General features: G+C 43.1%; 1 protein-coding gene and 1 long non-coding RNA gene across 3 annotated transcripts; one reads left to right on the top strand and one right to left on the bottom strand.

Annotated features, from left to right (window-relative positions):
- Window positions 1–2,684: 2,684 nt before the first annotated feature.
- Window positions 2,685–7,559, bottom strand: LOC119300672 (diacylglycerol kinase 2-like). Of its 2 annotated transcripts, none has more exons than XM_037577576.1 (8): window positions 7,372–7,557; window positions 5,704–6,836; window positions 5,214–5,589; window positions 5,033–5,109; window positions 4,681–4,800; window positions 4,436–4,600; window positions 4,147–4,284; window positions 2,685–3,242 (listed from the first exon to the last, which is right to left on the bottom strand). In XM_037577576.1, exons 2-8 carry the CDS (start codon window positions 6,796–6,798, stop codon window positions 3,090–3,092), a joined length of 2,124 nt encoding a protein of 707 aa, XP_037433473.1. In that variant the 5' UTR covers window positions 6,799–6,836; window positions 7,372–7,557; the 3' UTR covers window positions 2,685–3,089. The 2 variants fall into 2 exon arrangements, with proteins under 2 accessions (XP_037433473.1, XP_037433474.1); XM_037577577.1 differs by lacking the exon at window positions 2,685–3,242 and adding an exon at window positions 3,508–4,004 and having other exon boundaries at window positions 7,372–7,559.
- Window positions 7,560–41,009: 33,450 nt separating this feature from the next.
- On the top strand, window positions 41,010–43,060 carry LOC119297126. The gene is made up of 4 exons (XR_005145538.1): window positions 41,010–41,163; window positions 41,316–41,765; window positions 41,884–42,121; window positions 42,221–43,060. It is a non-coding gene; the product is annotated as an uncharacterized LOC119297126 (long non-coding RNA).
- The last annotated feature ends 10,984 nt before the right edge of the window (window positions 43,061–54,044 follow it).

Below are 54,044 nucleotides of genomic sequence, written 5' to 3'. Positions count from 1 at the left end.
TATTCGCGAAAAAAATTCCAGCGAGGTTGCATTTATCTTCCGGGTACTTTTAGCCTCAATAGGGTTGACACAGGAGATATTGAAGTCGAAAAATATTGTGTAGTTTTCTGTTACAACGGTTGGTTGGTGTAGGATCGACTACTCAGGAACAAGGCATTCAATCAGATTTCCCTAGAAACCATCAAGATTTTTGCGTGCCCACCGACTAGAGAGGCGCACTTTAGGGCAGTGGGGGATCCTTAGTGCAAGCGAACTGCATCTGATTTTAGAACAGAATTCTGGAAGAGGGCCAAGGGTTTTTAGTGATGGCATAACCAATATCTCTCATGTATCTCTTGATCAGGTGCATGCATGAGTGGAAATTCTCGATACTTATGACTTATACAACAAGCTTGATCTGGTAAAAGGCATGTCAGGCAAGATTGGGAAGATGATACAGGTGGATATGAATCCTGGTAGCAAGTTTGTACGTGTCAGGTGATGCTTGATGTCACAAAAGAACTGGCTGATGTCACAAAAGAACTGGCTCGTTTTGTCGGGATACAACCAAAAGGGGAAGACCAATTGGTCTTTTGGGTTAAATATAAGGAAGTGTCGTGATGATGTGAGGTCTGTGGTTTTAAAGGCATTCCTACACATAACGTGAACACACGACGAGCATTTTCCATTTTGGAGATGGATGTTGGATGATACAACTTGAAACAGGTCGCAACCGTGGAAAGATGACAACCGCCAGGGTCCTAGGCATGGAGATTGACGAGGTGGGTGTGCCAATGCAAGTGGAAGAGGTAGAGGGATTGGTCATGGCCGCGACTACGTCCCTCACAAGCAGGGAAAAATGCAGCTCTGAAGAGAATCCGGTGACGCAACCCTGGATAATCCTAGCAAATATTTTGTGGAAGAAAAATACAAGATAAGTAGCCCATCTAAGTTGCTTTGAGTGAAAAAATGATGGGACTATGTGGAATTTGAATATGGTCAAGAGCTTGGACATGACGGGTGTTTTAGCGTCCAAGAGCTTGGACATGACGGGTGTTTTAGCGTCCAAGAGCTTGGACATGACGTGTGTTTTAGCGTCCAAGGAGACTCCTCCCCTGGCCCGCCGCTGCCACAACCCGCAAAGCGACTAGGACCCTGACCTTGGTGTCCCCCGTGTCTGTGTGGGGTGCCGACACTAGGAGCCCATCCTTGCCATAATCCATGGGACTTCCCACCCCTGGCAGCATCAGCACCTCCCGTGCAGAGAAATTTTTGATGCGCACTAGGAGGTCCTCCGCGTACACCGTTGGCACACTCCTAGCATCGTGATGTGTTGAGAAGTGAAGGGTACATTCTGTTTCTAAGTTGGTTGCGACATAGCAGGAGGAAGTGTGGGTTTGGTATAACAATAATGATGTGCCTACAGATGATTTGATACATGTACGTGGCGTGAAGTTGTGGCTCGGTGAAGGAATTTGAGGACCAATCGTTTCAATCTATACCGACCTCGTGGTGCCATGATGGCATCCGTAAGTGCAGTGCATAGAAACTATCCCTAATTGTATCATTATTGATGTTATAGCAAGAGGAAAAGAAAAAGGAAGAAGAGGTCAAGTTGTTCATGGGGAGACGACTGGCTGAGCCCGGGAGAAGCATTAGGGCCGTTCTGTCTGGGCCTTAGCTTTCAAGTTTTTGCTACACAAAGCGAGTCCCTCCACCTCAGCTTTTCATTTTTTTTGTGACACGAGGGGTGAGAAGGGTGAGCAAGACAGGTAGCTTCATTTCCTTCGCATGCTCTATTGGTTACACTACTATCGCGTGGAAGGATGTACAATTGACTTTTGTCTACTCATATTTGCTAGAAAAGCTATTCACATTTTTTATGTTTATTTGAATATTAGATATTGAGATCCTGAAAACAAACACACGGCACGCGCACACACAACTAGAACTTTAATATATATCTTGCATGACGGTAGTGTGTCAACGAGATGTGTTGGTTGTCCTAGTTAATTTATAATTCATCACATTGCTCTCGATTTTCATTCGTGCTTGGAGCTTTGGTCTGCAGCTACACAATATCAGAAAGCATGTCTTAGGCTAAAGATAAAGTTGAAACTTAGAGGTGATCAAATCACATGCTTTGGGTTGTAAGAGTGTAAACTTATTATTAGACTAGATTTTGCGTTTGTATTTGTAGCTTTCACGAGACGCAGCCTGAAGTTTAAATATTTTGCTATAAATATTTGTCTTCAGTAGAATATTTTTTTCCTTTGGCTTCGGGACCAGTGTATGAAGGTTGAGAGGGTTATTTCTCAGAAAAAATATAATTTTATTCTTCTGTTTCGCCATAGTTCATGTTTACTTAGTTTTGAGAGGCACTTAGCTTAAATTTCCTTTCAACCGACCGATCATCAATAAAGGAGATCAAAAGAATCATTTTACCAAGAGGGTGTCAAGAATGAAAATTAGGTGATGGCGTTTAAGGAGAAACAACGATTGCATGAGAATCAGTTTGTGGCTATATGAATGAAGACACAATGCCATAATGTTCGACACATAATTCTTAATTAGAACATTTTTTTGATCATCTTGTTTTATTTTCATTTCGTGGCACACAATTTTCCAATATTCACCACGGGCATCCATCAGTAGTTTTTAGTAAAAAGGCACACAAATTTCAGCACGGATACGGATTGCAGACATACATCAAGAACAGAATCAGCAGGATTATCACCATGAGTTTCTTCAACAGAACAACACAAAGTTTTAGACACTGGCCCCAAAGCTATGCCTACTGTAACACACACTCCAGTTACAAAAGCCCTACATGCAATTAGGGTGCTCTAAGGTCTCTACAAAATTCTCTTGGGATCTTTCTCACCTTGATAGCCACTTCAACTGGCACCCCAGCCAGCAAAGAAGCAACCAACCTATCTAAATCCGGAAAAGGTACAGCCAACCATAAGCGTGGGAAACCTTCCATTCCCTCGTTGTATACATCAACATCTACCACATGCCTTTTCAACTGTGCAAAAGGGACTTCTCAACACAAAAGGGTTTGGTATCAACAGTGTTAGGTTTCTGAGTGGAGAGGGTAGTATGGACTGTCAGGAGGATAAACGGAGTGCTATCTCGTGGAGGAGCAATCTCTTCTGAGCAGCGTCAATAACACCATTGCACTCAGCGTTCACGAGGACGTCACTCATGACTGCCGCAGCATGCCCAGTGAGCTCTTCAGATGGCCTCCTCAACATGAACATCTGTGCAGCAGCAAGGCAGCGTCAGAAACGATTTCACTATGTACTTGCACTTGTTATATAATAAACTTCTATCTGAATGCCAGATGAGTGTATTGAAATAGTTATTAAGTTTGTCAGTCAGCTGTGTGGACTGTGTTTTATTATTTGACTGATGAACATAAGATGACTTAATTTAAGATTCCACCACACAATTTTAGTTCAGAAACACACTAATTTAATTCACAACTCACAATTTCTACAAGTCTGTAGGGAAAGCTCACATTACTTCACAAACTACAGTTAGATTAAACTTCTGGCCTGTTCTGATCTCATCTAGCTTCTAACTCCACCAAATCTGCAGTACAAAATGCCCCGAACGGTTGGGCTCCGAGAAGCTGACTTCTCGGAGCTGAGCCAGAGCGTAGTGCAACAAACTGAAGCTCGGTCGGCCCAGCTCCACCAAAACCAAAATCTGGAGTTCGCTCAAATTACACCTGCAGTGCCACCGCCAAGTATAACGTTTCGTTCATGACCACCAAACATAACGATTCGCTCGTTCCCGACCACCAAACATAGCGATTCGCTCCCTGTTTCCACGAGCTGGTTCCAGCTGGCCCATTATGGTGCTAAGACAAGCCACCGAGGCTTTTTTTTTTGAAAAGGAGGTTAAACCCCTGGCCTCTGCATTAATCGATGCATGCAGCCATCTTTATTAATTCGAAGCTAGCGAAGCTGGAGAACGGAATCCCTTCCCTGCATGGAGTTCGAACCTGCCCTGAGAAGCTGAATTCGGGGAGTTTGGAGAGTTGGGAGGAGATCAGAACAGGCCCTTCATGTGGAAAAAAGTATATCTCAAAGCATACGTATGTGTGTGTGTGTGTGAATTCTATCATACATATCTAATGCACATGACGAAGTAAAGTACCTGTCCACGGTGAGATATCTCAAGGCACCCAGGTGGCTGAATCCATGGTTCACCATCAACCTGAACAGGGAATGAACTGTGCAGGTGAAATCTTATGACTCTTCCTTGGGCTAGTCGGTGTGCTCTCGATAGTCCTACCTATCAACCACAAGAAAACAATTATATATGAGTTAACGCTAACATTATTGTTGAAAGGCTGATAGCATTATATAGAAGCGATAACAAGAGATGTTCTGGAAAATGGAAATAGAGAATAAGTTAACATGTTCAATATACAGAGTATGTTTACCTGCAGTTTGCCTAGATGCCATGTCCCAGATATACAGACCACCTCCAGCATTTTGTCATGCATTGATTGTGAACTGAAATCATCATCATAATCATTGTCGTTTTGCCAAAGATCAACACCACCCATGTAGCTAGCGATATTCAGAATGATCACACCTTCTGCATCCTGATAAGCATAGCAGATAAGAAGATCCACCAAAGATAAATCAGAAAGTGAAGATACATGAAAGATATAGAGAAGGTTACCTCTGGAATTTCAATGTTCTTTCCATCAACTTCAAGGCTAACATGAAATGGTAAATCAGAACATGACCTATCCATCATATCCTTAGCGCCTTCTCTAGCATATATCAGCTTGTTCACAAACTGCACCATGGAAATAGTTCCATTAACACTTTTTCTGACATAAAGAATACTAGAACACATAGCATATCAAATGTTTAGCATTGTCTGAAATGGAGAAATTATTCAGGAATTTCACAAGAAACTGTTCTTGTGTGGGAATATGATAAATTCATGTGTCCCAAATGGGGGGATAAATTCTGCAGTAAGATAGATTTAAGCTGCGAAAGGAGGAAAAAAAAAGGAATATCCCTACCTGACTGCTAAATTTATCTGGCCTTTCCTCCCTAGTTGTGTGGAAATCATATGCAACCTTGGCATCACATCCAATACCTACAAGTCAATAGAAACTAAATCAATTCAGCAACATCTAGATGAGTGAGATATGCAATGCATCAAATGTTGACTAAGATGGTGGAAGTTGAAGGATAGTCTACCTAGATAATTAGTCATAAATTTCACTTGCTTGATGCATTGACCTTGTGGCCCATTCTTCTCTTTGATGGTTACATTCCAGCGATCAAGAACCATAACTGCTGCGTGATCAACGTCATTTAAAAGTGCACATATTCCCCCTTGTCCTTCAACAGAAGACAAACCTCCACCCCAGCGGGTAACACGCGATAGGTCATTTCCTGTTCCTAGTGGAAGAATGGCAACCGGGGGAGGGGATTCATAGTTCTGTTTCTCTATGGCATCAAGAACCCATGCCACAGTTCCATCCCCACCACAAACAAGAATTCTGAAGTGTTTTACGTTCTGGAATAGTTGCAATCCAACTTCAGGACCCTGAGAAGCGCTAAGCTCAAATATCTGAAATAAGAATTCAACTGTCAGATCAAGGTTAGAGCATCAAATCTGTTACTCCCTCCATTGCAAAATATAAGGTGTAGTCCATTTGGGACTGAAAGAACAAGGTCACATTACCTGTATGGGATTCAGCAGCATGTTCATTCTTCTTCTAAGAGAAGACCCGTTACGGCCACCACTCTTGCCGTTGATGAAAACAAGCAGCGGCCTCGAATCTTGTGGCAAATCTACAAGCTCATACTTCTTTTCCTCTCCATTAGTAATGTCAGATCCACATGTTTGCTTGAGAGTGTTTCCAGAGAACTTGGGGTTTGCCAGAGTATACTTTCCATTCAGGTTCTGCAGTCTAGCAAATCCTTCAAGAACGGAGTCGAGAATTGAACTGTCTGTGGAAATCGCAGTTGTCTTAATGCCAGACTGATTGTTCATGCGTTTCTTGCTGCGTGGCCTTCTAATCCGACCCCTAACTGAAGAAGTGACAAACCCTTCTTTGATTGAGTTGAACGCTCCACTGGTTGCCGGACCTTGGCCAACTTGTTTCACCGATAGAGGTGGAACAATAAGTCTACTGAGCAGGCCAAGATCACAAGTGTTCCCCGTCTCCTTCAACAGCTTTGCATGACAATCAACATGGATCTGCCTCTGGCACCACAGACAGCGCCATATAGGAGAGACGCCAAGGAATGGCACACCACAGGGCTCATCGCAGTAATAACAGAAGGTTGTTATCGCCGGGTTATCGTCCATCTCCACCCACCTCTCCGACCAGTGATGCAGCAAAGTGGAAGCACCAGCCTGCGTGACACACTTGCAGTCCTTGTCAGCGCCCTGCGAGCAGTACCAATGAGCCGCCACTCCGCACACAGAGCACCGGTAAACAACATCAGCGTCAAGGGCCCTCAAGCCTACACCCTGAGGCAAGGCCAGCGACGACAGGCACACACAGCACGTCGAAGGTTGGCCACCACGGAAGCAGTCCTCGGTCCAGGTATGGCTTGAGCAGGGGCACCGTAGCACCTTCGACGCTGCCTTCTTCTCCCTGGCGGCCGCCTTGAGCCAGTAGAGCGACGCCTCCCTCTGCAGCCTGAGGAGACCGTAGATGAGCGCCGCCAGGCCAAAGGAACCGGCAGTGATGAGCCACCCGAAGAATTCAACCCCAGAAGGGTCAACCCAGCGGGTCATGTTTATCAGCAGTGATCCCACCAGGTCCATGACAGTTGGCCAGGTTTGATGGCCTCAAAAGGCAGAACCTGCAGCAGAAAGAAGCGAATCACCAACAAAATCTGCTCCTAATGCAAGAATCTTGCTGGAATACACAAAAAGATAACCATCTTAAGGTTGAAAATTTGAAATGTGGCGCTACTGTATCTTACACAATAATTTTCGGATATCAGTATATGATTCTGATGGGGTTTTTTCGCTCCTGTTTTATACTAGTCCCTCCGTAAAAGTAATATATAAGGGGAGAAAAATCACAGCATATAGGAAAATTCTCGTTCGAATTGTGGTCTCCTCTCTGGCGCGCTCGCTAATTGATCACCTTGGATTCACCATTAATTTCCCAACGTGTTGGGCGGACGGCAAGGAACCAAATCGGGGCCAGAACGTAACCGGGTCAAACGAGACAAGGAAACCGGAGCACAGCACAAAGTGGATCGGAGCCGCCAGATCCCGCATTCGGCGTCCCGGAACTCCAAACCCGGCGAATCGTGCACTACAGCACAACAGTAACGCGGCCCTGGGAAGAACTCGGTAGGATCACGGGGCACCAGCAGGAGCACGCACCTGGTGGTGGGTGGGTGGAGATTGGATCGAGCAAACCCTAGCTCGCTCGCTTCGGACCACCTGGCTCGCGGCTCCCCTAGGTCTCGTCTCGTCTCGTCGTCGTGTGCTGGCTGGCCGAGGGGGAGGGGCAGCGGGAGGGGGTACGAGAGTCGAGAGACGAGGACGACTCGGCGTGGTCGCGGTGGCGTGCCGGCTCGTTTAAGGCCTAACTCCACGGCGCGACCTTAGTTCGTGCGCCTCCGTTTGAGTTAAAACGGACGAATAACACGTCCCAACCCGCGACCTCAAACAGATAAATGTCTAAATTTCGTCCGTTTTAAATCCATTCCCGGTCTAAATTTGCGCTTGGTTTTGGGTGAAAGGATGCGCCCGGACGGTCTCGACGCACGCCCTTGTCCTCCCGTGGCCTGTCTGTCGGGGATACTAGCAGTCCCTCCGTTCCCAACGCTTCCACTCTCTCTCCCGCCCCGCCCCGCCGTCGGCGCCGCCGCTATTCTTCGGCCGCCTCCTCACCGCGCAGCCCCCGGCCGTCCCTACCAAACCACGTCTCGACATGACCGCCACCACGCCCTCGCTTTCGCCGTAGTTTTGGTCGTCGATCGAAGAAGGTTTGGTCGTTGTCGTCTTTGCCGGTGGCAGAGGGGACACGACCGCCGGTGACGTACCACGGCGGTCTCGGCAGCTTCCGACGAGAGCTCCAGAGCAGCCAGTAGCCGGCTGACAACCACCCCTATTGCGTTGAGGTGATCATCGCGACCTCTTCGCCACCACGACCGCAAGGTGATGTGGCTATCAGTGACAGTAGTCACCATGGGAGAATGATGAACACATTTAAAGCGGTCAACAATGAGCAAATTATTTATTTTGGAAAATTTCCTGTTTAACTTGTTGCACCGGACGAAGTCAAGCCCATCTTCAGAATTCCTTGTGCTACACGATTATGGTAGGAACGGTACTTGTCAATTTGATCTGGGTCTGTAGCATGCAAAAGCACGTCCAAGTCTTTTGGTCTGGTTCCTAGTAGTTACATAGTCCTTTCTGAGTCCAAGTTAATTGGTAGATGATCAACATGGCCGCGTGATTAATTAGGTAGTTGCTTGTTTAGTTTGGATAGGAGAGTCCGTTTCAGATTTTTGCTGGGATTGAGTCGGTTGAGAACCGGTGCCTGCGTGCACCATATAAATAAAGGCTATGGCCGTGTAATAGGGCAGATTTTGTTTTTAGTCGTGAGTTGAATAAAGCTATAGAAAACGTCTCATGTCGGGGGACACCAAATATCTTCGTTGCTAATCCGTGGGGATTTTGTTGCTGTTGTGCATGGAGTCGAACTAATCTAGTCGACGCTAGTTTTTGATCTTACGGTCTTGCATCTTTGCTCGATCGGAATTTCTTGTGCTGCTGCCAGTATCGTGAAAGATCGGGCCGACGAACGACTCGCATCTAGTCGGGGCCTATCAAGTGGTATCAGAGCTAAGGTTGTTCACGGTACTGTGTTGATTGAGATGTCAACCTCGGTCAACAAGTGTGATGAGGTTGCTGCTGATTCTGAGGAAATAATACGTCCAGTGTATGCGGATAATATTCCGCAAAATATTCGGGATGATTTGACCACACATGCAACTACATCAAGCAATGTCATGATGCACTCGGCAAAAGGATAGATGTCCTGATCACTTGGTTCGATGGTTTGGCAGACATCATCAATATACCGACAACGAATTCTGCACCACCACAGACTGCTCCGGCTGCTCCACTGCGTTATGCACCACCGGCTTGCGACGGACATGCTGGCGTGCATGATCATCATTTGGGGTACGCTCCACGGCCACGACACTATGAGCCTCGTCCTGAAACTTCTGTTCATGGTGGAGTGCATGACCGAGTTGATCAAGCTGTGCGTGTGCCTTTGGATGATGGAGTTGGGTGCATAAAAATTTCTATTCCTTCATTCTCCGGCAAGTGCGAACCAGAAATTTATTTGGAGTGGGAGATGCGCGTTGATCAAATTTTTGATGCTCATCATTATAGCGAAGAGAAGAAAGTTCAACTTGCTGGAATTGAGTTCACCGGTTACGCGCTAATTTGGTGGAATCAAATTTGTCGTTCAAGACATCGCCCGACGCCTTGGCAAGGGATGAAAGAATTCATGAGGTGACATTTTGTTCCTGAGCACTATAAAAGAGATATGTACAACAACTTGCAGCGGCTCTCTCAAGGTAATATGAGGGTTGATGAATATTACAAGGAGATGGAATTGCTCATGATACGTACAGGGACAACGGAGGATCCAGAGGCGACCATGGCACGTTTCTTTAACGGGCTAAATATCGAGGTGCATGATCGTGTTGAGATGGTGGTCTACTACAACATACAAGATCTTGTGCACCAAGCCATGCGTGCGGAACAACAGATTAAGCGACGCCAAGTCAACACAGTTCCCAGTACCACTTTGAACACATGATGACGCTCGCAGCATCAGAGCGAGGATATCGGTCCTAGCTCCAGGACGGCAACATCAAATCGCCCTCATGGTTCCGTGCAAAAGAATGCTTCAAAATCAGGACCATTGAGAGTTGATTCTAGTGCACAGTCGACCAATCGTTCCAGTGACATAGAGTGTTTCAAGTGTGGAGGAAGGGGACATATGAAGCGTGAATGTCCTAATGAGAAGAGAGTATTGCTCACAAAAGATGGCTATGCATGCGCGAGTGATGAAGAGGCAGTTTCTAACACTTCTAGTGAAAAATTTGAAGATGCTGAGAAGGTGGTGACTGCTAGTTTTGAAGCGGCTGAATCATATCCGTCCTTAATGGTGCAGCGTGTGCAAGAGGATCGCATGGAGGATAAGGGGCAGCGTTGGAATATTTTTCAGACTCAGTGCAAGATCAACAACACCAATTGTAAGTTGACCATAGATGGAGGAAGCTACACCAATGCAGTCAGTAAGGGATTGGTGGAAGCTTTGGGGTTACCTGCATGGAAGCACCCTCAACCACACTGCGTCGAGTGGTTATATCAGTCGGGCAGACTAAAAATTACTCACAAGGTGCATCTTAATTTTTCGGTTGGTGACTATATCGACACTGTGATTTTGTGATGTTTTACCGATGGATGCATGTCACTTGTTGCTGGGGAGACCTTGGCAATATGATCATCACGCCACACATGATGGAAGGTCGAACACTTATTCTTTTCGGCATGCCAGAAGACGATGTGTGCAACAGCCCATGTTTGCTAGTGATATTAAGGAGGATACTATTCTGTCAGTAAAGAAGAATAAGGAGATCCCAAAGCCTACCACGAAACCGAGGACGGCTTCGTTTCAAGAGGGAGGGAATGATGTAGCTATCAGTGACGGTAGTCACCATGGGAGAATGATGAACACATTTAAAGCGGTCAACAATGAGAAGATTATTTATTTTGGAAAATTTCCTGTTCAACTGGTTGCACCGGACGAAGTCAAGCCCACCTTCAGAACTCCTTGTGCTACACGATTATGGTAGGAACAATACTTGTCAATTTGATCTGGGTCCGTAGCATGCAAAAGCACGTCCAAGTCTTTTGTTCTTGTTCCTAGTAGTTACGTAGTCCTTTCTGAGTCCAAGTTAATTGGTAGGTGATCAACGTGGACGCGTGATTAATTAGGTAGTTGCTTGTTTAGTTTGGATAGGAGAGTCCGTTTCAGATTTTGCTGGGATTGAGTCAGTTGAGAACCGGTGCCTGCGCGCACCATATAAATAAAGGCTATGGCCGTGTAATAGGGCAGATTTTGTTTTTAGTCATGAGTTGAATAAAGCTATAGAAAACGTCCCATGTCGGGGGACACCAAATATCTTCGTTGCTAATCCGTGGGGATTTTGTTGCTGCTGTGCGTGGAGTCGAACTAATCTACTCGACGCTAGTTTTTGATCTTACGGTCTTGCATCTTTGCTCGATCGGAATTTCTTGTGCTGCTGCCAGTATCTTGAAAGATCGGGCCGACGAACGACTCGCATCTAGTCAGGGCCTATCACAAAGTGTTCGACATTTTGCCCACAAAGGTATGGACAGTGGAGACGAGTTTTTTTCCATCACTTCCTTTGTTCATCGGACGATTCGTCGTCGGATGATGAAAATCTTGTGGTGGCTGCACTAGTCGTTCACGACCACATTCAACGGCAGCTTCCTCGGTACAGGGGGTCAGTCCCTGGCCGTTCTCCCAACCTGAACCGCAACAGGGAGAGAGGCCATGCCCTACTCTATGCCGATTATTTTGCGAACACTCCGCTTTTCAAGACGGATAAATTTCGTCGCCGTTTTCGTATGGCAAGGCATGTGTTCAATCGTATCTGAGAGGGTGTGGTTGCTCATGACCCATACTTCGAGTGCAAGACGGATGCCCTTGGCAAGCTTGGATTCTCCTCTTACCAGAAATGCACCGCGGCCATCCGCATGCTTGCATATGGTATTCCAGACGATCTGGTGGATGAGTATGTGCGTATGAGTGAGACAACATGTATAATGTCAATGTACAAGTTTTGCCAGGCTGTGATCGAGGTGTTTGGCCCAGAGTACTTGAGGCAGCCAACTGCTGCTGATACTGAGAGATTATTGGCGACCAATGCAGCTAGAGGCTTTCCATGCATGCTTGGCAGCATAGATTATATGCACTAGGAGTGGAAGAACTGTCCATTTGCTTGGTAGGGCCAGTACAAGGGGCATGTCAACGGGTGCACTGTCATATTAGAAGCGGTGGCATCGCAGGATCTTTGGATATGGCATTCTTTCTTTGGCATGGCAGGTTCTCACAATGATATCAACGTGCTGCAGCGTTCTCCAGTCTTCGCGAGGCTTGCAGAAGGCCACTTCCCACCTGTCAACTTTGAGATCAACGGCCACCAGTACAACAAGGGATACTATCTAGCTGATGGTATATATCCTCAGTGGTCAACTTTTGTGAAGACAATCTCGAAACCCCAAGGTGAGAAGAGAAAGAGATTTGCCCAAATGCAAGAGAGTGTTAGAAAGGATGTGGAACATGCTTTTGGTGTGCTTCAATCCGGTGGGGTATCGTTCGAAACCCTGCACTGTCATGGGATGAAAGGAAGCTTTGGGAGGTGATGACTGCTTGTGTGATCATGCACAACATGATCGTCGAGGACGAGCGTGATGAGAGTATCTTCGACCAAGGATTTGATTATCAAGGTGAAAATATTGAGCCCCTGCACCAAGACCCGACCACATTTGAATAGTTTGTCCAATTCCACCGTGAGATGCATGATTGGCACACTCATTTGAATCTTCAAAATTACTTGGTTGAGCACGTGTGGGATCACATTGGCAACCAATAGATGTATTGGTTCATTTTATGTTCAGTCAAGACAATTTCGATTTGGTTGTAAAAATATTTTATTAAAGACAATTTCAATTGGGTTGTAAAACTATTTTAATTTTCAAACAAATATTTGAACGTGCAAACTAGTTTTGATGAAAATATGAGCATTTTTGGCCCTGACGGACAGGATGGGGCAAACGGATGCGGCCGCGCGCTGGGCGCACGGCCACCGCATCCCCGAACACGACCCCATTGCCATATCCAAACGGACAGAATCCGAACAAAACGGACGTCCGTTTGGGGTCACGCGGTGAAGTTGGCCTAAAAAGGAGCAGAGGCAGGGGTCGAGGGAATCGGCGGAACCCTGCGAATGTGATGATCGGTCGATGGGGTGCCCCCTGTCCTGGGGAACTGGAGCTCATGCCGTACGCTACCTTTTATTACTACTCATAAATTCGTTTTTGTTTTTCTCTCACCCAAAATACCATGAAAGTCATACCTTTGGTGAAACTTTTTATGCCAGTACAACATAAGGTCAAGTTTGTTTCCAAAACAAATTCAAACTTTTTTCTTTTTTCTTTTCCACAGTTACTTAATTATTTGGTCATATCAGGTATATATATATATTACTAAAGAGGTCATTGATTCTTATATAGATCGTGATTGATTAAGATAATACATAGTCTCATCTCGCTCTCTCACAACAAATCTACTCAATTTATATACAATTTTGTGTTTCTTGAGTGTCAGGAAGGCATCTAGGAGATCATGTAGCGACCCGATCGCAATGGATCGAAGTCTCCGTGCTTAAGTGTCATCCTTGGATCGGTATGCTGACACACATAGTACTCGAGGAATTATAACAGAGTTCAATCACACACTTATGACATCGAGGTCCTCATAAAGAGTGATTATTACAATAATATGGCTGAAGGCCATCTAATAAAATAACTGCAGAAGCTTCGAAGGTAAATGAGTCCATCCAACTTTACGGCAAAACTGAGTGCAAGACAACGACCTATCGCACCTTAATCCTCGTCTGAAAATTCTACAACATGAGACGTTGGAGCTGTGTAGGTCAACACATGGAATATGCTGGCAATATCACACTATAGAGCAATGATGAATAATAGCTATCACAACATACAAATTTGGCTGGTGGAGGCTCTAAGTTTAACATTTGCATAAAACAAATTTTTCCCTACAACAAAGGAATATAGTTTATTTACTACCAAGTTTATGCCATTATTGAGAAGGTATCCCCAACTCAATCCCAAAATTTACCAAGTAACAATAATAAAAATAACCCAACAAATTCATTAAATAAACTGATGAGATCAACCAATAACTCAAATACCAGATACTCAAAATTGTCCATAACCGGGGACACGACTAATCATGATTAGTTTGTACACTCTACAGAGGTTTGCGCACTTTTCTCCACAAGACTCGACCGCATCCATGATCGGAAGATTGAGACATAGCCTTCCTGAAGAGGTCCCTACAGTTCCCCTACATCTGCTAGTCCATCATGAAAACGTTTCCCACAACTTACTTAACTATGGCCCTGTTTGGATACTCTAACTCCGTTAGAGGTTGGAGTTAGATTCTAACCCTGAACTAACCCTGAACTAACTCTAGCCAAAGAGGTGTTTGGATGGCAAGGTTAGATAGAGCGCAGATACGGCGAGGCGTCTTCACGGGCGGTGCAAGAAGGAGGGTGGGAGAGGACGAGAAGCTTCGAGGGAGTGAGGAGGGATCTGCCGCGGGGAGAGCGAGAGAAAAAGATGTTTTTTAGTGGTCCAAAAAAAACTAACCCAAATAAGCACCTCTTGGGTGGGTTAGATTTTTTGGATGGGTTAGATGCATCTAACCCAAACTAACCCTCTTGTTTGGATATTTTTGGGTTAGTTGAGTCCAAACTAACCCAGACTAACTCTAACCCATAGAACCAAACATGGCCTATGCCAGAGCCCATAATGGCTTGTGGTTGCACACGGAAATTTCTGAGCATGAATAATCTTATGATCCCTTTGAGCCTGGGTGGCATTCCATAGGATGATCACACGGGTACCCCGGGATCTCCTAGGACAACACTGGATTCCCAAGGTGCTCACAACCAATCCACCCACATGTGTATTAAAGTAGCCACCTTAAGTTTTCCTTAGTTATTATCTCTCACAACTTGCATGATTCTCACATACCAATCCCCGTCTACGAGCATGGCTAAGCAATATGAGCATAACGTATATTCCCGGGGTGATAAAAGGTATTAGGTTCCTACCTCATCAACTACATAGCAATAACCACATGTTCCCAATCCTACTCATGCAATGTTTGAGGGTGTAACTAATGCATAAAAACTGGGTAATAAAGGATATGATCAAAGGGTAACTTGCCTTGATGACGACCGGTAAACCCTAGAGATTCATAGTAGCAAGCTTTGCACTCCGGAAAATCTATCGTAGACAAACAATAGCATACATAAGCACTCAAGCATTCAATATGAAAATAAAACCGAAGAAAAAGATCTTTAATAGAAAGTTTAGGTCAAGAACTTCGATTTGCAAAAAGAATCAACCAAATCAGAGTTACGAAACTCAAATTATGACCAAAAGAAGTTCAAATTCAAATCTGTTTGAAACCAAATTTTAAACTTTCAAAAACATGTTTAAGTTGGTTATATGGATAGAGGGGATCATAACGAAGAATTTGGCTTTGGTTTCATTGGATTTGGATAAACGAGCAAAAAATTGTGATCGTTTGAAGAACAGGGACTAATTTGTGAAGAAAATAATTACAGATGGGTCCCTGGCCAAAAGTAAACAGAAGAAGAAAAATCTAACAGACGGACGTCCGCTACAGAACCTAATCTAACGAATTTGTTCGCTATAGATTCTAAATGAACGAGATAAATAAAACAGACCGGGTTTTTTTTTAAGAAAAACCAAAGAAAAACAAAACAACCGGGACGGCTTCACGGTTTTACCGGCGGTTCTCGACGGTTTTTCATCGAAGGCGGCGAACTCCGGCGACGGCGGCTTCGAGCGGCAGCTGCGGTGGTGGCGGGGCAGTGGCGGGGCAGTGGCGGCTAGCGGTGTTGGGGCTTTGGGAGGCGGCGGGGCGGCTGACGAGGGGAGGAGGGGTCGGGGTCCCGCCTTATAAAGGCCAGGGGGCGCATGAAGTAAATATGCCCTAGAGGCAATAATAAAGTTTTTATTTATATTTCCTTATATCATGATAAATATTTATTATTCATGCTAGAATTGTATTAACCGAAAACTTAGTACATGTGTGAATACATAGACAAACAGAGTGTCACTAGTTTGCCTCGACATGACTAGCTTGTTGAGTCAATGATGGTTATGTTTCCTAACCATAGACATGAGTTGTCATTTGATTAACGGGATCACATCATTAGAGAATGATGTGATTGACTTGACCCATCTGTTAGCTTGGCACGATGATCGTTTAGTTTGTTGCTATTGCTTTCTCCATAACTTATACATGTTCCTATGACTATGAGATCATGCAACTCCCGAATACCGGAGGAACACTTTGTGTGCTACCAAACGTCACAACGTAACTGGGTGATTATAAAGGTGTTCTACAGGTGTCTCCGATGGTGTTTGTTGAGTTGGCATAGATCGAGATTAGGATTTGTCACTCCGATTGTCGGAGAGGTATCTTTGGGCCCTCTCGGCAATGTACATCACTATAAGCCTTGCAAGCAATGTAGCTAATAAGTTAGTTACGGGATGTAGCATTATGGAATGAGTAAATAGACTTGCCAGTAACGAGATTGAACTAGGTATTGAGATACCGGCAATCGAATCTTGGGCAAGTAACATACCGATGACAAAGGAACAACATATATCATTATGCGGTTTGACCGATAAAGATCTTCGTAGAATATGTAGGAACCAATATGAGCATCCAGGTTCCGCTATTGGTTATTGACCGGAGACATGTCTCGGTCATGTCTACATAGTTCTCGAACCCGTAGGGTCCGCACGCTTAACGTTCGGTGATGATCGGTATTATGAGTTTATGTGTTTTGATGAACCGAAGGTTGTTCGGAGTCCTGGATGTGATCACGGGCATGACGAGGAGTCTTGAAATGGTTGATACATAAAGATCGATATATTGGATGACTATATTCGGACGTCGGAATGGTTCCGGGTGAGTTCGGGCATATACCGGAGCACCGGGAGGTAACCGGAACCCCCCGGGAGGTATATGGGCCTTATTGGGCCATAGTGGGAGAGAAGAGAGGGAGGCCTAGGAGGGGGCGCCCCCCCAAGCCCATTCCGAATTGGGTGGGGGGTCGGCCCCCCTTTCCTTTTCCCTCTCCCCCCTTCCTTCCATTCCTAGTCCAACTAGGGAAGGGGGGGATCCTACTCCCGGTGGGAGTAGGACTCCCCATAGGAGGGCCGGCCCTCCCCCTCCTCCACTCCTTTATATACGGGGGAGGGGGCCACCCCATAGACACACAAGTTGATCATTGATCTCTTAGCCGTGTGCGGTGCCCCCCTCCACCATAATCCACCTCGGTCATATTGTAGCGGTGCTTAGGCGAAGCCCTGTTCCGGTAGCATCATCATCACCGTCATCACGCTGTCGTTCTGACGAAAATCTCCCTCGACACTCTGCTGGATCATGAGTTTGTGGGACGTCACTGAGTCGAACATGTGCAGATCACGGAGGTGCCGTACTTTCGGTACTAGGATCAGTCGATCGTGAAGGCGTACGACTACATCAACTGCGTTGTCATAACGCTTCCGCTTATGGTCTACGAGGGTACGTAGACAACACTCTCCCCTCTCGTTGCTATGCATCACCATGATCTTGCATGTGCGTAGGAATTTTTTTGAAATTACTGCGTTCCCCAACAGTGGCATCAAAGCTAGGTTTATGCATAGATGTTATATGCACGAGTAGAACACAAAGGAGTTGTGGGTGTGGGTATATACATATTGCTTGCCATCACTAGTTGATTCTTGATTCAGCGGCATTGTTGGATGAAGCGGCCCACACCGACATTATGCGTACGCTTACGCAAGACTGGTTCTACTGACGTGCTTCGCACACGTGTGGCTAGTGGATGTCTGTTTCTCCAGCTTTAGTTGAATCAGATTCAATGAACAGGGTTCTTTCTGAAGATCAAAAAGCAATCACTATACCGCGTTGTGGTTTTTGATGCGTAGGTAAGAACAGTTCTTGCTCAGCCCGTAGCAACCACGTAAAACTTGCAACAACAAAGTAGAGGACGTCTAACTTGTTTTTGCAGGGCATGTTGTGATGTAATATGGTCAAGACATGATGCTAAATTGTATTGTATGAGATGATCATGTTTTGTAACACAGTTATCGACAACTGGCAGGAGCCATATGGTTGTCGCTTTATTGTATGAAATTCAATCACCATGTAATTGCTTTACTTTATCACTAAGCGGTAGCGATAGTCGTAGAAGCAATAGTTGGCGAGACGACAACGATGCTTCGATGGAGATCAAGGTGTCAAGCCGGTGACAATGGTGATCATGATGGTGCTTTGGAGATGGAGATCGAAGGCACAAGATGATGATGGCCATATCATATCACTTATATTGATTGCATGTGATGTTTATCCTTTATGCATCTTATTTTGCTTAGTTCGATGGTAGCATTATAAGATGATCTCTCACTAAATTTCAAGGTATAAGTGTTCTCCCTGAGTATGCACTGTTGCTACAGTACGTCGTGCCGAGACACCACGTGATGATCGTGTGTGATAAGCTCTACATTTGCATACAATAGGTGCAAGCCAGTTTTGCACACCCATAATACTCGGGTTAAACTTGACAAGCCTAGCATATGCAGATATGGCCTCGGAACACTGAGACCGAAAGGTCGAGCGTGAATCACATAGTAGATATGATCAACATAGTGATGTTCACCATTGAAAACTACTCCATCTCACGTAATGATCGGACATGGTTTAGTTTATATGGATCACGTGATCACTTAGATGATTAGAGAGATGTCTATCTAAGTGGGAGTTCTTAAGTAATTTGATTAATTGAACTTTAATTTATCATGAACTTAGTACCTGCTAGTATTTTGCATGTCTATGTTGTTGTAGATAGATGGCCTGTGCTGTTGTTCCGTTGAATTTTAATGCGTTCCTAGAGAAAGCTAAGTTGAAAGATGATGGTAGCAACTACACGGACTGGGTCCGTAACTTGAGGATTATCCTCATTGCTGCACAGAAGAATTACGTCCTGGAAGCACCGCTAGGTGACAAACCCGCTGCAGGAGCAACGCCAGATGTTGTGAACACCTGGCAGAGCAAAGCTGATGACTACTCGATAGTTCAGCGTGCCATGCTTTATGGCTTAGAACCGGGACTTCAACGATGTTTTGAACGTCATGGAGCATATCAGATGTTCCAGGAGTTGAAGTTAATATTTTAAGCAAATGCCCGGATTGAGAGATATGAAGTCTCCAATAAGTTCTACAGCTGCAAGATGGAGGATAATAGTTCTATCAGTGAACTTATACTCGGAATGTCTGGGTACCACAACCACTTGACTCAACTGGGAGTTAATCTTCCTGATGATAGTGTCATTAACAGAGTTCTTCAATCACTGCCACCAAGCTACAAGATCTTCATGATAAACTATAATATGCAAGGGATGGATAAGACGATTCCTGAGCTCTTCGCAATGCTAAAGGCTGCAGAGGTAGAAATCAAGAAGGAGCATCAAGTGTTGATGGTCAACAAGACCACCAGTTTCAAGAAAAAGGGTAAAGGGAAGAAGGGGATCTTCAAGAAGAACAACAAGCCAGTTGCTGCTGAAGTGAAGAAACCCAAGTCTGGACCTAAGCCTGAGACTGAGTGCTTCTACTGCAAAGGAACTGGTCAATAGAAGCGGAACTGCCCCAAGTATTTGGTGGAGAATAAGGATGGCAAAGTGAAAGGTATATTTGATATACATGTTATTAATGTGTACCTTACTAATGCTCACAGTAGTGCCTGGGTATTTGATACTGGTTCAGTTGCTAAAATTTGCAACTCGAAACAGGGGCTAGGAATTAAGTGAAGATTGGCTAAGGATGAGGTGACAATGCACGTGGGAAATGGTTCCAAAGTCGATGTGATCGCCGTTGACACACTGCCTCTACATCTACCTTTGGGATTAGTTTTAGACCTAAATAATTGTTATTTGGTGCCAGCGTTGAGCATGAACATTATATCTGGATCTTGTTTGATGCGAGATGGTTATTCATTTAAATCAGAGAATAATGGTTGTTCTATTTATATGACAAATATCTTTTAGGGTCATGCACCCTTGATGAGTGGTCTATTTTTACTAAATCTTGATAGTACTGATACACATGTTCATAGTATTGAAGCCAAAAGATGCAGAGTTGATAATGATAGTGCAACTTATTTCTGGCACTTCTGTTTAGGTCATATTGGTGTAAAGCGCATGAAGAAACTCCATTCTGATGGACTTCTGGAATCACTTGATTATGAATCACTTGGTACTTGCGAACCATGCCTCATGGGCAAGATGACTAAAACTCTGTTCTCCGGAACAATGGAGCGAGCAATAGAGTTATTGGAAATCATACATACTGATGTATGTGGTCCAATGAACATTGAAGCTCGTGGCGGATATCGTTATTTTCTCACCTTCACAGATGATTTGAGCAGATATGGGTATATCTACTTAATGAAACATAAGTATGAAACATATGAAAAGTTCAAAGAATTTCAGAGTGAAGTGGAAAATCATCGTAACAAGAAAATCAAATTTATGCAATCTGATCGTGGAGGTGAATATTTGAGTTATGAGTTTGGACTTCATTTGAAACAATGCGGAATAGTTTCGCAACTCACGCCACCCGGAACACCACAACGTAATGGTGTGGCTGAACATCGTAACCGCACTTTATTAGATATGGTGCGATCTATGATGTCTCTCACTGATTTACCGCTATTGTTTTGGGCTTATGCTTTAGAGACGGCTACATTCACATTAAATAGGGCACCATCTAAATCTGTTGAGATGACACCTTATGAACTATGGTTTGGCAAGAAACCCAAGTTGTCGTTTCTTAAAGTTTGGGGTTGTGATGCTTATGTGAAAAAGCTTCAACCTGATAAGCTCGAACCCAAATCGAAGAAATGTGACTTCATAGGATACCCAAAGGAGACTGTTGGGTACACCTTCTATCACAGATCCGAAGGCAAGATATTCGTTGCGAAGAATGGATCCTTTCTAGAGAAGGAGTTTCTCTCGAAAGAAGTGAGTGAGAGGAAAGTAGAACTTGACGAGGTAATTGTACCTTCTCCCTTATTGGAAAGTAGTTCATCACTGAAATCAGTTCCAGTGATTCCTACATGAGTAAGTGAGGAAGCTAATGATGATGATCATGAAACTTCTGATCAAGTTACTACCGAACCTCGTAGGTCAACCAGAGTAAGATCCGCACTAGAGTGGTACGGTAATTCTGTTCTGGAAGTCATGTTACTTGACCATGACGAACCTACGAACTATGAGGAAGCGATGATGAGCACAGATTCCACAAAATGGCTTGAGGCCATGTAATCTGAGATGGGATCCATGTATGAGAACAAAGTATGGACTTTGGTTGACTTACCCGATGATCGGGAGGCCATAGAGAATAAATGGATCTTCAAGAAGAAGACTGACGCTGACGGTAATATTACTGTCTACAAAGCTCGACTTGTTGCAAAAGGTTTTCGACAAGTTCAAGGAGTTGACTACAATGAGACCTTCTCACCCATAGCGATGCTTGTGTCCGTCCAAATCATGTTAGCAATTACCGCATTTTATGATTATGAAATTTGGCAAATGGATGTCAAAACTGCATTCCTTAATGGATATCTTAAAGAAGAGTTGTATATGATGCAACCAGAAGGTTTTGTCGATCCAAAAGGTGCTAACAAAGTGTGCAAGCTCCAGTGATCAATTTATGGACTGGTGCAAGCCTCTCGGAGTTGGAATATACGATTTGATAGTGTGATCAAAGCATATGGTTTTATACAGATTTTTGGAGAAGCCTGTATTTACAAGAAAGTGAGTGGGAGCTCCATAGCATTTTTGATATTATATGTAGATGACATATTGTTAATCGGAAATGATACTGAATTCCTGAATAGCATAAAAGGATACTTGAATAAGAATTTTTCAATGAAAGACCTCGGTGAAGCTGCTTATATATTGGGCATGAAGATCTATAGAGATAGATCAAGATGCTTAATTGGACTTTCACAAAGCACATACATTGATAAAGTTTTGAAGAAGTTCAAAATGGATCAGGCAAAGAAAGGGTTCTTGCCTGTATTACAAGGTGTGAAGTTGAGTCAGACTCAATGTCCGACCACTGCAGAATATAGAGAGAAAATGAAAGGTGTTGCCTATGCTTCAGCCATAGGCTCGATCATGTATGCAATACTGTGTACCAGACCTGATGTGTGCCTTGCTATTAGTTTAGCAGGGAGGTACCAAAGTAATCCAAGAGTGGATCACTGGACAACGGTCAAGAATATCCTGAAATACCTGAAAAGGGACTAAGGATATGTTTCTCATATATGGAGGTGACAAAGAGCTTGTCATAAATGGTTACGTCGATGCAAGCTTTGACACTGATCCGGATGACTCTAAGTCACACACCGGATACGTGTTTTTATTAAATGGTGGAGCTGTCAGTTGGTGCAGTTCCATGCAGAGCGTTGTGGCGGGATCTACGTGTGAAGCGGAATACATAGCTGCTTCGGAAGCAGCAAATGAAGGAGTCTGGATGAAGGAGTTCATATCCGATCTAGGTGTCATACCTAGTGCATCGGGTCCAATGAAAATCTTTTGTGACAATACTGGTGCAATTGCCTTGGCAAAGGAATCCAAATTTCACAAGAGAACCAAGCACATCAAGAGACACTTCAATTCCATCCGCGATCAAGTCAAGGAGGGAGACATAAAGATTTGCAAGATACATACGGATCTGAATGTTGCAGACCCGTTGACTAAGCTTCTCTCACGAGCAAAACATGATCAGCACCAAGACTCCATGGGTGTTAGAATCATTACAATGTAATCTAGATTATTGACTCTAGTGCAAGTGGGAGACTCAAGGAAATATGCCCTAGAGGCAATAATAAAGTTGTTATTTATATTTCCTTATATCATGATAAATGTTTATTATTCATACTAGAATTGTATTAATCAAGAACTTGGTACATGTGTGAATACATAGACAAACAGAGTGTCACTAGTTTGCCTCTACTTGACTAGCTCGTTGAATCAATGATGGTTATGTTTCCTAACCATAGACATGAGTTGTCATTTGATTAACGGGATCACATCATTAGAGAATGATGTGATTGACTTGACCCATCCATTAGCTTAGCACGATGATCGTTTAGTTTGTTGCTTGTAGCGACCAGACCTTAAACAGTCTGATCTCTGTGCTCCGGTGTCATCCCTGGATCAGTAATGATGACACCACACAGTACTCGGAGGATTTATAGCAGAGTAGAAATCACACACTTATTACATCAAGTGTCTCAGAAGAGAACTTATTACAATAAATATGGCTTAAGGCCATCTAATAACGATAACAGCGGAAGGCTTGGAAGATAAGTGAGTCCATCAACTCCAACGGCATCACTGAGTATAGAACGACGACCTAAAAACTCCTTAATCGTCGTCTAAAAAGTCTGCAACACTAACGTTGCAGCCCGAAAACGGGTCAGCACATGGAATATGCTGGCAAGGTAACACATAGAGAATAATGGAATGAAACAGCTATACTATATGCATATTTGGCTGGTGGAAAGCTCTATGGTTACAGTTTTGTGTAAAGCCAATTTTTCCCTACTTCAAAGGAATAAATTTAATTACTATCATGGTGGTTGTTAAACATTGAGAATGGTTGACAGCATTCTCAATCCCAATTAAGCATCATCATTAAACATAACCCAACCGAATTTATTTAGAGTAACATGTTGAGATTCACATGATAATCCAGGTACTAGATACTCAAGATGTCCATAACCGGGGACACGGCTAATCATGATTAGTTTATTACACTCTGCAGAGGTTTGTGCACTTTTCCCCACAAGACTCGATCGCCTCCGTTTGGTTTCTCGCACTACATGGTGTTTGAGAAGACGGATGACTGAGACATAGTCTTTCAGAAGCGCTAGCACCTTACGATCGGGTATACCGTACCACCTACATCCCCTACATCCGCTAGTCTACCACTGTAAGAGTTCGCACAACTTAGTTAACTATGCTAGAGCCCATAATAGCTTGTGGTTGCACACGGAAGTTTCTAGTATGAACAGTCTCATGATCCCTTTGAGCCTGGGTGGCGGTCCAAAAGAAAACAGGCAAGTCCTGGAATACCCAGGTGCCTCAATCCACCCAGATGTGTGTTTAAGTTGCCACCTTAGATAAACCGTTAATTAACAATCTCACATCTGTCATGGATATCACTCACCCAATCCACGTCTACTAGCATAGGATGGCATAATAAGCAAACATAGAAGTAACTCCCAAAGGTTTGATAATAACAGGTAATAGGTGCTACCTCATCTACTTCCCATCCCACAATTTAATTAGATCCTAATCATGCAATGTGTGAGGATTGATCTAATGCAATAAAACTGGGTAGTAGAAAAGGTATGATCAAAGTGTTACTTGCCTTGCTGATGATCCGCGAAACCTAACGATTCGAAGTAACAGGCGGCGCACTCCGGGTACTCTATCGCAAACAAACAAACAAGCATACAGTAAGTACTCATCTAATGCACAGGTAAAACTCAAATAAGAGATCTAACCAGAAGGTTCAACTTCAGAACTCCGGTTTGCAAAACGAATCAAATTGAACGAAGCAACAAAAGTCAAACGACGAAAGAAAACAACTTTGTTCTAGTAATCTGGATCTAGGTCAAATTTTACAGTAGCAAAATCTTGTTTAAGTTGGTTAAACGGATAGAGGGTTTCGAGACGAAACTCTAGGCGCTTGAATCGCCTGATTCCGATAAACGAGCGAGAAGTTATACTAAAATGAAAATCGGATCAGGAATCGCGATCAGAAAATCACGGATTTAATCCGAGAAAAAGAAAAATGACGAACGCTGATTTTTTCTCTCTCTTTTTTTTCGGCACAGAAAACGAGGCGCGACGAACCTCGGCGGCGGGATCCGGCGGCGGCGGCGGCGGACGTCGGCGGCGGCGGCTAGGGCGGGGCGCGGGGCTAGGGTTTGGGGGCGCGGGTTGCTGGGCTCGGCTAGCTCCCTCCCGGCTTATAAAGGCCTCCCGGGTCGGTGTCCAGGTCGGACACGGCCCGTTAAGTCGGTTCGCAATTTTTTTTTTAATTTATTCCGCTCGGAAGAAAAATAAAAAGAAATACTAAACGGATTCCAAAAATTCCGAAATAAAATTTCATGGGCTTCTAAAATCAAGCCGCACAAGGTGAACATTTATTTGGGACCTAAATGCAATTTTGAAAAACGCACTTTTTTCCTAAATTCAAATAAAACACCGAAAAACTCCGAAATAAAATCTTATTTGATTTTATTATTAAATCCTCAATATTTATTTATTTTGGGAAAATCATTTTATTCCCTCTCATATTTTTGTAATAGAAATAATTGATGATAAAATAAATAAAATCAAATGATCCTATTCTCAAAATTTGAGAGAACTCAAATATGAAAATAACGAAATCCCCAACTCTCTCCGTGGGTCATTGAGTTGCGCAGAATTTCTAGGATCAACCAAAATGCAAAATAAAATATGATATGCATGATGATCTAATGTATAACATTCCAAATTGGAAATTTGGGATGTTACAAACCTACCCCCCTTAAGATGAATCTCGCCCTCGAGATTCGGGTTGGCTAGAAAATAGGTGAGGGTGGTCCTTGAGCAAATCTTCCTCTCGTTCCCAGGTGGCTTCATCCTATGTGTGGTGGCTCCACTGAACTTTGCAAAACTTGATAACCTTGTTGCGAGTAACTCGGTTGGCAAACTCGAGAATCTTGACTGGTTTCTCCTCGTAGGTCAAATCGTTATCCAACTGAATAGTTTCCAAAGGCACTGTATCTCTCAACGGTATGTCAGCCATCTCCGCGTGACACTTCTTCAACTGGGAAACATGGAACACATCATGAACTCCTGATAATCCTTCAGGCAATTCCAACTTGTAGGCCACTTCTCCCATACGCTCCAAAACTCGATAGGGTCCTACAATCTTGGTGCTAACTTCCCTTTTACTCCAAAACGCTTTGTTCCTCGAAGTAGAGATACTCGAAGATAAGCTCTATCCCCAACTTCGTAAACTGTCTCCTTGCGTTTAGAATCCACATAACTCTTCTGTCTGGACTGGGCTACCTTGAGCCTATCGCGAATCAACTTCGCCTCCTGTTCAGACTCTTTAATCAAGTCAGGTCCAAACAACTGGCGGTCTCCAACTTCGTCCCACGACAACGGTGTCCTGCACCTCCTTCCATACAAAGCTTCGAAAGGGGCCATCTTTAAACTGGTTTGATAACTGTTGTTGTAAGAGAACTCTGCATATGGCAAATTATCGTCCCAACTAGATCCGTAATCTAGCGCACAAGCTCTCAGCATATCCTCCAAAATCTGATTGACTCTCTCGGTCTGTCCATCTGTCTGTGGATGAAAAGCTGTACTGAATTCTAGCCAGGTACCCAAAGTTTCGTGCAACTGCTTCCAGAACTTTGAGGTAATCTGGGTTCCTCTATCTGATACGATACTCATCGGAACTCCATGCAAACATACGATCCTGGTCATGTATATCTTTACCAACTTAGCACTAGTGTAAGTGGTCTTTACTGGGATGAAATGAGCTACCTTCGTCAATCGATCAACTACAACCCAAATTGAATCATAGCCTGAATGAGTCCTGGGTAATCCTGTGATAAAATCCATGCCTAGCTTATCCCACTTCCATTCAGGTATCGGCAATGGTTGTAACAGTCCTGCTGGCTTCTGATGCTCTGCCTTTACTCTCTGACATACATCACAAACTGCTACATACTCCGCAATATCCTTCTTCATTCCGGTCCACCAGAAAATATCCTTCAAATCCAAATACATCTTGGTATTTCCTGGGTGAATTGAATACGGTGAGTCGTGTGCCTCTTGCAGTATCAACTTCCTGATCTCTAGGTCATTGGGCACATAAACGCGGTCTTCAAACCATAGGGTGTCGTGCTCATCCTCACGAAATCCTTTAGCTTTTCCTTTGCTCAGTTTCTCTTTTATAGCGGCAATCTCTTTGTCAGTCTTCTGAGCTTCCCTGATTCTATCCATCAAAGTTGACTGAATCTCCAATGCTGCTACATAGCCTCTCGGAACTATTTCCAAACATAGTTCACGAAGATTTTCTACTAACTCCTTGGGTATTTCTCCCGTCATTAATGTATTGACATGACTCTTATGGCTTAATGCATCTGCTACTACATTAGCCTTTCCAGGATGATAATGCAATTTCATATCATAATCCTTGATAAGCTCCAACCATCTCCTTTGTCTGAGATTTAACTCCTTCTGTGTGAAAATGTACTTCAAACTCTTATGATCCGTGTACACCTCACAATGATTTCCAATGAGGAAATGTCTCCATGTTTTCAAAGCATGCACTACGGCTGCTAATTCTAAATCATGCGTAGCATAACTCAACTCATGAGGCTTCAGTTGTCTTGAGGCATATGAAACAACTCTCCCTTCCTGCATAAGCACTGCTCCAAGTCCTCGACGTGAAGCGTCGCAATACACCTCATAATCCTTGGTCTGGTCTGGCAAAATCAACACTGGTGAAGTAACCAAACGTTTCTTCAACTCCTGGAAACTAGCCTCACACTCCTCTGTCCATATGAACTTGGTATCCTTCTTCAACAACTCAGTCATAGGCTTCACAATCTTTGAGAAATTCTCAATAAATCTCCGGTAGTATCCTGCGAGTCCAAGAAAACTCCGAATCTCTCCAACTGTTGTTGGGGCTTCCCACTTGGTCATGGTTTCAACTTTAGCGGGATCTACTGCTATACATTCTCCAGATATAACGTGTCCGAGGAATCCTACTTCCTTCAACCAAAACTCACATTTGCTGAACTTGGCATATAATTGATGTTCTCTGAGCTTTCCAAGTACCAAACACAAATGTTCCTTATGCTCCTCCTCATTCTTCGAATAAACCAGGATATCATCAATGAACACTACGATGAACTTATCCAAAAACTCTATAAACACTTTGTTCATCATGTTCATAAAATAGGCAGGTGCGTAGTCAGACCAAATGACATAACAGTATACTCATACAGCCCATACCTGGTAGTAAAAGCTGTCTTCGGAATATCCTGTTCTCGAATCTTCAACTGGTGGTATCTTGACCGCAGGTCGATCTTGGAAAATACCTTAGCTCCTTGCAATCGATCAAACAGATCATTGATCATTGGTAGTGGGTACTTGTTCTTGATCGTTACTTCATTCAATCCTCAATAATCAACAACCATCCTTAACGATCCATCTTTCTTCTCCACCAGAAGTATTGGCGATCCCCAAGGCGAAGAACTTGGGCGAATATATCCTTTATCCAGTAACTCCTTAATCTGCTTCTTAATTTCCACCAAATCCTTTGCTGGCATCCTATATGGTCTCTTTGATATTGGCCCTGTGCCTGGCAATAGCTCAATCAAAAACTCAATATCTCTATCCGGTGGAACGCCTGGCAACTCCTCTGGAAATACATCAGGAAAATCCCTTACCATTGATACTTCCTCCTGCACAACTCCTGTTAGGCAATTTACTTGAGTCCTCTTTGGCACATGCCGGGATACATACTTGATCCTTCTCCCTTCTGGTGTGGTAAGAAAAATTGACTTGCTAGCACACTCAATATTCCCTTCATACTTTGATAACCAATCCATGCCTAATATCACATCCAATCCTTGAGATTCCAATACTATTAGGTCTGAGGGAAAAACATAGTTACCAATCCTTAATGGTAACCGATCACACCATAGACTAGCCACATACTCTGCTCCGGGCGAGGTTACTAACATGGGTGACCTAAGGGCTTGGGTTGGTAGGTTATACTTATCCACAAATCCCCTTGAGATGTATGAATGCGATGCGCCAGTATCAAAAAGAACGAGTGTAGTAAATGACTTAACCAAAAACTTACCTATTACTGCATCGGGCTGAGCTTCAACCTCCTCCACGCTAACCTGGTTCACTTGTCCCCTGTTAAAAGGGTTCGGCTTCTTCCCAGAACTTCCATTGCTATTTCCATTTTGTAATTCAGGACATTCATTGGCATAATGTCCGGTCTTCAAACAATTAAAGCAAGTGACTTGGCTTAAGTCCTTCTTGGCTGGGGTTGACGGGTTGGTGCGGTTCTGGCCGTTGCTTCCTCCATTGCCATTACCATTCTTGGTGCCATTGTGATTGTGCGAGCTACCTCCTCCATGGGTATGCTGAAAATGTCCTCCCGGTCTAGGGGTAAAACGTGGCTTCTGCTGAGCTCCTGAATTGTACTTTCCTTGTCCATACTTCTTCTTGCGATTCTCAATTTGCTGTTGCTTCCCTTCAATCATAAGAGCACGATCTACCAACTCCTGGTAGTTGTTGAAAGTTGCTACCATCAACTGCATGCTCAGCTCATCATTCAGTCCTTCCAGAAACTTCTCCTGCTTAGCTGCATCCGTAGCAACGTCATCTGGGGCATAACATGCTAGCTTACTAAATTCCTCCACATACTGGCCAACTGTCCATCCTCCTTGGCGCAAGTTGCGAAACTCACGCTTCTTCATGGCCATAGCTCCTGCTGAAACATGGGCAGTACGAAAAGCCTGCTGAAACTGGTCCCATGTGACAGTGTCGACAGGGAAAGTGGCTGTGAAATTCTCCCACCATGATGCTGCGGGTCCTTCTAACTGATGTGCGGCAAACTTCACCTTCTCCGCATCTGTGCATCCTGATGTGGTCAACTCCCTAGCTGTCTTGCGGAGCCAATCATCTGCTACTATTGGCTCAGTGCTACTGGAAAACACCGGCGGATTCAGCCTAAGAAAACGGGCTAAGTGGTCAACAGGTGGTGGTGGTGGTGGGTTGTTGTTGTTCCCCTGATTCTGATTCTGGACTAGCAACTGCATCAACGTGTTCTGCTGCTGCATCAACTGGGTGAGCTCTGGTGGGAAGGCAAACCCGGGGTCACATCTCGGAGATATCTGAGGGTTTAGAAAAGATGAGATGTAAGAATAGAGGGGGTCTAAAGAAAAAACACTACCCATATGCACATGAGGCAAAACAAACAATTCACTTCAATCAATCAAACAAGGGCATACAATCGATCTATCTATCACAAAAGTGCTCGGACTATTATATTTACATGGTGGACTACTACTACTAATAAGGTGGTCTACTAGAAATATTCTTCGGTTGCAGACTCCATGATATCTGCTCCAGCTTCATCAACATAGTCATCATCGCTACTATCTGGTTCCGAGTCGGTGCCGTCGATGATGATGTAGTCTTCCGAGCTAAGCTCCGTGGGTTCTTCGTCTTCATCTACTGGTGTAGGGCCTCCCATAAATATTCCAATCATCTTGATTAGGTCATCATTCTTCTTCACCAATACTTCAATTTCCTCTTCATAATCTTCACGTGTAGCCTTGAGTTCTTCCTCCAGTTCCTTGATTCTAGTCTTAGCCTTCTTCAGATCTATCATGTCGGCGCACATCTGGTTCTCCTGTCGTCGAATGTACTGGTTTAACTCCTGGATAAAAGCTGCGATTGACCTATCCTTCCTGGTGCTGATCATCTCCCAGTGCTCATCTTGGCGCCCACAAATCTAGTAGATAGTATCCTTGAGATCCTTGCGGTAGACTTCTCCAATGCGTCCCATGGCGATGTGAGCTGCCATGCTCTTTCCTAGACTCCAAGTTGGTGCATCAAAAGAAAACTCTATGGGCTCAGTGACTGGCATGAACGTCCTTCCTGGAACTTGAACTTGAATCATACAGCGCTCTTCTTCAGGTAAAGTGGCGTTGTAGGTTCCCGTGAAGCTTGGTACTCCTATGTTCAGATATCTAGTGACTTCCTTCAAGTGTCGTCCAAAGGGTGTATCTTCATCCGGTTGTGTGAACTTGTTCCTTGCATCCGCCATCCTAAAGAGTAGAAAAGATGAGAGGTCAGAAGAGAAGAGAGTGAATAGTAATCTAGGTCTTGTGCTTAGCGGTCGTGTCCTACAGTCAGCGTGTGCTCTGATACCATCTCTATAGCGACCAGACCTCAAACAGTCTGATCTCTGTGCTCCGGTGTCATCCCTGGATCAGTAATGCTGACACCACACAGTACTCGAAGGATTTATAGCAGAGTAGCAATCACACACTTATTACATCGAGTGTCTCAGAAGAGAACTTATTACAATAAATATGGCTTAAGGCCATCTAATAACGATAACAGCGGAAGGCTTGGAAGATAAGTGAGTCCATCAACTCCAACGGCATCACTGAGTATAGAATCACGACCTAAAAACTCCTTAATCATCGTCTGAAAAGTCTGCAACATTAACGTTGCAGCCCGAAAACGGGTCAGCACATGGAATATGCTGGCAAGGTAACACATAGAGAATAATGGAATGAAACAACTATACTATATGCATATTTGGCTGGTGGAAAGCTCTATGGTTACAGTTTTGCGTAAAGCCAATTTTCCCTACTTCAAAGGAATAAATTTAATTACTATCATGGTGGTTGTTAAACATTGAGAATGGTTGACAGCATTCTCAATCCCAATTAAGCAACATCATTAAACATAACCCAACCAAATTTTTTTAGAGTAACATGTTGAGATTCACATGATAATCCAGGTACTAGATACTCAAGATGTCCATAACCGGGGACACGACTAATCATGATTAGTTTATTACACTGCAGAGGTTTGCGCACTTTTCCCCACAAGACTCGGTCGCCTCCGTTTGGTTTCTCACACTACATGGTGTTTGAGAAGACAGATGACTGAGACATAGTCTTTCAGATGCGCTAGCACCTTACGATAGGGTAGACCGTACCACCTACATCCCCTACATCTGCTAGTCTACCACTTTAAAGTTTGCACAACTTAGTCAACTATGCTAGAGCCCATAATAGCTTGTGGCTGCACACGGAAGTTTCTAGTATGAATAGTCTCATGACCCCTTTGAGCCTAGGTGGCGGTCCAAAAGAAAACAGGCAAGTCCTGGAATATCCAGGTGCCTCAATCCACCCAGATGTGTGTTTAAGTTGCCACCTTAGATAAACCATTAACTAACAATCTCACATCTGTCATGGATATCACTCACCCAATCCACGTCTACTAGCATAGCATGGCATAATAAGCAAACGTAGAAGTAACTCCCAAAGGTTTGATAATAACAGGTAATAGGTGCTACCTCATCTACTTCCCATCCCACAATTTAATTGGATCCTAATCATGCAATGTGTGAGGATTGATCTAATGCAATAAAACTGGGTAGTAGAAAACATATGATCAAAGTGTTACTTGCCTTGCTGATGATCCGCGAAACCTAACAATTCGAAGTAACAGGCGGCGCACTCCGGATACTCTATCACAAAGAAACAAACAAGCATACAATAGTTACTCATCTAATGCACAGGTAAAACTCAAATAAGAGATCTAACCAGAAGGTTCAACTTAAGAACTCCAGTTTGCAGAAGAATCAAATCGAACGAAGCAACGAAAGTCAAACGACGAAAGAAAACAACTTCGTTCTAGTAATCTGGATCTAGGGCAAATTTTACAGTAGCAAAATCTTGTTTAAGTTGGTTAAACGGATAGAGGGTTTCGAGACGAAACTCTAGGCGCTTGAATCGCCTGATTCTGATAAACGAGCGAAAAGTTATACTAAAACGAAAATCGGATCAGGAAGCACGATCAGAAAATCGCGGATTTAATCCAAGAAAAAGAAAAACGACGAACGCCGATTTTCTCTCTCTTTTTTTTCGGCACGGAAAACGAGGCGTGACGAACCTCGGCGGCGGGATACGGCGGTGGCGGCGGCGGACGTCGGTGGCGGCACGGCGGCGGCGGCTAGGGCGGGGCGCGCGGGCTAGGGTTTGGGGGCACGGGTTGCTGGGCTCGGCTGGCTCCCCCCGGCTTATAAAGGCCTCCCGGGTCGGTGTCCAGGTCGGACACGGCCCGTTAAGTCGGTTCGCAATTTTTTTAATTTATTCCGCTCGGAAGAAAAATAAAAAGAAATACTAAATGGACTCCAAAAATTCTGAAATAAATTTTCACGGGCTTCTAAAATCAAGCCGCATAAGGTGAACATTTATTTTGGACCTAAATGCAATTTTGAAAAACACACTCCTAAATTCAAATAAAACACCGAAAAACTCCAAAATAAAATCTTATTTGATTTTATTATTAAATCCTCAATATTTCTTTATTTTGGGAAAGTCATTTTATTCCCTCTCTCATATTTTTGTAATAGAAATAATTGATGATAAAATAAATAAAATCAAATGATCCTATTCTCAAAATTTGAGAGAACTCAAATATGAAAATAACGAAATCCCAACTCTCTCCGTGGGTCATTGAGTTGCGTAGAATTTCTAGGATCAACCAAAATGCAAAAAAAAAATATGATATGCATGATGATCTAATGTATAACATTCCAAATTGGAAATTTGGGATGTTACATTGCTATTGCTTTCTCCATAACTTATACATGTTCCTATGACTATGAGAACATGCAACTCCCGAATACCGGAGGAACACTTTGTGTGCTACCAAACGTCACAACGTAACTGAGTGATTATAAAGGTGCTCTACAGGTGTCTCCGATGGTGTTTGTTGAGTTGGCATAGATCGAGATTAGGATTTGTCACTCCGATTGTCGGAGAGGTATCTTTGGGCCCTCTCGGTAATGTACATCACTATAAGCCTTGCAAGCAATGTAGCTAATAAGTTAGTTATGGGATGTAGCATTACGGAACGAGTAAAGAGACTTGCCGGTAACGATATTGAACTAGGTATTGAGATACCGACGATCAAATCTCGGGCAAGTAACATACCGGTGACAAAGGGAACAACGTATATCGTTATGCGGTCTGACCGATAAAGATCTTCGTAGAATATGTAGGAACCAATATGAGCATCCAGGTTCCGCTATTGGTTATTGACCGGAGACGGACTAGCATGAAAATTTTTCTGGACCTAAATGCCTAAAAATAAAATAATCTTTTAACACTAATAAAATAATTAAACACGCAAATAAAATCAAATAAAATATATATTTATTCAAAAATAAAGTTCTAGCATTTCTTTACTGTTTTTGAAGAAGTCATATTATCTTCTCTCATTATTTTATTTATTTGAAATTAGTGGAAAAAATATTTTGAATAAATAATTTTGATCCAATATTCCCAAATTTTGAAAATTCAAAAATGGATTTTTGGAAAAACCTCCAACTCTCTCAATTTGTCCTTGAGTTGCTTAAGGCTTCTAGGATAAAAAATTCAAATAAAACAAATTCCAAAAATGCTCAAATGATGAATGCGTACGAATGTTTTAAATAACATCCAAATTGAAAATTGGGATGTTACAGATCATTACAGAAAACAAAGGAGAAAAAGGAGGCTAATTAACTGGAAAAGCGAGGCAATTAATCTTCTATATCTCTACTCCTAGTGAAGCAGTTAGTAGCCTGGTACTTCAATTTTATTTTGGTACTCTGGTCTTATTTTCGTCCCACCCCCCATCACCCCCTCCCAATGGTTTATTTTTGCCTCACTTCTCACACAACGAAAAAAAATCTAAACAGATCAGAACTTTCCATGTGGGTGCAAATCTCTACTCCTAATGGAGCAGTTGGTAGCCTGGTACTTCGGTTTTATTTTGGTACTCTGGTTTTATTTTCATCCCACCTCCCATCACCCCCTCCCACTAGTTTATTTTTGCCTCACTTCTCACACAACGAAAAAAAATCTAAACAGATCAGAACTTTTCATGTGGGTGCAAATTATTTAGTAATGTCTTTCTGTGAAAGAATCAATCACGATCAATAATTAATTAATTTTACCATAAGTCTATCAATCACATTAATTAATATTTCCATACATCATAAAAATTACATTAATCGAAATATCATATGTTGTGCAATCACTGCAGTCGTTTCGTTCTTCTCATTTGCTCCCTGTTTTAGCACGAGCACCGAGCTGGTAGGTGGACCACATGCCAATAGCGCGCCGTTCTCTTTGGCTGGCTTTCTTTACCCAACTCCACATCTTGATCTTCCTCCCATCCCCAACATTCACGCCTCCTCCTCCCTGAAGCAATCCCACGCCGCCATGGCCTCGAGCACACCCCTTCACATCGTCTCCACAGCCTCCTTCCAGCTCGTACTACTCCAGTTTTCCCTGCCAACCTTGCTCCCCGACAACGCCTCTCCTACCCTTCCACCCTTGCTAGGTCTCTTGTGATGATTTTGCGTCCAACCTCGCCACCATTACCGATCCCTTCGCGCGCTTCATCGACATCTACCTCCATGCTAGCGTCGAATTCGCCACCTTCGATGATGGCACATAGTTGTTGTCTTCTAGTCTTCTCGCTTGCCTCCGGGAGGTCCCGTGCTCTTCTTCAAGGAGGACTTTGCATTCAAGGAAGGGGCCATCTTCAAAGCTGCCTGCCTGATCAATGATGACACACTGTTGGAACAACTTGGCTATCTCCTGGATGTAGTTGAAGTGTACTTCAAGCTATCGGATGAGGTCTGCATGTTATGTTTGTGCTCAAAATTTTGATGATTCTGTTGTCGGAAGCAGCCACAAAACTGTGCGTCAAATTATGCCAACAATTTATGCACATAATTGATAGATTAATCTTAAGAATTAATTATTGCTCAAAATAAAAGTCGAATCTTGATTCAGATATTCATTTGCTTTCAACACTAGCAGAAATACTATGATACTTGAGTACATGTGATGTTTTGACTTTTGGGGCAACACGACATAAGGACGCGGCTCCGCTGATGTGCCCTTATGTTGGGAGCCGGATCCTTTGACGTACTACACCGTGGGTGTTGGGGCCACTAACATGTGGACCCTGTAGGATCGAAAGTATGTCTAGAGGGGGATGATTAGACTACTTGACCAAATAAAAATCTAGCCTTTTCCCAATTTTAAGTCTTGACAGATTTTAGCAACTTAGCACAAACAAGTAATCAACCTACACATGCAATTTTAAGAGTATAGTAGCGGAATGTAAAACAATTTCATATGAAGGTAAAGGGAGGAGTTTGGAGGGAGCAAACGCAATGTAGACATGGAAATTTTTGGCGTGGTTCCGATAGGTGGTGCTATCATACATCCACGTTGATGGAGACTTCAACCCACGAAGGGTAACGGTTGTGCGAGTCCACGGAGGGCTCCACCCACGAAGGGTCCACGAAGAAGTAACCTTGTCTATCCCACCATGGCCATCGCCCACGAAGGACTTGCCTCACTAGGGTAGATATTCACAAAGTAGGCGATCTCCTTGCCCATACAAACTCCTTGGTTCAACTCCACAATCTTGACGGAGGCTCCCAAGTGACACCTAGCCAATCTAGGAGACACCACTCTCCAAAAGGTAATAGATGGTGTGTTGTTGATGAACTCCTTGCTCTTGTGCTTCAAATGATAGTCTCCTCAACACTCAACTCTCTCTCATAGGATTTGATTTGGTAGAAAGATGATTTGAGTGTAAAGCAACTTGAGGAAGGCTAGAGATCAAGATTTATGTGGTTGGATTGGAATATCTTGACCTCAACACAAGTGTAGGTGGTTCTCTCTCAGAAAATGTATGTTGGAAGTGTAGGCATATTCTGATGGCTCTCTCCACGAATGAAGAGTGGGTGGAGGGGTATATATAGCCTCCACACAAAATCTAACCGTTACACACAAATCACCAAACTCGGTGGGACCAAATCATATAGCTCGGTCAGACCGATTTAGTTCAAAATGTGAAAGTTAGGATTTTTGGTCGGACCGATATGTCAACTCGGTGGGACTGATTCCTTTAGGGTTAGGTCATAACGTAATCTCGGTGAGACCGATTACACAAACTCGGTGGGACCGATTTTGGTAATAGGCAAACAGAGAGTTGGTCAGACAAACTAGGTGGGACCGATTCGCTCATCTCGGTTAGACCGAAACGTTACAAAGGGGAAACAAAGAGTTTGCATTGCAATCTTGGTGGTACCGATCGCTCATCTCGGTTGGATCAAAATGTTATGAAGGGAAACAGAGAGTTTGCAATCCCATCTCAGTGAGACCGAGATCCCTATTGGTGAGATCAAAGTGACTAGGGTTTCTGGCAGTAGCTATGTCATGTGAACTCGGTGGCGCCGGATAGAAGATTTCGGTGGGGCCGAGTTTGACTTTTGGTTTGGGACATATGTGGATATGGGAAAGTAGTTGAGGGTTTTTGGAGCATATCACTAAGCATTTTGAGCAAGCAACTCATTAAGCAACACCTCACCCTTTTTAATAGTATTAGCTTTTCCTATGGACTCAATGTGATCTTGGATCACTAAAAGTACAATGTAGAGTCTTGTGCTTTGAGCTTGAGCCAATCTTTTGTCCTTAGCATTTTGAGGGGTCCACTTTCTAATCCATGCCATGCCAATCATTGAGCTTTTCCCAAAATATTTATCTTCAAGTAGCATTAGCTCAATGAGCTATATGTTGTTAGGAATTACCAAAACCACCCAAGGATAGTTGCACTTTCAATCTCCCCCTTTTTGGTAATTGATGGCAACATATAGATCAAAGCTTCGACAAATGATTATAAGATTGAAAAACATCGTCACTTTGAGAAGTATGTGATAAGCAAGAGCTCCCCCTAAATTTGTGCATTATTTAAAATTTGCTTTTGAATGCAAATGCACAATCGATTAGGATCATGGGTTACTCTTCCATGTCACATACATCTTGATGGAGCGCTCAAAATGATAGAAATTAAAAGCATGCACTCATCACCAAGCAAGTGAGTGATCATATATGGAATATAAAGGATAGCATCATTCAACCAAATGTTAATGTAGCATATGATCAACCACATGATCACATAAGTATCTCACAAGGACACAAAAAGTTCAACCAAAAGCAAGAGAGATAAAAAGCAAGACACTCTCTCTCGAAGCCTATGATCTATACATATTTCTCCCCCTTTGGCAACAAGTTGCCAAAAAATTTGAAAATGCATAGTGATATACGTCTCTCAGGCTTGGTCTTTGGGAGGTGGTGTAGATAGAACTCCAAGGACGAAGGCTTCCGACAATGTAGTTGGAGCTGATGGAGTGGGTGCTGGAGGTGGCACTGGAGCTGTAGCTGTTAGTGCTGACACTGAAGCTCTGGCATCTGAGACTGGCACTGCAGCAGACCTTGGACCTCGTGGCACACGCTTAAAAGCATCAGTGGTTGCTTTTCCTCTCCTCTCCTCTGCTTCCTCCTGAAGCTGCTCAACTGTAGTCTGAATCTCAGTCACCTTCAGATCAAGATCTTAGAATTTTGTCTCCACAATCCTCTCCAGGCTCTCCTGATTCCGAGTCAGGGTGACCAAGCCCTTCTCAATCCTTAGTGTAGCTTGAATCAGATAGCCTAACTGATCTTGCTTGCTCTTCAGGAAGACTCGAGATGCCTCTTCAACACTTGCATCTGGTCTTTCTTTTTCTTGGCATACACATCCAAGTCATCTTCATGTTCCTTTGGGGCATTGATTAGCTTGGCCCATTCATCAACTATGGACTGGTACCTGGTACCCTCAGACATCCAAACTATCCTTCCATCTGGATAGAACTGCATGATCAACTCATCATTCCATTTGGTGAGCTTTTGTCCAACGAATTCATCTACTCCACAAGCCTTAAAGCTGTCATACACTCCTGGGAAGTGATCTTCATTTTCCTGGATGAATTCCCAATCAATCCATTTCATGTCACACACTATGGGCTTCTTGTCTAAGCAGAATGGTTTTATAGAAATCTTATTGTTCCTTTGTATGGAACTTATAGTCAACTGCAGTCCTCCTCCTAACAGCATAGGGATCAGATTGTCTCCATAACCTCAATCCTGCATCTTTCCTAATGTGCATGTCCTCAGCGTCTGGATGAGCATCATTGTGGTCAGGAATTTTGGGCTTCAACTTCCTCAAAACATGAGAATCATCATCTTGTTCTTCAGCTTCAGGCACTGGGGCCTTGTTCTTCTCCTAAGCAGGTACACTCCTGGTGTTTCTCTTGGGTTTTGGGGGTTTCTGAGCAGCAGCCTTGGGAGCAGATTTGAGCTTAGATGGAGCAGCCCCTGACTTGATTGCATCTCTCATAAGTTTCTAAGCCTTAGGAGCTGGAGCAGCATCCTCTTCCTCTTCCTCTTCTTCTGGATCTCTCATAATGGAGGATCTACCAAGCACTCTGGCAGTGGTCTTCTTGACCCTTTCCTTCATTTTCTTTTCTTCTCCAACCGCCTCTTTAGTTGGCTTGGAGGTTTTAGCAGTTGAGGCTCTGGCCTTAGACATGTGAATCCTCTTTGCTGGAGCCTTCTTGTGCATCCCTAGCTTTTTGTAGCAGCTGAGCCATATTCTTTCTTCAGCACCTTCTTCTTGGAGCTGACTTCCTCCTCAACAGCCACATAATCCTCATCTTCAGAATCTGAGGTCTTCTTCTTCCTTGTTCTGGTGGCTGCCTTGGGCAAGTTGCCTGGTGTGCTCCTGCTGCCATCATCAGAAGTGCTGGAGGGACTAGTGCCCTCACTCAACTGCACCTGTTCCTCTGACTTGTTCTGGCTATCGCTCTGGTCAGACATACCTGCAAACTTACTGACAGCAGACCCTGTGAATAGATTTAGATGAGGTAGAGTGGATGAGCATCACAAAGTGCAGAGTTTTTACAAAAGAATGACTTAAAAACTTAGTTTTTGTTCTTCACAGAAAGCATTTTGGAGCTAACGATTTGTAAACTCGGTGATACCGAAGCAGCTTTTGGAACCTAAACTAGTGAACTTGGTCAGATCGAGTCACAGTTCGGTGGCACCGAGACTGCTAGGGTTTCACAAAGAATCGAACTCGATCACACCAATTTGCAGTTTTCGGTCAGACCAAAAGTGCAACTGTAACGGCCTAAGCCAAATCGGTGAGACCGATTTCTACAATTCGGTCGGTCCGAGATGAGTCCGGCGGAGACCTAACCCTAAATTTTCAAATCAAACCTAACCTAAGGGATGTTTTCAGTGGATAGATTGATTGCATACGTGGTCATGATCATGGAAAAGTAATGTGCCACGAATCGGAGTTAAAGGAATAGCACAAAAGATCGAACTCATACCCTAATTCGACGGAGTTCGCTATGGCGGCAACGGAGGGGCAGAAATCCGTTGACGGCAACGGAAACCAGCGGCGGGAGGTCGCTGGCGGCGAGAGGACGATCCGGAGACCCGAGGCGGCAGAGCAGGACACATGCGGGCTGAGAGGTTTTGAAGGAATTTCCAAAATCTCACCCGTGGGTATATATATCCCAACCCTGTCAGTGTGACCGAGTGGAACAACTCGGTGGCACCGAGATGCAGATCGCAAGCGGTTGTTGCAACTCGGTGTGACCGAAAAGTTCTAATCAGTTGCACCAAGATTGAAAACCTAGATCAACTTAGTGATCTTGGTGTGACCGAAATGGATGACTCGGTCATACCGAAATGGACAAAGAGGTTTTGGAAGTTTAAGTCTATGACGAATCGGGGACTCCAAGTGCTCCTCACACAGAGTGGTTCGAATCTGACTTGATCAAACTTTGTGATGTAGCATGAATAGAGTTTGAGACGAGAAAATCATAGATAGCTAGAGAGAGTTCTTAGGCATTCTTGTCCATCCATTTGGCAAAAGAGAAAAAGCCAAACAATCAAAGCAACAAATGGATGTCCTCGAATGAGTAAAATATGCAACCAACATGCTCATACAATAAGATGGTAAATTAAGGACAGTATAACCGAGACTAAAGCGAGCCTTCTCAGCGATTTACATTTTTGGCCGTCCGTTTCCATGATCTGAATATTTCTGTCCGTCAGATCGACTTCTAATCGTGAACTGGGCCAGCTGTCGCTATTCTGGAAGCCGAAACCGTGGTATGTGGTTATATGGGCCCTCTACCTCCCAAAGCCCATTCTCTCAGCCTCGCTCAGCCCCCTCCTTGTTAGTTTTCCAGCCCATTCTCACCCTCTCCCATTCCCTCATCCCCTCGTCCAATCCAATCGACCTGGGCGAACAGCCCTACCGATAGGCGACAGCGCCGCCGCCGGCGAATCCCTTCATCCTTTGCCTCGATCGCTACCTTTATCCTCTGCCTCGATCGCTCCCTCCCATGTTGCCTCCTTGTCCCGCTGTTCTATGCCAGCCGACGGTGAGTCCTCAGGCTATCACGGGAATACCAATATGAAAGTTATATCACGCAGGGTTGTGATCTAAAAACAAGTCAAGGCCAACCCTTTAATCATTCTTCTTTTGTTTCAAGAGTAAGCTGGTGGGATTATAAACTCTGGTGATTCTGTGCAGAATTCCTCCAGCGCATGCACACGGGAAAGAGATCACTTGGAGTAGAACTACCCACATATAAGAATTGGCAGGAAAGGGGATGGTCACATGAAGTTTGTTGTCATGTTGAACTGCGAGTTGTGTAATCAGAAAGTGCTTCTGCCACTATTGGCTATATAATTTCGTTTTGCTCCCAGAAAAAAATTGTTGGAATAATAAACATTTCTTGTTCAACTAGGCCACGGTTCACTCAGTCGCAGATGATGGCGAGGCGACAAAGACGTACAGTGTGCCCAGCTCATCCCGTGTTCGATTGGGCTGGGGCGCTCATGGCGGCGCTGAAAGGAATCTCCTAGCCAAATTTTAGCATGGAGGCGCCTTCCAGAGCACCTTGCCGCTGATAGTGATGTCCGGCGGCGCGAGGACATGGTGAGGCTTCAATGAATCATCCATGGATCCGACGATTTCAAGGTTCGGTCTCCCCTTTATCCCCCCTGCTATTCCTATAAAACAATTCCACAGAGTTAAGACGTTAGGTACCACAGATCTTCCATTGATCAGGGTGAATTGTTGATTATGCTTATTATAGGCTTCGAAGGATTAAATATGAGAACATAATTCTCGAAACGGAGGAGGTTCAATTGGTGTTCCTGGAGATGACAAGAAGGATCATTCAAGGGAAGAGGATTCGTTGCAAGAGAGTCGAATGCCGGCACGGGCGGTCCTCTCAAAGGGCTCATTACAGCATCACAAAGACACGGGCAACGGTGCTACTGCTGATGGTAGAGAGAAGATCAACGGCAAGGGAGGCAAGGGAAAAACTGAGGGTGCGAAACAGAGTTTATTCTAGATGTCTTTTTTTTGCTGATCAACTCCATCTCAATCCCCATCCATCTTCCTCTAATTTTTCTTTTGTTTCTGTACAGGTCAAGTCAAAGAGGGTTTACAACTAGGTATAAAGCTTCACGAGGACTCACCTTCTTGGGATGGAAGATGATCAGTTACTGATAAGTTATAAAATTTCAATATTTTGGTGATGGTACCGACTGGGTGTTCTTCCAGATTTACTTCTATCATGTGTATTAAAACACGTTCAGCTTATGTAGATGATGCACAAATACTGCAGTAAAAGTAAATACATTACCTGTAAATTGAACTGTTGATTTAGTAATTCTACTTATGGTCCAGCGATCGATCAATTGTTGAGGCTACACTGAACCAAAAATTGCTTACTGGGGCAGTACTATAGTCTCTTGATTATGCTCTCAAGTAAATATCATGTCTTCCTCTAATTAGAAATTTAGAAAACAATAGGTTAATCAGAAGCTTTCTTACAAAAAGAGTGCTCTTCAGAAGCTACTACATGTATACGCGAACATCACATGCATGTTTTCTTAATTTTCAGGTGCTTGTGAATATGTGCGGAAGTACAGTAGCCTGTAGCTTTGTAGGCGTTGAACTAAATACCAATCCAAGTAGGAGTGAAAGGAAGATAATATAGGTTTTGATCCGCCAAAAGGTCTATTTATTCTCATTTCAGTTAAAATTTACCTCTAAAACATTGCATGAAATCCTGCGCATATTGGATACTTTATTTATGCACCTTCTTGCATTTTAATTCCATGTAAGTTGTGTACTCTATTTAATAAGTTATTTGTATTTTGGCTACAAATGATTTTATTGGATATACTGTAGACATTTTCCGCAGTGACTGTTGCAGCTTGCTAGACATAGGAAAAGATGGGAGTCAATCCAAGATGACATCAGCAACCAAAGGTGAACATTTATATAAACATTTTGGTTTTCTGATACAAGAATAATCATGTGTTTTTTTCTTTGAAGGTATGTGATTTTCTTGCAGTGTGGAAATTATTATTATGATAATTCATCAGAGATGGGTACTTACGTTATTTTCTTCTTACAAAGAAATTCAAGTTTGAATCTTAGATTTGACAATTATTTTACATGTCATGAAGTGTGTACTGCATCGCTCAGAAAAATCATAGCTTCCATCCAGCGGCTTTGGCCGAGTTAATCTGTGCATTGATGTTTCACCATTTCCTGAAGTTATATAACTATTGTGGTTTCCTTCAGGTTAATGCCATTACTCAATTAAGTGAAGGTTAATCGTTGCTCCTTGATCAAGGCTATTAATTTATAGATGGGTCTTCGAGTATACTCATAGTAGTCCAGTGACGAATATAAGTTGAAGCAAGAGTCTCTAACATAAAAAACATTTTCATTTGAAAGTAGCAATAAGATAGAAATGGCTATACATATATTATATACATGGAACTAAGCTGTATATAGCATACCCAGCTTCGAGAGACTATTATCCTCTTTTTGGTTATGTGACAAAGCATGCACAATCACTCTAGCATCTATCAAGCAATTTGGCGCTGACTAGGTCATCTATATATGAGTATATTGACTTAGGAGTCAAATGAGAACATTTGATCGTAGGTCATACTCATCGTTTAAGCACAAGTGGGGTTGCCACTTTTACATAAAGCATTGTTGTGTTCACACCATTTGAGTTGCTTTAGCCCAATTGATTAGAGTAAAGCTCCCCCTAGATGTGATATCCCCCCTAAGAGGGATGAACTAACCTTGGTTTTTGTCGATGACGACTTCACGTAGGTGTTAAAAATGTAGATGCTCAATGTTGATGTAGATCTTTTGGAGCAATCCTTTGGAGTGAGTTGCACTTTCAATACCTACACGGGTTAGTCCCACAAGGAACAAACAAGGATATCCATAGACATAGAGTGATGTTCACATAGGATGATGTCCATGAAAGCATTATGTTACCTTGTCCCTTGTCTTACCAACAAGAGGGTTTGTGACTCCTTGAACTAGTGCAAGATATGGAAGTTTTTTGCACTTGTCCTCGCAAAAATGATATGAGTGAAGTATGTTGGCGGAGTCACCCTCAAGAACTCTCTAGTTCTTCTTCTTCGGAATCCACACCATGTTGATGGGAATCCTTGGAGTTGTAGTCGTACTTGATGAAGTAGAACTTGATGTAGTCTTGGGAACCCACTTGACCAAGGGTTTGGGAGCTTCCTCAAATGCATCAATCTCCTCTTGAAGCTTGTCCTTGCCTTTTTGCTTGTGGTCTTGTGGTGGAAGATCATCTGGAGCTTGTGTTCCTTGGAAAGAAGTAGGATCATACTTCTCTTGTTGAGGAACAAACTTCGTCTTGGGGTATTGATCTTCTTCCTATTCAACTCCATTGGCATTGAACTTTCATTCTAAACCGACACCTTGATTCTTCCGGTGTCTTCCTTGCTCGCGTACAATTTCCTCAAATTGCTTACTTCCGGCAAGGCTCTTGTAAACAACTTTCTCTATAGTTCCCTTCAATAAGCTATTTTCTTGCTCAAGTGTAACTTGGCTAGGAGAATCATTAGTGGAATCAATAGAACTACAAGAAGCAACATCATAGGGTTTAGCATGATTATTGTTACTACTAGAAGAATAATCTTTCTTACTCTTGTTGCTAGATTTAACTTGTGGCATGTAAGTAGACAAGAGTAAACGCTTGGCAATGTAAGAAGAACTTTTCTTATGAAGATCATCATTGATCGCTTTTAAGAATCCATGCTCTTGCTCAAGGTTGAGCTTTTCGAAGCGTAACTTCTCACGAGTCTTTAAAAGTTCTCGATGATTTTCCAAGGTAGTTTCATGAGCTAACTTAAGAGTGTTTAGCTCTTTAGTTAGACGCTTAATCTCCTTCTTATCATCGTCATTCGTTTTGTCTTGACTAGCATGATTAATAGCAAGTTCATCATAGTTTTCATCACTAGAATTGTCAACAAGTAAATCATCATCACCTAGAAAGTCATCTTCATCACTATTGAACTCAACATACTCGGGGTGTGATACCCCTGGGCCTTTAGCCATGAAGCATCTTCCAATTCCTTCATTTGGTGACTCAAATATGTCGTAGGAGTTGGTTGACACAAGTGCTAGATCGGCAACACCTTCATCTTGAGTATATTCGGAGTCGGAGTGATAACTTCTATCAGAGTGATCGTCGGAGTCGGAGTCGGATACCCATTCACCAACGTGAGCTTGATGTCTTCGTTTTGTGTAGCTCCTTGATGATTTGTCCTTCCTTTCCGAATCCTTGCTTCTCCATGATGTTATTCGTTCATAACGGTCATCTCTACTCCTTCTCTCTCTTGGTGGTGATTCTTCACTCCTACTCCTTATTTTGGGAGAATCTTTTCTTCTTTTGTAGGGAGCCGTATACTCATTGGAGTAGTGTCCGGGTCTTCCACAATTATAGCAATTGCATTCACGACCTGAAGATATTTTGTCATTGTAGGACCTTGACTTGGAACTTCTTTCCTTGCTTCTATTCTTGTAAAACTTGTTGAAATTCTTCACCATTAGGCTCAATTCTTCATTGAAGTTTTGTTTCTCACTTGATGATGTGGGAGCATCACATGAGGCTTTGTAAGCACCACTTGACTTGTTGTGAAACTCTTCCTTATCCTTGAGTGACATCTCATGAGCAACAATCCTTCCAATGACTTCCGTTGGCTTGAGATCTTTGTAATTGGGCATCATTTGGATCAATGTGCACACGATATCATATTTTCCATCCAAGACTCTTCGGATCTTCTTGATGATGAATCTATCGGTCATCTCTTCACTTCCTAAGCCGGCAATCTCATTTGTGATGAGAGCAAGCCTAGAGTACATTTCAGCGACACCTTCACTATCCTTCATTTTGAACTTGTCAAGTTGACTTTGAAGCACATCCAATTTGGATTCCTTGACGGAATCGGTACCTTCATGCATATCAATCAAAGTATCCCAAATTTCCTTTGCATTCTCAAGACGGCTGATTTTGTTGAATTCTTCGGGGCACAATCCGTTGAAGAGAATATCACAAGCTTGAGCATTGTATTGTAGCATCTTCAACTCTTCCGCGCTAGCATCACGGTTCGGTTCTCTCCCATCAAAGAATTCACCTTGCAAGCCAATACACACAATAGCCCGAACAGCGGGGTTATGTCCAAGAATATGCATTTTCATCTTATGCTTCCAACTAACAAAATTAGTACCATCAAAGTAAGGACCTCTACGGTGTTAATTTCCCTCACTAGACGCCATACTCTTCTAGGTTGTGAAATCAAGGCTATGATCACCAAAGCTATGGAAATCAAGGGAAATGGAGACCAAGGCTCTGATACCACTTGTAGGATCGAAAGTATGTCTATAGGGGGGCGATTAGACTACTTGACCAAATAAAAATCTAGCCTTTTCCCAATTTTAAGTCTTGACAGATTTTAGCAACTTAGCACAAACAAGTAATCAACCTACACATGCAACTTTAAGAGTATAGTAGCGGAATGTAAAACAATTTCATATGAAGGTAAAGGGAGGAGTTTGGAGGGAGCAAATGCAATGTAGACACGGAGATTTTTGGCGTGGTTCCGATAAGTGGTGCTATCGTACATCCACGTTGATGGAGACTTCAACCCACGAAGGGTAACGGTTGCGCGAGTCCACGGAGGGCTCCACCCACGAAGGGTCCACGAAGAAGCAACCTTGTCTATCCCACCATGGCCATCGCCCACGAAGGACTTGCCTCACTAGGGTAGATATTCACGAAGTAGGCGATCTCCTTGCCCATACAAACTCCTTGGTTCAACTCCACAATCTTGACGGAGGCTCCCAAGTGACACCTAGACAATCTAGGAGACACCACTCTCCAAAAGGTAATAGATGATGTGTTGTTGATGAACTCCTTGCTCTTGTGCTTCAAATGATAGTCTCCTCAACACTCAACTCTCTCTCATAGGATTTGATTTGGTAGAAAGATGATTTGAGTGGAAAGCAACTTGAGGAAGGCTAGAGATCAAGATTTATGTGGTTGGATTGGAATATCTTGACCTCAACACAAGTGTAGGTGGTTCTCTCTCAGAAAATGTATGTTGGAAGTGTAGGCATATTCTGATGGCTCTCTCCACGAATGAAGATTGGGTGGAGGGGTATATATAGCCTCCACACAAAATCTAACCGTTACACACAAATCACCAAACTCGGTGGGACCGAATCATATATCTCGGTCAGACCGATTTAGTTCAAAATGTGAAAGTTAGGATTTTCGGTGGGACCGATATGTCAACTCGGTGGGACCGATTCCATTAGGGTTAGGGCATAAGGTAATCTCGGTGAGACCGATTACACAAACTCGGCGGGACCGATTTTGGTAATAGGAAAACAGAGAGTTGGCCAGGCAAACTCGGTGGGACCGATTATCTCATCTCGGTTAGACCAAAACGTTACAAAGGGGAAACAGAGAGTTTGCATTGCAATCTCGGTGAGACCAATCGCTCATCTCGGTTGGACCGAAATGTTATGAAGGGAAACAGAGAGTTTGCAATCCCATCTCAGTGAGACCGAGATCCCTATCGGTGAGACCGAAGTGACTAGGGTTTCTGGCAGTAGCTATGTCAAGTGAACTCAGTGGCGCCGGATAGAAGATTTCGGTGCGGCCGAGTTTGACTTTTGGTTTGGGACATATGTGGATATGGGAAAGTAGTTGAGGGTTTTTGGAGCATATCACTAAGCATTTTGAGCAAGCAACTCATTAAGCAACACCTCACCCCCTTTTAACAGTATTGGCTTTTCCTATGGATTCAATGTGATCTTGGATCACTAAAAGTAAAATGTAGAGTCTTGTGCTTATAGCTTGAGCCAATCTTTTGTCCTTAGCATTTTGAGGGGTCCACTTTCTAATCCATGCCATACCAATCATTGAGCTTTTCCTGAAATATTTATCTTCAAGTAGCATTAGCTCAATGAGCTATATGTTGTTAGGAATTACCAAAACCACCCAGGGATAGTTGCACTTTCAGATCGAGGCCCACTTGTCATAGGCCCAACATCCGTGTGCATTAGGTCACATGATACAACTCCCGACATAAGTGCACCAACATTCGGAGATCACCACCTTGCAGGATCAGTATGCTAGAATGCCCTAGTATATATTGGTGTTGTTCACTTGTCTAATGATGATATATTTTGACATCTTATTATGCATTACGCTGTGGTAAACTCTTTTGACATGACCATGAAATCAGAAGTTTGCACAAATCAGTTGCTGATGGAATTGATGCAAGAGATGGTTTTCCACAACATCTCGCTCCTGTTTTCCCTGCCAACCATGTTGTCATGTTATTCAGGTTGGACTTAAATAGCTCGACCTGTCTACCTGTTAGCACATCTCTCAAAAGTTTGCACAACTCAGTTGTTGTTGGAATCGAAGCAAGAAATGGTTTTCCACATCATCTCAATTTAAGCATCATTTAAATGTTAGTTATTTTTTTCTTTCTTGTCATCTTCAGTTCACCTCTGACATTGATATGCATTCAAACTCCAATTAGATGTTAATGCACAATTATTCCTTTTCTAATAAACTTTTTTCATTGTCCATGAAACTTGAGAAAATCACTCGCAAGTTTTTGAGGGAACTCTGGTATTGACAAGAAATATAGAACTGTGCAATTCACAAGTGAGGTAGCATCGATTTCTCCCTGAAAAACTTGTGCTCACGAATAGCAATAAATATGCCCTTTTGCACTTCTCATAAATCAGTTTTAATGGATATTTGCCTGTTTAATCAACTAGGATGGAGTGGTCTTTGTGCTAATGCTTATCTGTTATGAAGAAAATTGTTCAGATTTTTTTTGCATCTTTGAGGTTCTAAAAACTGCAGTATCACTTGATATACTTGGGTGCATATTTTATTTTTTTGGGAAACCTGAGGAACACCTGGACATTTCCCGCAAGTCTTAGTTCGGTTCAAATATGGAGAAGATTCCAGCCTAGCTAGATTTTGGTATTGTTATGTTAATCTCGTACATGAACTTCTATCAATTTCAGTGTAAAGACATACCCTTCAGAAATTATTCAGACTGCCATATCTACAGTTGATGTCATGAATTCCATAGCTCATGGTCAGAAGATCGATCCATCTGTGCTCTGTTGCAGGTCTTCAACACATTGGAATAGCTTGCTCAGATTTGCCATCATGCTGGCCTGATAGACGTAAAGAGAAGACTGATAATATCTTGAAAACAGTCTGTCATACATTCATTTTCTAATTACAGGTTATGCACCCAAATGCTCAAAAAGAGATGATGTACTAATATGTGGCACTTCTGGGCAAAAGTTTATTCAGTACGTGAGCCAAATATTAGGTACCATGCCCTGGTAAGGTATATATTTTTTAATACAATTAACTCGTATTGGAAGATGGAATGAGAAGATTAATTCTTTGAATATGTGATTGCAATAGAATGCAGCCAAGTCACATGCACACAGACTTGGTTAGTTTGGCCTCTTTACATATGTCACTATTCACAATCTCTTTCACAGCCAGGTCTGCGTTGACCTATGTCTCTTTGCTACGCTTATGGCTCTCCAAAAAATTATCATCATTACACTAGTCACACAACGAGGTACAAAATGACGTCTGCCACATCACTACCCCATGGCTCTCTGGAAATCATCTCTGCGTCATTTCCTTTCTCCAAGCGTCCAGGTAAGTCGACCAATTCCATATGTTGTTTTTCATTGCCGAAATCTAACAAACCTTGAATTTCACCCGCCGTTCATTTAATAGAACATACTGCTTTGCCCGCAAGAAACATGAATCTGTTTGCCTCACTAAATTGGTTAGCTCTCTATTCGGTTTGAGTATGGATCAGTGGTTCAGAACAATATAAGGGAGCTGAAGAAAAAAATTGCATGGAGTAATTTTTGTGAACAATAATAAAACATAACATAATCTCCTAGAAATGAATCAATCTAGGAAAGCACAATAAAGCCCTCGGAAGATGTTTTAACTACACTCAAACTGAATATGTAGCCTTTGCATGCACAATATGAGTGAACTATGTAGTGCTAACAAGAGAGGTTAATTTTTATTTTCTGTTTATATGCGAACTATGTATGGGTTTCTGCAGTTTTCATTACAAAAATCCTTTCGACAGCACATGTCAAAGCATCTTATGGAAGGACATTAGTGGTTAAAGCACATCCAAGCTGTTAAACTATCTATCAGAAGTGAGCATTCAGATGTTCAATTGATACTCATACATGGAGGGATAGAAGTGGCTAAAGCGCAGAAATGTTAGATCTAATGGAGAGCGGCGTTTTGGTGCCTCCTTTTGTTCGTAATATATATTTCAATATTGCACATTTGACAAAGAAGATATATAAGTAAGTACTGATCATTCATTGGTTTCCAATTAAAACAATTAACTGATTTAGTGAGTAGCAAAATTGTATTAGGAAAGAACTACACAAATGAATCCCAAGCACTCCCCTAATAAATATCATAAGGTCTGTTGAGAGCTTAATTTGTAACCATGTAATATTTAACAATTTTGGTTTGGGAGCTTAATTTGTAACATGTAATATGTACTCCCTTTGTAAAGAAATATAAGAGCCTTTAGATCGCTATATGTTCTAAAAGGTCTTATATTTGTTTACATAGGGAGTAACAATTAGCATTTTGTTAAGTTCTGTTGCAAGATATCTATCCAAGTGGATCTACTGATAAGTACTCCCTTTGTAAGCAAATTTGTTTACACGGGAAGCATCATATATCATGCAGTCCTTGTTATTTGATATTGTTACCACACCTCTTTATTTCAATCTACGCACACACACCTTTCTGTTTAAAATAAGCAAATTTTGGTTTCTGCCAAAATAATTAGACAAAACAAGATACCAATTATAGGCACCATATTGATGTCCGTGACATGTTGATCCACAAAATTAATTAGCTCAGAGTTATCTCTGGCATGCGATGGTGAAGTTAGAAAACTCACTACACAACATTCGAGGACAGAAGGACATAAATATAAGCTAGGAAGCTAATTGAGATGAGGACAACCGGGTTGGCAGTAGCAACAGACGAGTAGGGTGGGTGGCATTAGAAGGGGCGAACTTGAATGTCAGTGGTGCCAATCCTTCAGTGGTCGCCGCACTCAGAGAAGGTGGTGGTGCTATGGTGAGTAGCAGGTCGCATCGCCGTGGCGTTCCTACCGACGCGATGGTGTGCACTCCTTGGCACTAGGAATCGGTTGGGACAACCTAGTCATGGATATTGACGATGTGACATCGCGACTATGCTTGCGCAACTCAGCTGGGGTAGAAGACCGGGCTCGACGATGAGTGTGCCGTCCCTCCTTGCCACGCACCAGACCTGTGTACTAGGTCGTCCAACCCACATAAGAACGAGTCGGCTACGTGGCCGACACTAACGGAGAGCTAATATCCCTATTGCACCTCCCGGTCAAATCTCGTTGCCCTTGATGCCAGACCGGCGGATGAGTGGGCTCGGTGCTGCATCGACAACATGAGAGGTGGTCGGGGAGAAAAGGAGGTGGGAAGAAGAGGGGGTGGGTGACGCCGTGACTCGCGTGCAGGGAGAGGAGAGTGTGAGCTTCGCCTTGGTGTGGAGCGGAGGTGTCGGGGAGAGATGCCGGCGACAATGCTATGGTGGGGAGATGAGATGTGGCAGCGCCCGGTGACTGGCTGGCTGTGTGAGGAGAGCAGGAGGGAGTTGTGGGGTGAGTGAGTGAGAGGAGTGAACTTTTTCCTTAAAGAAAAGGAGAAATGAGCAGTTGCTATGAGGTGACATAAGTGTCACATAGCCTAGCAAGTCATTTTTAGAGAGAAGACCATCCAAGTGACCTATAGGTAGCCTACAATTTATTGCTTACGAATATCGGGATGCGAATCACATGGTATTATGCAAATGAAGCTAAAGAAAACATTCCTCACATTATTGTACGCAAGTAAATTTTAGTTTGTAATAGAAATACAACTGGTCATTGCCGTTTATGTACACATCGTTCAGTTAGATTTTTATGAACTTACATCGCAAGTGAAGTGGACTCCAATTGCTTTTTGATTGCTATAGGTTATCACTTCTATACATGTATTATGCTTATATATGTAACCGGAAAAAAAATCTATGGCCCGTGACAACGCACGGGCATTCTACTAGTAGGATATAGGATACGGGCTATACTAAACGGGACATGAAGTGACAGAAAAAGGAAATAAGGAAAGAAATTGGAATCCTGGGAGATATTCTATAATCTAATTTGAGAAGGACATGAGGTTGTTGAAAATATGCCCTAAATGCAATAATAAAGTGGTTATTATTATATTTTCTTGTTCATGATAATCGTTTATTATCCATGCTATAATTGTATTGACTGAAAACTCAAATACATGTGTGAAAACATAGACAACAACATGTCCCTAGTGAGCCTATACCGGGCTAGCTCGTTGATCAAAGATGGCTATGGTTTCCTAGCCATAGACATGAGTTGTCATTTGATAATGGGATCACATCATTAGGGGAATGATGTGATGGACAAGACTCAAACTATAAACGTAGCACATAATCGTATCAAGTTTATTGCTATCGTTTTCTGCATGTCAAGTATCTGTTCCTATGACCATGAGATCATGCAACTCACTGACACCGGAGGAGTACCTTGTGTGTATCAAACATCACAACGTAACTGGGTAATTATAAATATGCTCTATAGGTATCTTTGAGGGTGTCTGTTGAGTTGGCATGAATCAAGACTGAGATTTGTCACTTCGTATGACGGAGAGGTATCTCAGGGCCTACTCAGTAATACATCATCACAATGAGCTTGCAAGAAACGTGACTAAAGAGTTAGCCAAGGGATCTTGTATTACGGAATGAGTAAAGAGACTTGCCGGTAATGGGATTGAACTAGGTATGAAGATATCGACGATCGAATTCCGGGCAAGTAACATAACAATAGACAAAGAAAACTGCATACGGGATTAGCTGAATCCTTGGCAAAAATACGGCGAACAAACTCGAACCCAAAACCTGTCGACTAGTACATAACGAAGCGGCCAACCGAGTTGGCTTGCGTTGTTGGTTAAAAATAAGATTGACTAGTAGAATGCCCCTGTGGGAAAAAGTATAGAAATGATGACTAAGTGACATGAGTTAAGTCCTTCGAATATATATTGCCTTTTATCAATTTCTTTAGCAGATACTATCAGAGCAACTATGCATTAGTCGCCTCTCTTTTTTGGTGGTAAAATTTTGTGATCGTCGTCTTCTTCCTTCTCTTCATCTTCCTCCTTTCGTCCCCATGGCCCATCCTCCGACACTGGTGATCTTCGGTACCAATGTCGTGCGCCACCATACCTGAGCTGCCTTCTCTTCTGGTACACCGTTGCCCGACACTTGCCGCGGCCGGTGTCGATGCCGCCCTGCCAAAGCTACCATCTCCACCAATGCGCCGTTGCTCGTGATCCATCCTCCAATACTGGTTGCGACCAATGCCAATATCGCGTGCCGCCCTACTCGAGCTGCATTCTCCATAAGTCCGATGTTACCCATAACCCTCTTCTAAAATTGCGTACTTGGTGTCGTCTTCTTATTCCTCCTTCCGCCCCCAAGACCCACCTTTTGACACTGGCTGCGGCCGGTGTCAACGTGGCGTGCCCCCTTTCTACAATGCCAGTGAGCACCCACACTACATGATTGATAAGGCTATATTTTTTGTTGTCAAATTTGACATAAATAATGTCTACTCTTTTGGTCACAAGTTGCACTTTATTTGAATATCAACATGGTATAAGAAAAAAAACATGCAGTCCAAATAATGGTGGTAAGGACAAGAATATGCATTGAACTTTGTCGGATGGCCGATC

Source organism: Triticum dicoccoides, chromosome 5A (assembly GCF_002162155.2).
Source record: "Triticum dicoccoides isolate Atlit2015 ecotype Zavitan chromosome 5A, WEW_v2.0, whole genome shotgun sequence".
Classification (NCBI taxonomy): domain Eukaryota; kingdom Viridiplantae; phylum Streptophyta; class Magnoliopsida; order Poales; family Poaceae; genus Triticum; species Triticum dicoccoides.
The sequence above is the reverse complement of the archived record's forward strand: the minus strand, read 5'-3'. Positions and strand labels throughout refer to the sequence as shown.

What these genes read in the sequence shown, in the direction of transcription:
- LOC119300672 (XM_037577576.1), bottom strand. Translation starts at nt 6,798, where the DNA reads ATGGACCTGGTGGGATCACTGCTGATAAACATGACCCGCTGGGTTGAC. An exon ending in AGAACATTGAAATTCCAGAG is followed by an intron (nt 4,601 to 4,680) that starts GTAACCTTCTCT and finishes TATGCTTATCAG; the next exon opens with GATGCAGAAGGTGTGATCAT. An exon ending in GGCATCTAGGCAAACTGCAG is followed by an intron (nt 4,285 to 4,435) that starts GTAAACATACTC and finishes TGTGGTTGATAG; the next exon opens with GTAGGACTATCGAGAGCACA.